Genomic DNA, 66,508 nt, shown 5'->3' with positions numbered 1-66,508 from the left:
TCTGTTATCCATCACATCAAATTCTATTCATATCCTAAAATAATTTGTATTCTTAATTATAATTTAAAACTTTAATTTTATTTACTTTAATTATTTTAATATAAAATATAATTTTGATATAAATAATACAGTAATATTTTAAAATGAAATTTATGTTTTTATGTATTTTTAATTTTTAATTATTTTATAGTTGATATTGATCTCGTTTTAAACGTCTCAATGAAAACTTTAAATCTTTATAATTTATTTTTAATAATATAAATTTTTAAAAGGAAACAATTAGCAAAAGAAATTTAAAAAGTTCTACACCGAAATGGTGTAAATGAATAGTATTACACCATATTTGGTGTAACACTATTCGATTATTTGCACCATTTTGATGTAGAATTTGGTGTCTTGTACTAAAATTTTACACCAAAATAGTTTTTGGTGCCTTCTTTAGAGATGATTTTAGTAGGTTATAACACAACTCACATTATATATATTAATCACCTAATGCTATGTAACTTTTGCAATACTCAAAATTTCATGGGTGTGAATGAACGACTTAGGGGTGTGTTTGATTGGTGATTTTGTTCATAGGAATGGATATGAAAGTAATTGTTGTTGTTTGGCTGATAGGCTTTTAAAATACTACTATGAGTTTCGAATACCCCATCAATTGAAAAATCTATACCCAAATAAAATAAGAGTATTTCCTTATTCATTCCCATTCCGATTCCTATGTGCGAACCAAACAGAGCCTTAGTATTTTTTTTTTTTTAATGTTACTGACCTTATTACATTGTAGTATGTGTTCATATACTTTCTCAACCTACTGAAACACAAAGAACCAATAACGCCTCCACTGAGACTCGAACTCACAACTTTCCAAATGAAAGTTCAACCCGGGTACCATTAGACCACATAGTCTTGGTAGCCTTAGTATTTAACTATAGTGATTTTTCTTGATTTAGTCCTAAATGACTTTTTGTACTTAATTAGGTCCTCGACTTTGATAATTTTATCCAATTAAGCTCTTGGCTGTTAGAAGCAAGGACTAATTAAATTGGAAACAATTAGCTTAGTATAGTCGAGAATTAAATTGGGTAAAATCACTATAGTCGAATACTAACTTGGGTAAAACCACTATAGTTGAAGACTAAATTGGGTATTGATTAATAGAGGTAAGATTTTGTACAAGAGCCTTGTGATTTAGTGACACCAAGTTGCTCTCTCATATGGAAAGTTGTGGGTTCGAGTCTCAATAGAGTTGGTATTGCCTCTTTGTGCTTCAGTAAATTGAGAAAGTAGTTATGAACATATACTGCATTGTAACAGAATCAGTAGTAAATGAGAAAACCATCAAAGTTAAGGATTAAGTCGTTTAAGACTAATTTGAGAAAAGTTACTAATAGTCCGGGATTAAATTGTGTATTACCTTGAAAAATAAAGCAAGTTGGGGAATGGAGAACGAGGGTTATATTCGGGAACTCAAAGTTTGATGGCCTAACACAACAAATTAAGGAGGATATATATTATCTGCCGTGTGCCGTCCCATAGTTATCGGTGGACACGTATTTAATTAATTAACGTTTAAAAATATGTTTTTCAATAAAAAAAATAAAATAAAATTCAGGATAAGAGGCAAATTGAGAAATTTTAATTTTTTTTTTAAAGGAGTCATTTTCATGATGATGCGAAATGGACCCAATACCACTCGCCTTTGTTACTTGCTACTGTCCACATGTTTAATATTGGAATCATTTCCTTGGTTATACTCCTACATATCCCCAACTATACCTCCATTTATATATGCACCTTTTTTTTTTTTTTTTACAATGTTTTGTTCTTGGTGATCTTCTTTTTAATTAATTAACAAGGTTCAATGTGTGTCAATGGTCATGTAGTCTAGTGTCATGGAGTGGCTCTTTTTAATGTGAAATTATGGGTTTGAGTTCCAGTGGGGAGATTGAGAAAATAACTATGAACATATACTGATATACTACATTGTAACATGATCAGTAGTATTTAAAAAAAAACAGTGACCAACGGGTTGGATCTGAATCGAACTAATTGAGGAAGAAAATGTATAATGAAAAAAGTTATGAGTTTGATTCTTATTTAAAATACTGAGTAAAATTGATCAATATTATTACATTATATATGAGTAGCCAATGTTGGGTGGAATTAAGGAGAATTAGAGGGATTATATTAACAAATAATCTTGTAGGATACTTTTATTACCGGGATTTTGAGAAGCAGAACAATAGTTAGAGGAAAGAAAATAGAGACTCCGTTTATTTATATAATTTTTAAATTTAAAAAATATAAAATGGAAAATGGAATGTTTGAGAAAAAATTTTAAAATTGAAGTAAATGTAGTCTTAACTTTAATCTCTTTCTTGTGAGGGACTCTCCTGTGAGAATGTCTCACGGATCCTTATCCGTGAGACGAGTCGAGTTAAGATGAAAATATAACATTTATATTAAGGCTGTGTTTGGAAACCCGGAAAATGACTTCTGGAAGTCATTTTCCGGGTTTTTGGTGTTTGGCTACACCTGGAAAATCCAGTCAACGGAATCCATTTTCCGTTGACTGGAGAAAATGAGGCCAATTTGGCGGAAAACGACTTCCGCCAAATTTGGGCGGAAGTCGTTTTCCGCCCCTTCTCTTTCATTTTTTTTTTTTTAAATTTTTGGCGGAACTGGGTTCCGCCAGAAACCAGCCTTGTTCCGCCGGAAGCCATAAATATAAATATAAATAAATAAATAAATAAATAAATAAATAAATAAATAAATATATATATATATATATATATATATATATTTTGTTTTAAAGATTTAAAATGAATTTTTAATTCAGAATAAAATAATTAAAATATTTAATTATATCATTCTACTCATTTTCCAGAAAATGAACCAAACACACCAAAATAGTTTTCCAAATGCAACCAAACAGTGGAAAAGAAAAATGTTTTCCGGAAAATGTCTCATTTTCCAGAAATCATTTTCCAGAAGTCATTTTCCTGCTTTCCAAACGGATCCTAAAAATGTAATACTAATCAAGTATAAAAGTTGTTACTTATAAGAAAAATTGTAATACTTTTAATCAAAATTTAAAAGTATTACAGTACTTTCCCCCTCACTTTAAAAAGTTGCTCCCACACTGTGGCTAGTGAGACTCAATCCTTGGTCATTCTTCAATCGTTATATCCCACACCACGGCGCACATAGCACTGTGCGCCGCGCGCCTCCCAAAACGACGTCGTTTTGGGGTCGCGTTGGGAGGCGTGGTAGGAAGTTGCTAAGATTATGTGTATTCGTTCACAACGTTATGTGTATTCGTTCACAACGTTATGTGTACTGGTTTATACAGTTATGTGTATTTTTTATACAATTATGTACATTGTTTTTATACAATTATGTGCATCCGAATCAGAAAATTTGTGTGTATTATGTTAAGAGTTGATGTGTATTATGTTAAAAGTTTATGTTTATTATGTATTATGTTAGATTATGTGTATTATCTTTTAAAAAGAGTATGTATATTTTGTTATAACATTATGTGTATTCATGTATAACATTATGTGTATTCAAGTATAACATTATGTACATTCTTGAACAGCGGGTTTTTTTTTTTTAAAGAAAAGCCTACTGCCATTCACTGGGGCGGGAAATTTAAAAAAAAAAATAATTAAAACGACGTCGTTTTGCATCTGGGCGCATAGTGCAATGTACGCCATGGTGTAGGACATAAATTGCCACTGCTGGACGCAAACTATGCTGTGCACAAGGTGCACACGATTGTAAAAACGACGTCATTTTGACTAAAAATGCACGTCTTACTTAAAAAAAAAAAAAAAATCAGGTTCGATTTCCGGCAATAGCATTTTTTGTGTGCATAATTTGAATTATATATCCACAAATTCATAACTATATATCCACAAGTTCATAACTATATATCCACAAATTCATAACTATATATCAACAGTGAATGAATAACACAAAATCCATAATGAATAACTAAATATCCACAATGAATGAACTAAATATCTACAAATTCATAACTATATATCCACAATAATGCTGTTGAGGGAAATCGAAACTGAATTTAAAAAAAAAAAAAAAAGGGACGCACGTTTTTAGTCAAAACGACGTCGTTTTGCAACCGTGTGCACCATGCATGGTGCACACGGTTGCACATCATAACTATTGATTGCTGGAAGCCTGAAATTTCACGTTACTAGCTTCCCGGGTTGCTCTGAACCAAATTGGTAATTCTACTATAGTTAATGAACCATTTCGTTAATTAACTCTTCGGTTTAATAAGAGAGAAAATTGTAATTTTGATGTGAAGTTCTAGCAATATCCTCAAATTAAACATATTTCTGACACTGATCGAACGAAGGACCAAATTAGTTAAGATTTTCAATGTTACAAACTTAATTAGGCAAAAATTTTAGAGCTGTCAAAACGGGCAACGGCCGTTACGGGTTGAGGAAGAAACAAGCTGGACTCAACCCCGCCAGCTGTTTCGAATCCAGGTTGGGATTTTAGCTCAAACGGGCCATCCCGCCAACCCAATTCCTATTAATAAATTAATTAAACCTCTAACCTAGTTAAGAACTGAAACCACTATCGACTCAACGGGCCATCCCGCCAACCCAATTCCTATTAATAAATAAATTGGCATCTGCTCGAAGATTGGTTTCAAACCAATTTGTTCAGTCTAAACCGCGTAGGTGATCAGTTGTTCGCCGATGTAAAGCATCCTCCCAGATTTGATAAATTAATTAAATATTTTTAATTATTTGTATAACCTAAAACTCAAACCTCTAACCTAGTTAAGAACTGAAACCACTATCGACTCAACACAATAAACTTTTCGAACAAACCTTATGTGTGCTTATATATAATGTATTTTTAGATAATTAAATTTTAATTTATGTTTCGATAATTTGATTTTAATTTGTAATATAATTATAATTTATTTAATTCAAATTTAACACTAATATAATTTTTATATAATTTTTTATATACTGAATTTATTTTATAATTATAATATTATTAAGTTATAAATTTTATAAAATATTTATAAAAACTTTATATAGTTGATGTAATAAATGAACTTTATATTAATTGTATAAATATATTAATATTTATATAAAGTTACGATTAATCATATTAATTAACATTTGTAATAAACATAAGAGTAAATACCTAAAATGGTCCCTCGAGTATAGCAAAATTCACAAATTAGTCTTCGACTTTCAATTTCAACCAATTAAGTCCTTAATTTTGTAATTTTGACACGATTTGGTCATCCATCTATTTGACTGTTTGTTGACTGTGATTTTTGAGGATATATATGTAATTTCATGGTCCACCGTCGGTTTTTTAAGGTTCCGGTTGCATTTCCAGACTGCACTGTTACATCTGAAATCCACTGCCGAAAGCAATCTACCAAATCCGGTCGCATTTCTTCATCCTCCCTTTGGATTCAATGTAGTTGAGTCCGTACCAGAGCAAAGAAGACGGCATGTTTCCGAACCAGTGCAACATCATACTAGAGGCCTCCACGTGCTCCGACGAGAGTTGAAGGTTCTTCTAGAGATCGTCGATCACGGACAACAAACAGTCAAATAGATGGAAGACCAGATGATGTCAAAATTGCAAAGTTAAGGACTTAATTGGTTGAAATTGAAAGTCGAAGACCAATTTGTGAATTTAGCTATAGTCGAGGGACCATTTTGAATATATATATATATATATATATATATATATATATATATATGTATGTATGTATGTATGTATGTATGTATGTATGTATGTATGTATGTATGTATTTATTTATTTATGAATTAATTATATAAATAAATAGTTAAACAAAAGAATTCACAAATAGTCATTAGCATATTTAGTTTTAATAGTCTTAATGCTTAAACTAATTGAAAGGGTAGAAGTTCAATTCGTATAGTATAATTAATTTTAAACACTAATTCAAACGCCAATTACACAAAATATATTTAAATAAATTTGAAGTGGGCGTGGGTAGTGGGTTATTGGGTTATAGTATAACCCAAAAACTTTGCTTAAGTACCTTAAACTGGTTAAATAAATAAATTGAGTCCAATTCTTCCAACCCTAGTTAGTAACCACAGACCTTTAACCGTGAATGATTTTCTCATTTTGAATTTGGACTTAAAAAACAAAAGTTCTTTCTATAAATTTGGAAAGAGCAAATATCAATTTTGGTTCCACGAGTATTAGTAAAATGACAGTTTTGGTCCACATGTTTAATTTCTATTAATTTTCATCCACGACTATTGTTTTACTACCAATTTTCATCCACGACTATTGTTTTAGTGCCAAAATTCATCATGCCAGTCACCACTTCGTTTAAGACATGTCGAAATATGAAATTATGAATGGTATTTTCGTCATTTTCAAATTAAGATCTCAATTTGAGCATGAATAAATGAATCTAAACCCTAAGATTGATCTCAATTCGTAGTTCTCATTCTCAAATTAAGGTAGGATGATGAGGAAAATTGCGAATTGGGATGAATCTTAGGACTTAAATCTTTTTATTAATGCTCAAATTTGGATCTTAAGTTGAAAAGGATGAAAATACTCTTAAAAGTTTTAGATTTCGGCATGTCTTAAATGGATGGGTGACCGGCAAGATGAATTTTGACACTAAAACAATAGTCGTGGATAAAATTGGTACTAAAATAATAGTCGTGGATAAAAATTGGTAGGAATTAAACATGTGAACCAAAATTAGTATTTGTCCAAATTGGAAACACAGAAAATTTAAAAAGATACCGATACAAAATAAACAATAACACAAAATGTGTAACTTACCGGCCTCTATGTTTATAGAAACTATGACAATAAAATAAAAATTCATAAACTTAATATTTTTGGCAAATAAATTGTAACATGCAATAGTATCTGTATTCTAAATAATATATTAAAATTTTAAAAGTACTAAAATAAAGTAAAACATGAAAATAATTTAAACTCCATTTGATCCAGCGCCACCATTATATTGGTTCCAAAGTGTGTTAGCATGATTTTAGATTGTGCCCCCATCATGAAAAGCTGATTTAATTTTTCAATTACTGATAATAGAGTATTTTCATGCGGTGTTTCATGGATTGTAGCTCAGGCAATTGAAGACTAGACATGGATGGTTTACCTCTTTCAGCTTCTCTCAAAGTTTGATTGTCTAACATTTCTTCATCAATTTGAGCTTCAAGGATATCGATTTGGGCAGTCATCATTCTCATGTTGGCCTCCCGATGAGCATGGACAAGCACTTCATGGATGTTGGCTTCTGGTACGTGTGAGGTTTTGAGCAAAGTATTTGGTACAAGGACGGTGTTCAAATCTGGGTTGCTAAAGATGAAAGCCTTGCCAGATGGAGAGAATACCACCATCTCAAACTCTGTGCCACATAAAGTTGACATCACACTAACTTTTTAAAATAAACAAGTGTGACGTTTTGAAAATGTTGCATTACGATGAACATCATTTTCTATTCTAGAAATATTATTACAACTAGACATCTTCAAGAAAATTGAATTACTCACTAATATTGTGAGACAATGTATATTTACATTGTAGAATGAAAGTCGTATTTATAGTCAAGACATTACAACAAGCATAATTTTTTGTTATGGCATAAAAATTATTATAAATTAACTTCTAAATTTACGACTTGGGCGTGTATAAAGATTTTTAAGAGTTGGTAAGTGATATTTAGAATTGCGTGTATTTTAAGAGAAATTTTTATTTTAATTGAATTTGTTTTGTGGTACAAAGATTAATATGAATTAATTTCTAAATTTACAACTCTTTCTTCAGTTGTTATACTTGGACTATGGTCTAAAAACGATCCCGTTTTTATGAGTAAACAAATGACAACCGTTACATTTTGTCAAATTCTAATTTTTTTTTCTGTATTCATAACAAAATGAAAATACAGTGTATCTAAAATGAAACTGTCTCGCATATTGTGTTTATATTCTCAAATGAAACTATAAGGATTCATTCCTTATTTGGGGTGAATTAAAGTAGATTTTGATTCTCTTAAGTGAAGGGTTAAATTTCATATATTAGTACGATTAAAATGTGTAATGGTAAATTACAATTTGATTTTTTAAGTATACTTATGAAATTATTGAAATAGAAATTTAAAAGGCTTTGAATAAGTATTTGTCTCACATTAAAAGTTTGAGTATATTTTATATTGTTGCACTTTATTATGTTGTTAAGTGTACTCCATAGTATTATTACTTGCACTTCAAAATTTAAGTTATTTTAAAAAATACCACTATATTTTTTGAAATTATTTTTTGAAATGTTATATCTTTCAAGATTAACGACTCTTATTGGCTCCTAGTCTTCTCATGTGTGCTTGTTCTTATTTCATCTTAATCCTATCAGACACATGATGTATGTATGTGTATGTATGTATGTATGTATGTATATATATATATATATATATATATATATATATATATAGGGAGGGAGGTGGCCTGGGGGCAGTGGGGACAGCTGCCCCCACTGTCCTAAATCATTTAGCCCCAAAACGACGTCGTTTTGGGGTTGAAATATATATATTATTTTTTATTAATTTTCTTATTTTACATTTTACGGAGAAGAAAGTAGTGTTTTGTTTCAACTTTCACGCAATCACGCAGAGCTCGTTTCATCGTTCGTGCTTCTTTCTCTATGTCGCCGCTTCTTCCTGTCGTGGCGTCGTCCTTGGTTACCGATCTGCCGTTAGCAGGAACGCCGCCGGCAACACTGTCTGTATGAGCGAAATGCTAGTATTTGACCATTTGTAATAAGAATAAGCAATTGGAAAAAGTGGGGTGTGAAATCTTAACTATTGATTTGCCAGATGAGATTATGGATCAACAGATTCAGTTACAATAAGATAGAAACTGTAATACAAAAGGGAGAGCTATTGTAAACTACTCCTGACTAATATGCTAGTCATATAAGACTAAGCCACGACCTGATCACCACTCCCTTTTCATCAATGGTGATTCTTTGCACGTATTCATTTATTTTTTTATTTTTTAGTTTCAGAAGAACCATTCAACTAAAAAAAAAGAAGGAAATCTTGCTTATCATTCTTTTCACTTCAACAGGAAATATTCTTTTCCTTAGTTGATAATATGCTATATTAAGGATATTCAATTTACAACAAATTATTATTCCTTGTTCAATTTGGACACTTTCATCCGTCTTCAACTATAAATTGTAACAACAAATATTATATAGTGCAATTGATGAAATGAGTTGTATCGATTATATTTTTTGATGTTATCCTTGCATGAATTCGAGCAAATAATTTTTCAATTATCCGTGCAGTGCGCGTGCAATGCACGTGCGATGCATGAATAAATGCGTCTCCATGCCGGAGACAAAGAAACCTTCTTCGTCTCTGGCCTGGAACTGCAACAACCCAAAATCCACAAGTGAACGGTGGAGATCTGATTGGGTTTGGAGAGCATACAAACCCACAAGTGATCTCTGTTGTGAGATCAAACAACACAACAGGACTGCAAATCTTAGTTGGAGATGGGACATGGCTTTCTGTCCCACCTGATCACCACTCCCTTTACATCAACGTTGGTGATTCTTTGCACGTATTCATTTTTATTTTATTTTATTTTTTAGTTTCAGAAGAACCATTCAACTAAAAAAAAGAAGGAAATCTTGCTTATCATTCTTTTCACTTCAACAGGAAATATTCTTTTCCTTAGTTGATAATATGCTATATTAAGGATATTCAATTTACAACAAATTATTATTCCTTGTTCAATTTGGACACTTTCATCCGTCTTCAACTATAAATTATAACAACGAATATTATATAGAGCAATTGATGAAATGAGTTGTATCGATTATGTTTTTTGATGTTATCCTTGCATGAATTCGAGAAAATAATTTTCCAATTATCCGTGCAGTGCGCGTGCAATGCACGAATAAATGCGTCTCCATGCCGGAGACAAAGAAACCTTCTTCGTCTCTGGCCTGGAACTGCAACAACCCAAAATCCACAAGTGAACGGTGGAGATCTGATTGGGTATGGAGAGCATACAAACCCACAAGTGATCTCTGTTGTGAGATCAAACAACACAACAGGACTGCAAATCTTAGTTGGAGATGGGACATGGCTTTCTGTCCCACCTGATCACCACTCCCTTTACATCAACGTTGGTGATTCTTTGCACGTATTCATTTTTATTTTATTTTATTTTTAGTTTCAGAAGAACCATTCAACTAAAAAAAAGAAGGAAATCTTGCTTATCATTCTTTTCACTTCAACAGGAAATATTCTTTTCCTTAGTTGATAATATGCTATATTAAGGATATTCAATTTACAACAAATTATTATTCCTTGTTTAATTTGGACACTTTCATCCGTCTTCAACTATAAATTATAACAACGAATATTATATAAAGCAATTGATGAAATGAGTTGTATCGATTATGTTTTTTGATGTTATCCTTGCATGAATTCGAGCAAATAATTTTCCAATTATCCGTGCAGTGCGCGTGCAATGCACGTGCGATGCACGAATAAATGCGTCTCCATGCCGGAGACAAAGAAACCTTCTTCGTCTCTGGCCTGGAACTGCAACAACCCAAAATCCACAAGTGAACGGTGGAGATCTGATTGGGTTTGGAGAGCATACAAACCCACAAGTGATCTCTGTTGTGAGATCAAACAACACAACAGGACTGCAAATCTTAGTTGGAGATGGGACATGGCTTTCTGTCCCACCTAATCACCACTCCCTTTACATCAACGTTGGTGATTCTTTGCACGTATTCATTTTTATTTTATTTTATTTTTAGTTTCAGAAGAACCATTCAACTAAAAAAAAGAAGGAAATCTTGCTTATCATTCTTTTCACTTCAACAGGAAATATTCTTTTCCTTAGTTGATAATATGCTATATTAAGGATATTCAATTTACAACAAATTATTATTCCTTGTTCAATTTGGACACTTTCATCCGTCTTCAACTATAAATTATAACAACGAATATTATATAGAGCAATTGATGAAATGAGTTGTATCGATTATGTTTTTTGATGTTATCCTTGCATGAATTCGAGCAAATAATTTTCCAATTATCCGTGCAGTGCGCGTGCAATGCACGTGCGATGCACGAATAAATGCGTCTCCATGCCGGAGACAAAGAAACCTTCTTCGTCTCTGGCCTGGAACTGCAACAACCCAAAATCCACAAGTGAACGGTGGAGATCTGATTGGGTTTGGAGAGCATACAAACCCACAAGTGATCACTGTTGTGAGATCAAACAACACAACAGGACTGCAAATCTTAGTTGGAGATGGGACATGGCTTTCTGTCCCACCTGATCACCACTCCCTTTACATCAACGTTGGTGATTCTTTGCACGTATTCATTTTTATTTTATTATTATTTTTTTTTTTAGTTTCAGAAGAACCATTCAACAAAAAAAAAAAAAAAAAAAAAATCTTGCTTATCATTTTTTTTCACTTCAATAGGAAATATTCTTTTCCTTAATTGATAATATGATATATTAAGGGTATTCAATTTACAACAAATTATTATTCTTTGTTCAATTTGGACACTTTCATCAGTCTTCAACACTCAAATTGACTCCGGTAAATCGGAGCTCTAACCGGATTGCTGACGGCCGGAGGGACTAAATTAACTAAAAATAATTGTTTTCAGAGACCAAATCGATGAATAAGTAATTAAGGGGACTACATTGACATTTCGCTAATAATTGAGGGACCAAATCATTGATTAACTCTTAAAACAAATAAGAATTCACTACTCCTTCAAAAAAAGGTGTAGTGAAATGTAATTTTAAAATTAAAAAATGGGAAAATTGCATCTTTGGTCCCTGAGTTATACCCAAGTTCCGATTCAGTCCCTGAGTTATGACTGTATTCATATTTAGTCCCTCAGTTATGAACAAAGTGGCGTATTTGGTCCTCGGCCGTTAAAAGTGACGGAAAAATTTTAAAAATTTTAAAATTTGACGGGTAAAGTAGGAAATTCACATTTTATTCTCCTTCTTATATCAAAACCACTTTCACAACATTATTTTTCACTTCTTAGCCTCTTATTTCATGATTGTTCAATTTTAAAAGCATTTCAATAACTTTAGTATGACTTGTTAGGAACCTAGCTCTCGTATAACAAACTTAAGACTTAGCACAAAAATAAAGAAACATTTGATCATTGTCTTCAGACGTGTGAAACACACTATCCTATCAATTTTCAATTTTCCTTACAAAATGATGTCAAATTTCTCAGGTTGCTTTTATGTGAAATTCACCAACTGAATAACTTGAGATTTTTAGTATGTAACATTTTTTCGTATAGTGTGTTTCTTTATTTTTGTGCTAAGTCTTAAGTTTGTTATACAAGAGCTAGGTTCCTAACAAGTCATACTAAAGTTATTGAAATGCTTTTAAAATTGAACAATCATGAAATAAGAGGCTAAGAAGTGAAAAATAATGTTGTGAAAGTGATTTTGATATAAGAAGGAGAATAAAATGTGAATTTCCTACTTTACCCGTCAAATTTTAAAATTTTTTAAAATTTTCCGTCACTTTTAACGGCCGAGGACCAAATACGCCACTTTGTTCATAACTGAGGGACTAAATATGCATACAGTCATAACTCAGGGACTGAATCAGAACTTGGATATAACTCAGGGACCAAAGATGCAATTTCCTCTTAAAAAATTAAAAAAAAAAAAAACTTTTTCGCGACCCCCCCTTTCTCAGAGGGTGCACGACTGCACCGAAACTTAAATAATAAAATATTTATGAAATTTACCTGCAAAAAATTTATTATTATTTTATTAGATAGACTTTTCGTGGCACCATATACTTGAAGGTGTCTATGAAAATCCTCCATTTTTAAAAAATTAGATATTCGTCCATAAGGTTGAACCCCACACTCTAGCTCCGACACTTTGCTTATAATTTATACATGAAGCTTTTATCATCTCAGCTGTACGGATTATTAAAATTAGATATAGATATATAGATAGAATGATAGATAGATATAGATTAAATAGACTTTGTCGCTCTATCTCGCGAGTCGTGAACCACCGCTTCCTCTGCGTCTCGCCACTTCGCTCGGCTTCGTCTTCAACTGTCGCCGGCTGGGCTCCGTCTTCAGTCTTCACCCTCAGGTTCGTTTGCACCCCCTTTCTATACACCATTCTAACCCTAATTCCCAATTTAGAAAACAATTAATTTCTTTATGCTTCCGCCTTCCTGGAGACTTGGAGTTCCTACGGCTGCGACGAGGATAGTGAGCGAGGCAGCGGCGACCAACAGGCGAGGTCCTCGATTGGTGGTGGCGAGGTGGCGATTGACCAGCGAGGAGGCCGCGGTGGTGTAGATAGGTATGTCTTACTTCTTACTCTTCTAGTCTATTTGTTGCGGCCTGTGGAGGTTTGTTATTTTTGTTCTGATTGTGCACTTACGTGTTAGAAACATCTGTGAACATTACGTGTTAGGGTTCAGCTAAGGGGAGAGTTATGGGGCGCATCTGTGGAATAGGGAAAGTGGGAGAATGAGAATTGAGGCGGGTAGTATTATAGGTAGCATTTTTTTTTGGGCATTGTATCATCTGCAAAAGGGATTTATGATTCTTGAACATTAAATTTCTACTGCAACTTATGAATTCAAACACACACTCAATCTTTTTTTTCTAGTACAATAGTTTGATGTTGAACATTAAATTTCTACTTCACCCATTCATGCCATTTGTCACAGAGGAACTGTGGCAGCGTCTTCCAGCTAAGAGAGATTGTTCCAAAAAAGAATCTATAGTTATAAGTGAATATCCTTCAACTGTTGAGGTGAGATCTGTGTGCATGTCTAAGGAATTGGTGGATTTCCTTTGTAGTATTTTATAGCATAACAGATAATTGTTACTTGTATCCTAAATGCTGCTGCCATTCTGTCATGCACATTGTTTTTCCCAGTTCATATAATGGACAGTGACATCATGATAGCAATTGCCTACAATTAACAATTTTTGTATGCTTGTTTACATGTGTCTTAAAGATGGCATTTTAAACTCAATCTTATTTTTGCAGAGCTGGAATAATGATAAAGTTGAAGATGAGATGGAAAAGGTAACATCTATAGTAAAAGGGCTGCGGTCAAAGAGGGCATTGCTGCCTCCAAAAGAAAGATTTGAAAGGTAAACGTTAATGATCATATACTCTATTTTGGCAAAATAGTCATTTCTTGCTAATATAGCTAATATTATTTGGAAGTCTCTTCTTCCTGAATAGGAGAATATTTGTTGGAAGGTCCTATGCAGTGTGTTGAAAGTACAATGTGTTAGGACTTTAAGATTTTAAATTTGTGCCGATTGAAAATATAAAGTGTAATTTCCTATCTCCAGGTGAGCTGCGTATTGCGTTATGGGCGTCTGCGTTTGTTTGGCCAAAGGTGCTGCAGAAACACTGAAGCTCAACATGGCCATAATCCTGTTACCAGTCCGCAGGAACACCATCACCTGGCTCAGGAACAAGACCAACTGACCAAGTTAGGCGTCGCGGTCCCTTTTGATGACAACCTTAATTTTCACAAAGTATGTCACAAATTTTATTCCTCTATATGTATGCAACTATATATGCCTGTTTATGTGATGAGTGTGACAACTAACATGTTTAATTGGTCAGGTGATCGCGGTGGCTGTGGCGATTGGTGTGGGAATACAGGCAATAGCTCACTTGACGTGTGATTTCCCAAAGCTGATACACGCGAGCCCTGAGATGATGAAGTTGTGATGACAGACATGGATGTACTTGGCTGTTCCCATGGTAATTTATGCTTGTGAAAAACTGCTCAGATCATTCAGATTTAGCATTAAGCCTGTCAAGATTCTTAAGGTGATTTGATTATTTCAGAAATTATTATTCATATATAATTGGTTTCAACTTTCAAGAATAGAATGTTATTGACAATTTCCTATGTTTTATTGGAGGTGGCAGTCTATTCTGGAAATGTTTTGTCCCTTCATATGTCCAAGCCACAGGGGTTCAGATACCGAAGTGGTCAATACATGTTTGTCAACTGTTCTGCAGTTTCTCCCTTTGAATGGTAATTGGAAAAGAAATTGGTCACTAATTTCTGTTTTTCCCTACAGCCAGCCTGTCTCCACTATTTCTTCCTTGTTTGAATTTTCCTTAATGTTTTTGAATTTTGACCCATGTTCACATCACCCTTTCTCAATTACTTCTAGTAGAAAGCATGCATTAATTACAGTCGGCCTGTTCTTTTCTTGTTGACAGCTGGTGAGATTGAAAAGCTGAAAATTGATCAGTGCAAGGTCTATTTAAGGAAGCATGGATTGAGATTGACGGGCAACAAGGCTACGTTTATTGAGCGTATCAAGGAGCATATTGAGTAACTTCCCTTTCATTTCCTCCCATTTTCTGTGTTTGCTAATGTGACTTGGAAATTAGTACATAAAACATTTTCTTTTTGCTTCAGTGTTGTCAATGGTGGTGGAGAGAAGAAGTATCCTGTATCTAGTTTTGTATGGAACTGCAAAGGTATTCTCATTTCATAAATTTCTGAAACATCCATTATATAGCATCATGTGTTTTTAAGTTAAGAGACTTTTGATTCTATCATCACTTGATAAAACCTAATTCAATGTTGGTTTGAGAGCTAATTCTAGTTTTTGCTATTCTGAGCTTAACTTCCTGAATTTATGCAGGTGATGCATGCACTGAAGATGTTGTTTTGTTTGAACAAATGTATATGAAATGTAAGCATTTTACTGCATGATAAACTTCTTTCAAGTGTTACCTATTTGCCTAAAGGTTTAAATTAAATACCTTGTTGACATATTGGGTATCATATAGTTTGTTGCATATGTTTTGTGCTGTACTAGAAATCCTTAATGCAGTGGTATTTATGGTCTACCAGGTTCAATATTGCTTCCAGGAGCGCTAGTGCTCCTCCTCCATGCGGTACAAGGGTTGTTGCAGGAAGAATTGTAAAAGAGAGCTATGGCATGCTGAACCAAGAAATGAATTCACATTCATATGAAGTTTAAAACCTTCTAGCCACTGTTTATGTATTTTGCACCTTCTTAAAAAAAAAATAAAAAAATAGAAGAGATCATAAAACTGGTTACCAATAGGGACTTATGTATTTGTGCTGTAAAAGTGGGAGTTCATTTATTATTTTAAAAAAATTAGTTGCCTCTCTCTCTTTATATGTATACTAGTTTTTTACGCGCTTTGTGTGAATGTGATAATACTCAATGATTATTCTTAAATAAGGATTTCAAAGTATATCAATGCAATATTTATATAGGAGATGTTTATGTATAGGCAAATAAATGTTGAATTTGTTTATTTAAATTGGTAATTTAAAGTATATAAATTCAAGATAATATATAGTGATTGATTATAATTGTCACTGAAATAAATATTTGTAACTTTGTAATAACGTTAGTCTAAATACTTTGTTTTAAAGCGATAGTCGTCTCTGGGGAGTTCCAATTGAATTTTGTGTCTACCAAGGATCAGATAGCAAACGTCTTCACCAAATCACTGCGATTTGCTGCTCTTCGTGACAAGCCGGGATCGCGGTTTGCTGCTCTTCGTGACAAGCTTGTTGTCGTGTGTGGTTGTGGCTTAGTCTTATATGACTAGCCTATTAGTCAGGAGTAGTTTATGATAGCTCTCCCTTTTGTATTACTGTTTCTATCCTATTGTAACTGAATCTTGTTGTCGTGTGTGGTTGTGGCTTAGTCTTATATGACTAGCCTATTAGTCAGGAGTAGTTTATCCTATTGTAACTGAATCTTGTTGTCGTGTGTGGTTGTGGCTTAGTCTTATATGACTAGCCTATTAGTCAGGAGTAGTTTATGATAGCTCTCCCTTTTGTATTACTGTTTCTATCCTATTGTAACTGAATCTGTTGATCCATAATCTTATCTGGCAAATGAATAGTTAAGATTCCATACCCCACTTTTTTCAATTGCTTATTCTTATTACAAATGGTCAAATACTAGCATTTCACTCATACATGCGGTGTTGCCGACGGTATTCCTGCTAACGGCAGACCGGTAACCAAGGACGGCGCCACGGCGGGAAGAAGCAGCGACGTAGAGAGAGAAGCACGAACGATGAAACGAGCTCTGCGTGATTGCGTGAAAGTTGAAACAAAACACTGTTCTCTCCTCCGTAAAATGTAAAATAAGAAAATTAATAATAAAATTATATATATATATATATATATATATATATATATATATATATATATATATATATATATATCATGTGTGTGTTAGGATTAAGATGAAATAAGAACAAGCACATATGAGAAGACTAGGAACCAATAAGAACCGTTAATCTTGAAAGATATAACATATCAAAAAATAATTTTAAAAAATATTGTGGTATTTTTAAAAATAACTTAAATTTTGAAATGCAAGTAATAATACTATGGAGTACACTTAACAATATAATAAATTGCAACAATATAAAGTACACTCAAACTTTTAATGTGAGACAAATACTTATTCAAAGCCTTTTAAATCTCTCTTTCAATAATTTCATAAGTATACTTAAAAAATCAAATTGTAATTTACCATTACACATTTTAATCGTACTAATATATGAAATTTAGCCCTTCACTTAAGAGAATCAGAATCTACTTTAATTCATCCCAAATAAGGAATGAATCCTTGTCAAATTAATTCCTCAAAGTAGTCACTCAAATATCATTTTTATTAATTTTTTTTACACATCGTAAAATCGTAACATGACATAATTTATAGTAGAGTCAATTAATCCAATTCACAATACAAAATTAATAAAGTAAACACATTAAATTAATTTAAAATAGTCATATATATATATATATATATATATATATAGGCTTCGAATCCGGTGCACCCCCTATTATAGATGAAATCATGAGATCTCCTAATAGTCATTGATTCATTCTTCATGAATGGTGGAGATTAGATGAGAATATTCAATTAAATAAGGATATATTGAAACCAAAAGGGTTAAATAGTAATTGTAGTTATTTGTTTGTTTTTTTTTTTTTTTTTTTTGAAAATGTAGTTATTTGTTTAATTATGGATAGATTTGAATTAGAATCTTTTGGATTATTTTTAGAAGAATATGAATGGAAATGGATATTAATAATTATTTTATGACCTGTGTTGACCCTTAACGCACCATTGGGAGTGTATACCTGAACTGGGAGGCAGCAACGCAGATCAAGAATAGGGAATGACTTCTAGCAACTCCGGTATGTGCATTACTATTTTTCGGTCTGTGCATTTTTTGTCGTGTTTGTTTAGAATACATCGTAATACAAACAACGTTGAATGGGACGTGTGTTAGTGAGTAACCTATTTGTTAGAGTGAGGTAGGACACATAATGTTTAAAGAGGTATTGATAGCGTAAATTATAGATTGTGATCGATGTTGGATGATAAGATAAACATAGGTAGATGCATATTTGTCAACAAGCGTGTGCATTACTTTTTTCCGCTCTGTGCATTTTTAGGTTTAATTTTTTGTCGTGTTTGTTTAGAATGCATCATAATACAAACAACGTAGAATGGGACGTGTGTGCGTGAGTAACCTATTTGTTAGAGTGCGGTAGGACACAGAATGTTTAAAGAGGTAGTGGTAGCGTAAATTATAGATTGTGACGTTGGATGATAAGACGAACATAGGTAGGTGCATATTTGTCAACAGCGTGTGTGCATGAGGCTGTTTTTTTAGTGGCGTATTTGTTTTTTGTGTGAGGGAAGTAAATGACATTGGTGTTTTGGGGTGTTTGGTTATGGAACGTGCGTAAATATGATTCGACCGAAATGAATGGTATGGGGTAGACTGTGCAGGAGTAAGGGGTGTTTGGTTTTTTAGACTATGATGCGTATTATGAAAGTAGTTTGTGTGTAGTAATTGATCGGCGTGTGCGTATGGGTGGTTGTGTGTGCATTTTAGTAATGGAAGCGTGTACGTTTGGCTGGACGGAATGGTGGGTGTGAGTAGTGTGAAATGCAATGCTGTGCATTGGAAGGGCGGCGTGTGATTAGTTAGAGGTTAAAATGTCTATTCCACGTTTATTTTGAAAATAAATCAGAAATTAAATTACAATTAAATTCAAATACACACTGTTAACCAACACAGCAATCTGCACAGACTGGTTGCCCCGTACGCACATACATTTGTTTTTTATATTATCACAACCTATCAAGATGAAGATTATTGAGATTAGGCAATTCATGATCAACTGAATAGCAGTACCAGTGTCCACACTAGTTACCACTAAACATTAGTACAAACCATGTGATTAGGTACATGATAAAAAATGCATTTCTCCAGAAACATTAATATGCACAAGCTGGTTGCCTTATATGCACATAACAAAACACAAAAACCACACCACACACATCATGCAAGCGTTAAATCACTTAATTGGATTAACGAGATGCTTAAGGGACGAACGAATCTTAAGGGGGGGGGGGGGGGGGGGAACAATGCATCATCAACTACGTCAACGCCAACTCCAACTCAACAACCGCCTTCCTTTGGCAACCATTAAACCGCTTCATCGGTTTCAGCAGATGCTCCGGAGCAGCGCGAATCTTTAGAGGGGGGAATATTGCCTCATCAACTTCATCGGGCTCAACCCTGAGCCATCCGAATCAGTGGCTGGTTGTGCGGGCTGAGGCGGCATTTGGGCACCATCGGGCTGTGGTAAAGCTGCCACTACATCGCCAGCACCGACCAGCTCACCCACAACAACAACTACCGGCTCAACCACGAAATCACCTGGGGATGGCAAATTTTAATCACAGAAACCAAAAAAAAAAAAAAAAAAAAGAAATACAACTGCATGACAACATAGAACTGATAGAATAAGGACACACGCACAAACCCACAACCAATAACACACACACACACCTGATTTCACAAACCATGCAAACACCGCCAAACATTAAAACATACTAAATTCATATCTAACTCTCTGGTCTCTTTATCTTTTCATCATTTACTCAGAAATAAAACATTTTGATATAACAAAGGAAAAACATCAAGACTGCCAAAGATCATAAACACTAAATTTTGAGATTCAGAATGCTACTAATCAGTTAAAGAAATAAGAGCAATGCAACACTATACCATTGAAGCGGTATGAAGAGCACGAGCAAGGTTTTTAATCATTATCATTATCTTTTTCTTTATGATCTGGTGAACCATCACATAAGCCTTTAACTTATGATCTAATTAAGCACTCAAGCACCATATTTAGAAGAAAGAATTAATTGACAATTTAATCAAGAGTCATCTACTCGTTCAGGTCAAGAATAGCAAAACCCACCAAAATATACACTGCCATTTCCGCAAAAAGGGAATTTCGAAACCGAGCACATCTCGATCAAAACGAAAACACGCAGTGGCATTTCTCAACAAACACTTTACCCCTAACTTGCACACGGTAACAAACTAATACACACAAATCACTACCCGTAGCCGCGGTACCCCCGAACTCCCAACAAATAATAAATAAATTAATAAACACGCACCGACCCAATACCAGTAGCGCACCAACCTAAATGTAAAAAAAAAAAAAACAAAAAAAAAAACTAGTGCCAATTAGCAACTAAATTTCACCATAACTTGCACAAGGTAACATACTATTACGCACAAACCACCACACCTAACTACACAGCCCCAAAAAATAAAAAAAATAAAAAAAAATAAACACGCACCGACCCAATACCAGTGGTGCACCAACATAAATGCTTAACCGACAACAAAACCAGCAATAGCAAATACCAACAACATTTAACTTAACCATATGGATGAAACAGACAACCACCCTCAAGAAAACAAGATATAATTATAACAACCATAAATAGGAAGCACAGACCATATATAGCAGAGGGTGAAAATCCCACTCAAATCCATCCGAAACACAGACCATATATAGCAAAATAACAGAGATCATATATCTTATCCACGCCCGAGCTTACGGTTGGATATATATTTCACAATGCCACACACCCTACACAGTTTTAAGAACAATTACATCTGGTTATGATAAAGACAAATAAACAATTGACATAAAAATTTTAAAAATAAAATAAAAACTTTATAAACTTATAATTATCATCAAATAAAACAAGCATATTTCCTTCATAAATTCATCATGAAAACAATATAAATATTTAAAAGAGCCCACTCCTAGCAAAAGTTGAAGCATGAATGAATTTTCTACAGCAACAGACCTGAGGGAAAACACCATTTGTCTGGCGGCCACTTCCATACATTGAGACACACAATTTTATTTCCATTTTTTACCGTTGCCATGCTTCTCATATCCTGTAGTTGTTGTGGTTCCAGTTTCACTGTGGCAAGATTTCGCAATTGCTGTGGCGTTTGATCATTGATGACCTGCGGCTACAGTTTAACAGGTGCAACACTTCCTAATCCACGCCGCCCCCTCCACCCCCCGGAATCATCAAGAACCCTAAAACTACCGAACACCACCTGCGCAGCCACTCCCGAACATATACCCAATCTCCACCCACAAAACCAAGCCCAGCAATGCCACACCAAACCCTCGTTTCGCCAAGCCAATACCCACCCCTTCGAACAACAATAAAACAGAGAAAAATAAGAAGCAAACAATGGAAAACGACATACCTCGACCACAACCAGGAAGAACTACTTTTCCAACGTTTTGTCCGCCTGATGTAGGAGAAAGCCATGGAGAACTCCGGTACAACAACCAACGACTCGAAAGGTTTGACGGTGCTGGGATAGCCGATGAAGCCACTAGAATGCGAGAATATTGTCGTTGGAAGAAACAAAGAATCTCAAACGCATAAGGAAATAAACACAATATCACGATTTCATAAGGAAAGAAATTAATGGGTGTGCAAAATTACTCCAATACTCCTAAATATATTACAGATCAGCTAAAAGAATATAAAATAGCCAATAAATCTGAACCATTAAAATAAAGAAAAGGATGCTCAGGATCGATTCTCACGAACTCACCTGACTAGGGGGTGTGCACCGGATTCAAAATATATATGTATATATATATATATATATATATATATATATATATATATATATATATATATATATTTTTTTTTTTTTTGAAAACCAGTCATAATTTATTTTTTTTTAAAAGTAGAATGAAATAATGAATTTATATAATTATTGGAGTGAAATGAGGATTGAAATACCACTGGGCGAGAACTCTGGACTAGGGGTGTAAATGAGCCGAGCAGCTCGCGAGCCGCTTGCGAGCGGCTCGGTCAAAGCTCGGCTCGAGCTCGGTCAATATCGAGCTCGAGTCGAGCTCGAGCGGCTCATTTAGTAATCGAGCTCGAGCCGAGCCTAGATATTCTAGGCTCGTGGCTCGTCGAGCCGCTCGCGAGCCATATAATATATAATATATAATATATATAATATAATATAATAATAATATATATAAATAACAATTAGAAATTAGAATTTTAAACTCAAAATCTCTAAAAGATTTCTATTATTTATGTATGGATAAAAAAAATAGTTTGAATTTTAAACCAAAAGTATTAAATATGTCAAATTCAATGTCAAAATCGAGCTCGAACTCGAGCTCAAGATCGAGCTCGAGCAGCCCGAAAATTACCGAGCTCGAGCTCGAGCATCAGTTCTCGAGCTCGAACTCGAACTCGAGCCGAGCCTCCATTAACGAGCACGAGCTCAAGCCTACCCAGGCTCAAGCTCGGCTCGGCTCGTTTACACCCCTACTCTGGACACAAAATATAAAAGGGTGGGTATTTCTCAACCACAAAGGCCAGGTAGGAGGAATGTCTCGAACGCTTGGCGAGGAGTTAGTGCGGCAGCATCGATTCTGGATATGGGAATTAACGCGTAATGCTTTTTGTTTCTGTTGTGCAGATAAAGTGGAGGATGTTGATCATATATATCTTCAGGTGGTGCCCGGCGGCGAGAGACATCTGGGCAGCGGCCATTCACCAGCAAACAGCGGCTCGCCTGGAGTGCATGGATTGGAGGGACTGATTCTCGGCCAATCTCAAGGGTGACGTCAAACTCGGCTTTGAGGAGGACTGGCCGGAGCGGTGTGGCTTTGGAAATGGCGGAACGACGGGGTTTTCAACTCTATTGGCTACAGGATTGATCACAAGCTGGCTTGGCTCATGCGTTACGATTCTGAGGTGAAGGCTGAGTTCGCGTCAAGACGAGGTCCTGCGCCGGCCATGTTGTCACCGGTGTACACCAATGTTCGATGGCTGAAGCTCAACGTTGATGGGTGCGTCAAGGGCAGCGGGGTGGCTGGCTGCGGCGGCGCTCTGCGAGATCAGAATGGGGGATGGTGCTGCGGCTTCACCCACAACATTGGGCGGTGCTCTATCGACGAGGCAGAAGAATGGGCTGTCCTACAAGGGGTTCGACTGGCGAAGTCTTATGGTGCAACTAGGCTCTTAATTGAGTGTGACTCTAGAGCCACTGTCCAGAGCATGAATAGCGAAGTTGCTAGCGGGGAACAGGATATTAATGTCATCTGGTGGTGCAAGCGAGAAGTTGCAAACATGGAGGAGGCCGAGGTTAGACATGTATTCGGGAGCAAAACATGGTAGCTGACAGGTTGGCCTCGATGGCGCTGTCCCACCAGATCGGGTTGAGAATCCGGCCTGGAGGAAGCATCACTGGAAATAAGTGACCTGATCGGGCAAGATAAAATTGGAGTAACCTTCCAAAGACGTACCCGAGTAGGACCTCGGGGTGTTTAGCCTTTTTTTTTTTTTTTTTGTGTTCTTTGGGTACGTTATCCCCTCTTTGTAACAAAAAAATAAAAAATAAAAAAATAAAAAAAAAAAATCAACAATTTTAAAGTTAATAACTAACTTTGATACCAGGACTATGTGGTCTAATGGTATCCGGGTTAGACTTTCACTTGGAAGGTTGTGAGTTCGAGCCTCAGTGGAGGCATTATTGGTTCTTTGTGTTTTAGTAGGTTGTAATAGAGCCAGTGGAGAAAATATCATTTTTAATTCCTCGAGTATAATACATGTATTAATTTTAGTCCTTTACTACTCCAATTTTCAAATTAGATGCATGACTATTCAATTTGTATCATATTTGGTCCTTGACTATTAACATTTTCAAATTAGACGCATGACTATTTAATTTGTATCGCATTTAGTCTTGCTATTAAATTTTCTGGTCAAAATTTCGATCAAGTCACCAGTGACCTACTAATTTATTTAATTTGTATTTAAAAATTATTTCAATAATTTTTAAATTAAAAAATTTTGAAAAAAAAAAAAAAACGTCGGTCACCCCCCACCCTCCTCCTTTGTCTCCGCCGGAGACGAAGGAGAAGGGGGGTATTTGGCGTTCTCTATCTCCCCCTCTTCCTTCATCTCCGCTGAAGACGAAGTGCGACAGAGACGATGGAGGAAGGAGCCCTCTTTTCTTCCTTCGCATTAATACGATATAAAATTTTGCATTTGACATTGATAAAACGGTCCACTTAATTTACAATATATATTCAACACAAATGAGAAACTATGCCTATTATCATTGTCTTTTTGGAGAAGGAGGATTTGGTTATGTTTTTTAAGATGCACTGAGCCAAGACACTAAAATTGCAATGAAGCACACCAGGAGACTAGATCAAATCAAGAATTTGTTTCTTGCGAAGTAGCAACAAGAGGAAGCACGGATCATGCCAATTAACAGGGTTTTGTGTTGCAAAAACTATACTTAGGGTACTATCTAGTGATGGTGTTTCCTTCTAAAAGTGTCATTGCACAAATTAATCTAATATTTATGCCACAGGTTATAGTTATGTATTCTTGAAATATTTATTTTTATGAAACATTTGATAATCTTGCTTTGATATACGTCAAGATACCGAATGATACTTTGAAAAATTCTGAAACATTAATTTAAAAATACACATCAGGCATTAGACAATTTTTTAATTTTTTTTATTATTATTTTTTATATAAGAAAACATGTCTCCATGCCGTAGATAAAGAAACCTTCTTCGTTTTGACCCGAGACGAAGAAGGTTTCTTCGTCTCCGGCCATGGAGACGAATCCATGCCCGAAGACGTGTTTTTTGTTTTAATTTTAAATAATTAGTTTTAAATAATTATTTTTTAAAAATATTTTAAATTGGAGGTGACCTGTTAAAAATTTGAAAAAACTTACAAATTAGACTAATTGTATGAAATTTGTTAGTTTAGGAACCCAATTGTATGTTTTTTGAATTCAATAACCTAATTATGTTTTGGTGTGTAGTTCGATGAACTATTTGACACTTATTTCATAAATAAATAAAATTAAAAGTTGCAACAAGTCTACCAGGACTATGTGGTCTAATGGTACCCGAGTTGGACTTCCATTTGGAAGATTATGAGTTTAAGCCTCAGTGGAGGCGTTATTGGTTCTTTGTGTTTCAGTAGGTTGAGAAAGTAAAAAAAAAAAAGTTGCGACAAGTCTCTTGTTTTTTATTTTTTATTTTTTATTTTTATGTCTTAATTTGTTTGGTTCTTGTTTGCACTTTACACCTAAGAACAAAGAGTATTAAATTAGTTAGCTGTCATAATCCTTGACCCTTGATGGCGTAATTAAGGGCAAATAAAGAAAAGATGCTTCACACTTTATATCTTCTCCATGTCTCCATCAATCCTCTGCATGGTGCACACGGAAGCAAACACGACGTTGTTTTGACTAAAAACGCGCATCCCACTTAAAAAAAAAAATCAGTTTCGATTTCCCTCAACAACATTATGTTGTTTATTCATTCTGGATTTTTAGTTCATTGATTCTGAATTTTTAGTTCATTGATTTTGGATTTTTAGTTCATTGATTCTGGATATTTTGACGGAAATCGAAACTGTTTTTTTTTTTTTTTTTTTTTCATTCATGCTGGGTATTTAATTCATTCATTACGGATTTTTAGTTCATTGATTCTGGATATATAGTTCAAATTATGCACAACATAATGCTGTTGTCGGGAATCGAAATTGTTTGTTTGTTTTTTTTTTTTTTTTAAATGGACGCGCGTTTTTAGTCGAAACGACGTCGTTTTTGCATCCGTGTGCACCTTGCATGATGCACACGGATGCACAACATAATTTGCCTGTCTCCATCATGCACATACATATACGGCAAATTATGCTGTGCAACTGTGTGCACCATGCATGGTGCACACTGTTCTATGTTCATAATTACTGAACTATATGTTTATAATTATAAAGTTATATATTCATAATTTTTGAACTTCATATTCATAATTATTGAACTCTATATTCACAATTACAGAACTCTATGTTCATATTCATAATTATAGAGCTATAGAGTTATGTTGTGCAACCGTGTGCACCATGCAAGGTGCACATGGTTCTAATTCATAATTTCTATACTGTAAATTTATAAAATCTATATTGTAAATTCATAATTTCGATACAGTAGATTCATTAAACTTTTAGCCTCGTAGTTATTATGACACTTGGTGGCAGTGGTGGACCCAGGAATTTTTTTCAGCGGGGGCAAAATATTAAAGCAAAATTGATAATTAGAAAAAAAAATGAAACGTACACTTAAAAAGTATAACCATAAATAATGTTGGATATAGAAAAATTATAAAACACATCAAAACATTATAAAAATATTCATAACAAAATATGAACATAATCAATTTGATAAAATAATTTGAATAAAAGATCCATTACACATCTCATCATGTGAAATAATGAGAAAAGGTAGTATGAATAGTGAAAGCAGATAGAAGGGATTTGAACCCTAGAAAAGGTAGTATGAATAGTGAAAGCAGATAGAAGGGATTTGAACCCTAGCATGCCTTCAAGACAATCACACGCTCAGCCAATTAGACTAAGGCACATTTTATAAACATTTCTCTATTTTTTAATACTTATACTAAAACTTGTATTATATGTACACATATACATACAAAAGTTATATAAGGGGTAGGGGTGGGATGAGTGGGGGCAGCTGACCCCACTGCCCCAACAGTAGGTCCGCCACTGCTTGGTGGAATGTCAAACCATTAAATATCAAATTAAAATACCTACTATTTAAAAATGAAACAGAGTGATTAGTAAGGGATCGCACCCACAAATTATGATTCGTTTAATCGTTTTAAAATAAAACATAAGAGAGTTTAATACTTAATTGGACAAAAATACTAGAGTTGGCAAAACGGGTCACGCCCTATCATGGGTGAGAAAGAAACGAGCTAGGGTCAACCTTGCCTCAATCGTTATGCTATGGATCCGTGTCCAACATGCAATGTGGACACGGTAACAATATCGTTAGTGGCACCGTTATCTTTAACTTTTTTTAAAAAAAAAATCAAACCGCTTCGTTATAGGTGTATATGTTCATAATTTTATCACTATATGTTCAAAATTGTAAGTTCATAATGTCAGAGCTCTGTGTTCATAATTCCATGACTGTACATTCATACTTTCATAACTGTACATTCATAATTCCGTAACTGTACATTCATAATTCCGTAACTATACATTCATAATTTTCGAAGCTCTATGTTCATAATTTTATCACTATATGTTCATAATGTCAGAGCTCTGTGTTCATAATTCCATAACTTACATTCATAATTCCATAACTTACATTCATAATTCCATAACTGTACATTCATAATGTCACAAACGAATACCGTTGTTAACGCCGTTAACGGCGAGACAAAATCAATTTTTTTTTAACTGAATAGCCGTGCTTTTCCTGAAAACGACATCGTTTTGGACTCGTGTCCACAATGCATTGTGGACACGAGTCCACAGCATAATTTGCGACCTTGCCTGTTTCAAATGCAGGTTCGGATTTTTAGCCCAAACGGGCCATCTTGGAAGCCCAATTCCTATTGATTTTTTTTTTTTTTATATCCGAATGGAGGGGGATACCCAAACAAAACAACAAGCCACCCTAACGAGTCGCCTGAACAATTCTCCTTGGAGTTGAAGCTCCAATCCGATCCATGTCCACCAACTCCAGTACCTCCGGCGGGGGTTCTGCAAACATACGGATGCCTCTCTCACTTGGACCTCCCAGGGACGCAAGCTTGTCTGCCACCTTGTTCTGTTCTCTGTAGATTTGCTCGTACCGGATCTCCTCCAAGCAAGCCGCCTCTCGTGCGCACAGCTTTCCAATGTTTTGGCAATGGGTCTTCCAATCAACCTTCTTTCGCAGGCTCTCTACCACACCCTTAGAATCGCACTCAAGGATAATCCTCATGGCGCCAAAATTCCTGGCCATTTGCAGCCCCTTTAACACTCCCCATGCCTCCGCAGCTTCAATGGAGCATCTCCCAATCTTGTATGAGAAGCCTCGCGGCACCACCTGCCGTCCTTATCTCGCAGCACTCCCCCACAGCTCGCCACACCGCTTTGTCTGCAGCAGCCATCAACATTCAGCTTCCACCAGCCTGCCGTCGGCCTCTTCCAAGCCAGCTGTGCAACTGCAACGCAAGGCGCCCTGTTTAGCGGACGCCAGTTTCTCCCAAAAGCCCCCGCTACCTCATTGTCGTATCTGCGCAGCCAAGAGATCTTTTGTTCGACGGGCAAAATGGTCCCATTGAACAATTCGTCATTTTTCCATCGGCACAGCCACCAAATCCGACATGCAAACTGCTCCGGCCATCCTTCTGGAAAACCACGGCTGGCATCTGCTCGAAGATTGGTTTCAAACCAATTTGTTCAGTCTAAACCGCGTAGGTGATCAGTTGTTCGCCGATGTAAAGCATCCTCCCAGATTTGATAAATTAATTAAATATTTTTAATTATTTGTATAACCTAAAACTCAAACCTCTAACCTAGTTAAGAACTGAAACCACTACCGACTCAATACAATAAATTTTTCGAACAAACCATTTGTGCGTGTGCTTATATATAATGTATTTTTAGATCATTAAATTTCAATTTATGTTTAGATAATTAGATTTTAATTTGTAATATAATTATAATTTATTTAATTTAAATTTAACACTAATATAATTTATATATAATGATTTTATTTTATAATTATAATATTATTAAGTTATAAATTTTATAAAATATTTATAACTTTAGATAGTTTATGTACTAAATGAACTTTATATTCACTATATTAATATATTAATATTTATATAAAGTTACAATTAATAATATTAATTAACACTTTTAATAAACATAATATGACTAAGTTATATATCTCAGTGTTGCAAAAATCGCGCATAGGCGCTAGACGATTGGCCCCTCCTTGGCGTCTTAGGCAGTCCCCATACGCCTAGCGATTTTTTCAACATTGATATATATATATATATATATATATATATATATATATATATAATTTATTTAAGAAGGAATGAATTATATAAATAAATAGTTATACAAAATAATTCACAAATTGTCATTAGCATATTTAGTTTTAATAGTCTTAAACTAATTGAAAGGTTAGAAGTTCAATTCATATAGTATACATTAATTTTAAAAACTAATTCAAACGTCAATTAAATAAAATATATTTAAATAAATTTGAGGTGGGTGTCGGTAGTGGATTATTGGGTTATAGTATAATCCAAAAACTTATAAGCTTAAGTACCCTAAACTGGTTAAATAAATCAATTGAGTCCAATTCTTTCAACTCTAGTCGGTAACCACTAACCTTTCACAGTGGACGATTTTCTATTTTGAATTTGGACTTAAAAATTTAAAGTTCTTTCTATAAGATTAGAAGCATAGAAATTTTAAAAAGATACCGATACATAGAAAATTGGTTCCAAACTGTGTTGGCATGACTTGAGATTGTGCCCCCATCATGAAAAACTGATTTAATTTTTCAATTACTGATAATAGAGTGTTTCCATGCGGTGTTTCATGGATTGTAACTCAGGCAATTGAAGACTAGATATGGATAGTCTACCTCTTGCAGCTTCTCTCAAAGCTTGATTGACTAATAGACCGAGTCTATCTTCGGCCAGGCACAAGTCAAACACCGTATGAGTTATGAAAAGGTAAGAAACTGAATATTAAATACTTTCTCATTTTTGGCTCACGATGTTTTATTTTGAAGGATAGAAATCCTGTTGCAAAATTTGAACCAAAAAGCGACGAGGGGATCTTTCCCGGTTATTCAACGAACAGCAGGGCATATCGTGTATACAACAAAGTGATCAAGACCATCATGGAGTCTACAAATGTTGTAATTGATGATCAACCGAATGATATTGTTGAAGTTTCACAACCTGAGTCAGTGACAGAACCTAATGCAAACAGTTATGAAACTCCTGAACCAGATCCAGAGTTGCCTACGCCATCATCCACGCCAACTTAACCTGACCCAGAACCAGAATCAGAATCTGATATTGATCAAGACGACATTGACATTCCAACACGCATCCACAATAGATCATCCATCTTCAAAAGTAATTTTGTCATCATCTTTAGTGATAAGGTCCACAAGTTCATTACTCTCTAATTCCTTTTGTGATTTCAAGAATATTTTAGGGTGTCAATGTGTCATTGTCTAATGTGTCCTATGAAATACCTGTAAATTTTCCTTTGTCTAAAGCTGAGTTTTTATGTGTTCCTTTACCTAATTTGGTGCCCTCTACTTCAATATCCTTGCACTCATCAAATCTTGACAATTCTTCATCTTTGCCAGTGTAATATTCTGCATCTGTGATAGGATATGTTTTAGGATCAGGGAAATTCTCTTTTGAATTAATGGTTTTGTTCCTACATGCTCTCACACTGCATATATGTTTTATTTGGAGTGTGTCTATGATTGATTTTTTCTCTATTTTATCTTTTTTAATTTTCTCGCAATTAGTCTTTTTTGTTGCCTACTACTCTATGTGTTTACTAAACTGCGGGTTAATTCTTTGTGTTTTGTTTTTGATTGTTTTCTATGTGTTTAGTAAATGTTCTACTTGCGTTGTTTTGAGTGTTTTTGAACTGATAAACCTATTTTTGCTTAGGTTATTTTATTGGTGTTTCTTGTGTTGAATCTTTGAATTCTCTATGGTTACTTGAATGAAAATTTGATGCAATTTGTTTAATATTTGTATTCTCATGTATTACTATGTGAATGTGTTTTTGTTGGTCCGGTCATGACCGTATCTGTGTTTGCTTGTGTACTTATTGTGCTAAACTGTTATGAATTCGTGCCTGAAGTTAATTTATATAAATCTGTGCCTAATTTTGATCTATTTGAATCTCTGACTGAATATGCTTTACATGACGGTGCTTGTTTTGTTTGTGTGTTTTACCGTGCTATCTGGTATGAATTTGTGCTTGACTTTGCTTTATATGAATCTGTGCATAAATGTGCTTAATCTGAATGTGCTTACTGTCTTTGTTATACAAATAATTAATTACGCGGAATAGGTGCCGTTTCTTTTTATTAAAAGAAATGACACCGTTTTGGACCATGGTCCTCAATAAAATTTTCTTCTTTCCGCCGAAGTATGCCAAAGAATCAGTGCCCCTATTGGGGTTCAAACTTGTGACCTCCCAAGTTACAAAGATGCCATTAATAAATTAATTAAGGATAACTATAATTGATAAATTTTGGTGACGCTAACTTAATGAAAATTTGTAAAGGAAACATTTATGAATGATGGGAAAAAAATTGCAAAGTTAATATATTTTGGTTATGTATAACGATATAATTGGTAGTAGACTTGAATTAAGTGATTACTAATATTGTTGTTTGGTTATATATATGACCATATAATTGGAATAAAGGTTTTTTAAAAAAAAAAATTAAAATTGAGGCAATTAATTCTAATATGATGGCATCTAAAGCACAATATATATGAACAAAAAATCAAAACAAAAATATAAATGCACTAATCTTATGTAGTGAGAAAGCGACGAAATGAGGAGGTGATGAAATGAGGAGCGATAATACTGAATTAATGATATGATATCATATTTAAATTAAGTAATGAGTTTTTTTAATTATAGGGATAATCAAAATATATACTTGTATTTTAAAAATGTTAATCAAATAATGTGTATGACTTTTGTTCTCAGTTCTTGTATCTAATCCCATGAACCAAACATACTCATAGAGTCATAGTGTACAACATCTAAACACTAATAGAAACCATTAATATTATTAATATGTTTATAACAAATCCGTTCTAATTCCTAATGACACTATTTGTACATTTTATTTCTACACTTCTATAGCTTACACTTTGCTACCGAGTGGTGCCTCATCACCACTTGCTGGGGCATTGGATTTTTCAACAACTGGATTGAAGCCAATCATCTCCAAGGACTTGTTAAAGTACTGGTTCTTGATATTGGTCTGATACATGAACAAATCACTACCCTTGATCAATCTAAGAGGTTGCGAAATTTTGACATCCATATTTGGGTCGAAGAGATAGGCGACCGAGATGCGGTGATGGGACTTGCTCACAGAGACTCGATATAACAGAGTTAGTAGTACTAAAAAAAATAAAATATTAACACTAATAAAAACCATTAATATTAATATATTTATAACAAATCCATTCTAATTCATAATGACACAATTTTTTTTTTAAAGACCAAAATGAGGCTAAAACTAAGCCTCAATTAACATAATGACACTATTGTCATTTTATTTCTTATACTTTTATTTCTACACTTTTATTGCTTCCACTTCGCTACCGAGTGGTGCCTCATCACCACTTGCTAGGGCATTGGATTTTTCAACGTCTGAATTGAAGCCAATCATCTCCAAGGACTTGTTAAAGTACTTGTTCTTAATATCAAGATACTCATTCCATGATATGGGCTTATACATGGGAAACTCACTGCCTTTGATCAATTTAAGTGACGGCGAAATTTCGACATTCTTACTCGAGCCGAAAAAGTAACCGACCGAGATGCGATTATGGGCCTCGCTCACAATGGCCCGATGTAACACGCTTTTGAACCGTCCATTAGAGATGATTTGCATGAGGTCACCGAGGTTGACGACGATTGCGTCAGAAATGGGCTTAACGTCAACCCAATTGAGATTAGGCCCGTACACTTGGAGCCCTCTAATGTTGCTGGTTTGGTATAGCAAAGTTACAAGGGATGTGTCTGTGTGTTGGGCCAAGCCCATTGCGCGGGTTGGGTCCGGGCATTTTGGGTACCAATTCATCTGTAGGTATGCTTGTGTGCTGTTGGAAAGCCCATTGGGCTCAAACCATTCCACATCTTCACCAGGAGATAGGCCTAATGATTTAAACATTAAAGCAGCTATCTTTTCAGCCAGGCCCCTCATTTTTTCTTGGTAATCGTCAATCACAGAGCTAAAACAAACAAAGCAACAATGTAAATATCATCATTTCAACATATATATATATATATATATATATATATATATATATATATTCGAACTTCGGTGGTTGGGACTTAGATTGTTTGAGTTAAAAATGCATATTTAAAAAAGTATAGAGCAGAAATTGCCTCTTAATTTTATTTTTTTTAAAAAGGAAAGAATTATGCCTAGCTATTTGTATTAAAATATTTAAATGTGTATGCATGTTTTCTTTTATAAAATCTGGTTTTCGTGTATTTCAGTAATGAAATGACAGGTGCATGCAGCGGGGCGTATAGTAGTATACATACCAGAAATCGGAATAATCTTGAGGCCAAACCTGGCGTGCATGCTCCAACGGCGATCCCGCCACGGTGAATCCTTCCGACCACATTTGGCTGTCAAAGAACTTCGAAATCCGGACGGTGCCGTATCCGGCGAGGCTGCCCGGCGAGCGCACAGCCCGGAGCTTCTGCTCCGGAGCCAACTCAAAGAACCGGCGAGCCTGATGCTCAATTTGGGCAAGAAGCTCCACGGGAACGCCGTGGTTGGTCACCTGAAAAATACCCCAAGTTTCACAGGCCATTTTGATTTTGTCGACGGCTTGCGGGTCGTAAAGATCGATGAGGGGAACAGATTCGTGGGTTGAAGAAGAGTTAACCGGGGAGTGATCGTCGAGCCAGGTGTGGGAATCGGGAAGTTGGTCGGCCTTGTTGAAATCCATGGGGATGATATTATCGATTTCTTGGTTCATGGTTGAAAGCAGAGAAGAGAAAGAGATAATAGAAGAGAGAAAAATTAAAGTTGGCGGAGGAGTTGAGGAAAGAAGGCAATATGTCACAGGACTCACAGCGAGTATTTATGGAGAGGCGATGAGCGAAAGAAATGAGTATTATATATATATATATATATATATATATATATTCATCTCCTGTCACATTTTTCTCACTTTCTTTCCGTTATGTCCTTAAATTAGGCATGTTTTTCAAATAAAGATACTTCTTTCAGTGTACGTTTTTAATTTTTATTGTATATATTTCTTTCAATTACGTTCTTAAATTATATTTTTCAAATAAAGATATTTCTTTCCATTACTTTCCGTTACTTTCTTAAAATTTCGTTTTTCAAGTTCAACTTTCACGTTATATTTGTGTATATAGTAATTTTTTTTCCCTTCTATAGTATATACATTTTAGAAGTGAAGTTGGAATTTGATATATAGTACTGATGTATTATTACTCTGATACTTGTTCTTATTTTATAAATTGATTTTTTACATTAAATTTTAATATTAAAATCATAGTTGTGTTAAAATTATTAAAGAAAAATAAAAAATATTTATTGACAATATTATTTTTTTGTGTGTAAACCATGAGGTGGTCTGGATCTTTTTCCGACTAGCTTGTGGGAATTGAACTCGGGTTATCTCAAAATTCTCCTCCATAAAAAAAATCTCATTTACCACTTAAGCTACCTTATTAGTTTTGACAATACTATTTTAAAATGTTATTTTAACACATTGAAGTTATACTTATGAAAATTTTATGTAGAACAAAAGCAAATTATATATTGTTCTTCCCATTATATTTTTCTCATTAGATAAAAGCATATAAGTCCTTTAGGTGTTTTCTTCGAGGTATTTTTGGTTCAACCATTATTGTTGAATGAGTTTTTGTGGATAGAAAAATTTTTATTTTATTTAAGGAATAAAATTAGATAAGGTAGTAAAAATTAATAAATTTTAAATTATCTTAATAAAAAAATATGATTTACCTTTAAAGTGAATAATTGTGATGTAATCCAGAGATATTACGAGATAGTTTTATGTTTCAATTTCTTGGATTATTTTGAAGGTAATGAATGATTTTTTTTTAATAAATGCATTATAAATATCTAATTCTAAATTAAAAAAAAATACATATGTATTTGATTGTAGCTATTAAGACTATATTGTTTTAATATTACTTGATGAATATTTTTTTGAGTGATTGTTTTATATGTATATATGTATAAATGCGGAAACACAGTAGATTAGTTGGTCCACTTCAAATGTTGAATTTGAGAATGGGAAAACGTGGGGTACGGTTTACAACATTGAATTGTATCTGGTCACCATAGTGCTGATTACGTGAAGACCTACTGGACGGCGTCGGCGGCGAAATCAGAAACAACCATTAATCTCTTTCTGTGTGCGTGGAGAAAATTTCAGAAACTAAGACGATGAGAGAAAATCTTTTCTTCAATTTTTCTTGTTCGAAGACCACGTTTTTTTCCTCAATTTTTCTTTCTTCAATTGTTCTCTTTCCGTTGACAACAATTTTTCTCCTTCTTCATATTAGGGAAGGGACAATATACTTCACGTTTTGAAAATTGAGGGACAACATTTACACCACCACTAATAATTCAGGGGTGACATTGATAATTGACATATTTGTGAGGGGTATAAATTGATGGAGAAATAGGCTGATAAAGTGAAAACTCAATAACTGCTGTGCCGTGGTATAACCACTGCCATAGAAGCGAATTCGCCGCTACCGGTGCAGGCTCACAACAACGGCGTTGCCCCCGAAGGTTAACACAGCAATCCCCATCTCCGTGCACCCGGAGCAGGGATTAGGGATTGGAACATACACAACATTCTCAGAGTGGAAAGGGGACAATAAAGACAACAAGACAATGTTTGTTTGTGTGTCTGAACTCAAGAATACCCCATTTAAATAGTAAAAGGCCAAATAATTAGGACCATATACTGCCTAACAAATCTTGGCCATTCACCACCTTGTGGTGAATAGTGGACCAAGACTAAGTTATCAGTAAAATACTGGCCACACACTTGCATTTTCCCAACAATCCCCCACAAATGCAAGGGAATGTCAAGGATGCTAAGACTCTGAGAAGTATAAAGGTTTGACACTTAAGTGCTAGTGAACGAATCTTGAACTGGCACGTAGTGACACATGGTATACTCTGATCTAGTGAGTGAACGAATCTTGAACTCTTAGATTAGAAGTTTAAACCAAGTGACACGCATCACACCTTAGATCTTGTGTAAGTTCCGCGAAAAAACTACATATATATTTATCCCAACTGAACTTTGGGTTGCTCATGAGTGCTCTAGAAAGATAGCCCATTATCTTTCATAAAAGGCGGCTAACCCTTTTCACTCAAGTAGGTGATCTCATTAAGTCTATCTCAATATAGACTACCCAATTTAGAGTATGAAATCATTAAGAGCATTTTATGCTCACCCTCTCAATTATCAAGCGGTGAATTCATTAGGTCCTCTCAATAGGACTACCCATCTCATAGGTTATAAATTCATTAAGAGCTGTAGCTCAACCTCACTAGTACACACATCATAAGAATGACCAATTAGTGTACTACTTTGTGATTCTTTCCATGGCTTCGTTTGACCACAAAAGTGGGATCCACCACGAATTCATCACCTCTTGGGCTTTGAGTCATTTCATCAATAACTTAACAACTAACCTCATAATTAGTCCTCTTTATTAAAGTAAGTTGATCCTCTCGATCAAACTTACGTACACTTTAACGTGTACTTTATTTACTCACAAATAACTCCCTTGAAATTTTCATGTTCAACATGAAATATATTCTCTTTTTACCATTATTTTCGGTACCACAAAGAGACTTATAGGAAAGAAATATATAAGGATTTAATTACCCCCACAATGCAACACTTACAAATACTTTTCTCAAAAGTATTTTATTTCTTACCCAGATTTATTTTAGGCGCCCAACATTGGCTCCTTAGAAGACTGAGCTACCCAGACTTTTATAACAACTCTGCACTTGGTTAATACACATTCAGTAGTGGATTATATTTCAACTAAAATAGTTACCTCAAACCACTAAGATTTCCCTTTATATAGGAATCCTAGGTCTTGAAACCGACTCAATTAATACTTTAAATCATATGTATAATTGCTCATTGCCAGTAAGCCACATAGATAATATTGTTTGCATGTTGCTTCATAAATTTCACATAATTTTTTTTTTTTGAGAAAATTAAATCTCATATTCAAAAATTATATTTAAACTGACATTTATTAGAGAATGATTTATATCTACATAAATTTCAACAAGGTGAAATTCAACATATATAACTTTATCATTCAAAGTTATTTCACCTTCACAATTTTCCCACTTGAGAAAATTAATAACTCATATATAGCATTGATGTAATGCAAATCAATACAAATTTCATATTTATTCTCAAAAGGACAAATAACCCGTAGTTATTTATAACATGATAATTTAAATCAATGCTGTTATTAAATCACTTAAGCAATATATATTTGCAAGGCTTAGATATTTTAACATCATGTGAAAGTCAATCTCATTTTAAGTGAGAATCAAGTAGCGCTCTACATGATCAACACCCTCTCAAGTCTAATGGTGAAACCGAAGTTTACCTAAAAACCATCTTTCAAAAATGATCTAAGCTTTATTGAGAATATGACTCTTCCATGTACAAATAAATTTCAACAATTTAAACTAGCCTTTGATATGTGCTTGTAACCATTATACAATTAAATTGAGTACATGCTTCATATTTCTAAGGTAATGAAACAATAACATATATGCATCTCATATTCTCAATTCATTGCATGTTAATTTAAATAACATGTGATTTTTCATTTGAAAACAAAAATCACAAAATCACTATAATGCTTTATTTTCACGCACCTTACATATATCACCATAATTATATTCCAAGTGCGTAAAACCACATAAATTAAAGAGGTATATGTGATATATAAAGCATTACCTTAAAAATGTAATAGGCCGGAACTGAGTCGTGAAACATTCTGAAAAAATAGCAATAGCAACCTTACATGCATGTATCACTTCTTAGTTATACAAATCTCCTCGTATGTTTTGGCGTCGGGACCCTGGGGAGTCATGCAGCTATGGAGGCTTGCACCAACTGGAAAAAAGTCATCAAGTTTTGCCTAATATCCTCCATAGATCAGGCCCATAGATTCACAACTTTGTGTATTGATCAAACAAATTGGTGTTATAAGGGCAGAACTTGCTTAGATCATACTGCATGTAAACATAGCACTTTTACTCCATAAGGATTAAGGAACTAGTATTGATAATTTTATCAAGGTGTAAAGATCCTTATACCTTGAAAGAGTAATAATATTTAAATTAAAAAGCTTGCATAATACTTAGCTTAATTAAGGAGGATGCATTAGACCCATATATACTTAGCTTCAATCGTGCTGCCAGGATATGATACTGCATACTGCAAAGTACCGAAACCATGCATCATCAAGTTGACCCTAAAATTTAAGTTTCAAATGGTCAGAATCTCTCCAGTAGCAGCAGGATCATTCAACTCATCCGCAGCAAGCGCCCTGGTTCACTTTGCCACCTCCTCCTATCCGTTTCACAAGAAATATTGACTGCATTTATTCAACAGTTTCCACAGCCGTTACCGCCGCCCACAACGTCACCACCATTCTCGAAGGTCACCCGGAATACAACCAGTTCATCGATGACTACCTCTCCCGAACTAGCTGGCCGACGAGATCAACAGCAATGCGCTTGGGAACTTGGGCTTCGTCAACATTACGGATCAGAAAGTTGGGAAATTAAATTCAGATTCGGATCTGCTCTTCCCGGCTCGCCATTGGCGTCTCTGTACACCAAGTCTGTTAAGCAACGTGATCATCACCCACAACATAACCTGACATCAACGTTCACCGGTTATGGCTTCACTGTAGCGTTGGTCTTCAAACTCTCATTTAATTACGGCTAAAACTGTATTGGAAATCTGGAAAGTACAGCGTAGCATATGCAGGCATTCATAGATATATATAACATATCCATGCAGACACCATTTAAGAAGTACAAACAAATGCATGAGTTCATAAGTATACTTAGCTTTGTTAGCAATGGAATAAACGTTGCCTTCGATTATCCACACCAACGAATGAGCCAGCATCACCTTTTAGTTCGTCAATAACGTGAATATCCATGCCCTTCACATCCACAACATCGTACGCGATAGATGCCCTGGTTAGAAAAGTCGAGACCACCTTGGCATTCGCATGATGAGCAACAGGGATGATGTTCTCAATTTTGGTTTGGTTCCTCATTCACTATTATCAGCACTAATTGAATTCGCTTCTATATTGATGGAGAAATATGCTGATAAAGTGAAAACTCAATAACTGCTGTGCCGTGGTATAACCACTGCCATAGAAGCGAATTCGCCGCTACCGGTGCAGGCTCACAACAACGGCGTTGCCCCCGAAGGTTAACACAGCAATCCCCATCTCCGTGCACTCGGAGCAGGGATTGGAACATACACAACATTCTCAGAGTGGAAAGGGGACAATAAAGACAACAAGACAATGTTTGTTTGTGTGTCTGAACTCAAGAATACCCCATTTAAATAGTAAAAGGCCAAATAATTAGGACCATATACTGCCTAACAAATCTTGGCCATTCACCACCTTGTGGTGAATAGTGGACCAAGACTAAGTTATCAGTAAAATACTGGCCACACACTTGCATTTTCCCAACATAAATTACAATTTTCCTTTTTTGAAATCATGCAACAAGGCAGTGGTAGCTGGAGTCATGGCAGTCCACACCAAAGTCGACGACAAACTATTGTGTGGACCATGGTCCACATAATTGTGTAGACCATAAATATTCTATACATTTTTAATATATTAATAGTACATTATTTTTGTACTAAATGTGCATTATTTTTGTACTACTGGTACATTATATAAAATAATGTACCCTTAATATATTAAAAATGTACTTTTTATTTATGCTCCATACAATTGTGTGGACCATGGTCCATGTAATAATGATTGAAAGTCAGCAGTGGCGGACGTAGCTTTAAAGTTCAGTCTCAAATTTGTGATGGTTTCGATAGATCCGGTTCTATCATTTTATTGGCCCGAAAAACAATAATTGGTTATTTTCATCATGTGTGTCCACATAAAAGTGTCTAAATGAGAGTAAAAGTTGAGAGTATAAAATGGGAATCCACCAAGTATTTTCCGTCAAAAAAATAGGTCCTATATAAACTTAACATATACTCCGTGTTTTTATTTTAAGAAAGTGGACATTATTTTGGAACGGACAAAAAAGGAAAGTAAGACAAGTAAAATGGGATGGATGGAGTATATTTATATACCAAAAAATTTAAATTATTTAAAAGAAACAAAATACGATTGCACGCCATATAACTTAGAAATAAAATTTACAAGTTTTTAACAATTTTACATATACAATAATAATACTAATTTAAATTTTATGAAGATGTCCTTTTTAGCTTATCAAAAAGCTAATTTTACCAAACACTTTCAATCATAACAGCTAGCTTAACAGCTCTTCAGTTTTCAGCTCCGAGCTTATAGCTTTTCAGCTTTCAGATATCAGCTCCTAGCTTATAGCTTTTCAGTTAGGTTTGCCAAACAGAGCCAATATGTAAAGCTTTGATGAGAACCAAATATTGGGCTATGATGTAGTATATTGTATTGAGAAACATAATAGAGTTAATGCCAGTTGAGTTACCCAAATATATTAGCACCATCATGTTTAATCTTAATCTTATTTCAAAAGTTAAGCAGAATCAAACCAAACCCGACAACACATGACAAACAAAACCACAATAAACTTTATATATTCCTTAAGTCATTACACAACACATGACGAACAAAGAAAGAACTAGAATTAAACCAAACCCAACAACCTGACAACAAACTAACATCCCTAGTTAATAAGTGAGCCACACCATTAGCAGAACGCTTAACAAAACAAATTTCTACACTTCTAAAGCTTCCACTTTGCCACCAAGTGATGCCTCATTACCAGTCGATTGGGCATTGTCTTTTTCAACGACGACTGAATTGAAACGAACCGCCTCCAAGGCCTTGTCAAAGTGCACACCCTTAATCTCACGGTACTCCTTCCATGATATGGGCCGATACATGGGAAAATCACCGGCCTTGATCAATTTAAGTGGCGATGAAATGTTAACATCAATCTTTGGGCCGAAGAAAAAGGGGATGGAGATGCGATGATGGGTCTCGCTCACAATGGCCCGATGTGTCACGCTTTTGAACCGTCCATTAGAGGTTATCTGCAACAAGTCGCTGACGTTGACGACAATTGCATCGGCAATGGGCTCGACGTCGACCCATTTGTGATTGGGCCCAATCACTTGGAGGCCTTTATTGGTGTTGCTTTGGTATAGTAAAGTTATAAGAGATGAGTCTGTGTGCGCGACCATGCCCAATGCGCGGGTTGGGTCTGGGCATTTCGGGTACGAGTTCAAATGTAGGAATGCTTCGGTGCTTTTGCGGTTAAACCATTCCACATCTTCATCAGATAGGCCCAATGATTTGAATATTAAAGAAGTTATCTTTACAGCCAGGCCCATCATTTGTTCTTGGTAATCATCAATCGCAGTGCTGAAACAAACAAAGCAGCAATGTAAATATCATCGTTTCAACATATGAAAACAAAAGAAAAAAATTTATTACGCTTTATATTCATCTTGTTGAGTATATATACTCGTAATATATATAAACATAAACATATAGTTGAAGTATGATTTTTAATTGAGACAGAGGCCAGAACACATTTACCATATAAACAATCGATCATAGTTGCTATCTAAGAATAATGAATAAGAGTCAAATAGACTATCGAACTACACAAGATGATGCAATTAAGCCACTAAACATAAACCACCTACAACTAAATCCCTAAAGTAACAAATTTCATGCAATTCATCCCCTTCGCAGGAGGTCACCCTAAATTTAAAATAATTTTTTTTAACTAATTTTTTTTTTTTAAAGAACTTCATCTCTTGCCGGAGAAGAAGAAACCTTTTTCGTCCCTGACCTGCAGAGACGAAGAAACATTCTTCGTCTCCGGCCAGAGATGAAGAAACATTCTTCGTATGGAGACGAAGGTTTCGGAGACGTGGTCATGCTTATTTTATTTTTTATTTTAAATACTTATTTTTAAAAAAAATATTTTAAATTTGGGTTAACCTGTTATAAACATACAAATTGAAAGAAATTGCATGAAATTGGTTAGTTTAGAAATTCAATTGTAAGATTTTTATGTTTACTGGCCAAATTGCATTATTAGTTCGATGACCTATTTGATCTTTATTCTCAAAAAATAATTAGCCCCACACACGTGACGACGCATGATGACATTTTGTTTCAATAATTCAATAGTGCAGAAGACACAATTCAGATATGTAACACTTAACGTACGAATTATGAGTATTTAAAAAAAAAAAAATGAGGTGCATTAATACCAGAAAGGAGAGTAATCTTGAGGCCAAACCCGGCGTGCATGCTCCACTGGCGTTCCCGACATGGTGAATCCTTCCATCCACATGAGACTGTTAAAAATGCGTGAAATGGGGATGATGCCGTAGCCGGTGGGGCTGTCCGGCGAGCGCAGAGTGAGGAGCTTCTGCTCCCTCGGCAATGCAAAGAATCGGCGAGCCTGATGCTCAATTTCACCAAGAAGCTCCACTGGAACGCCGTGGTTGCTCACCTGAAAAACACCCCAATTTTCACAAGCCATTTTTATTTTCTCCACCGCTTGCGGGTCCTCAAGATCAATCAACGGAACAAATTCGTCGCTTGAAGAAGAGTCGTTGATGCAGGGGGAGTCGACCCAGGTGTGGGTATCGGGAACTTGAACGGCGTTTTTGAAATCCATGGGGACGAGATGATCCAGCTCTGCGTTCATGGTTACTTTGAAAGCGGGAGAAAAAGTTGGCGGAGGGGTTGAGGAAAGAGGGCAATATGTCACAGCTTGCATGCGGCGAGCCGGCGAGTATTTATGAAGAGGTGATGATGAGCGTAAGAAATGAGTTTCTTGGGTAGTTTAGTTGCAATTGCTCACTACTTGTCACTACTGCCATTTGCAATTTGGATTACTATAATGAAGGGCAAATTATATATATATATTCTTCCCCATCACATTTTTCTCTTTCTTTCCGTTATGTCCTTAAATTATGGACGTTTTTCAAATAAAGATATTTCTTACATTAACTTTTGTTTTTTTTTTTTTTAATTCTATTTTATATATTTCTTTCAGTTACGTTCTTAAATTATATCTACTATATTAATAAGAGCCCAAGAGACTTAGGTCGTCTAACAATAATAAGTAGAAAAAATGACGGTCAAATTTTTTAATCAAATGAATGGCTCAGATTGATCATATTTTAATTTTTCCTTGCGATTTTCTAATTTATCCTTAATTATATGATTATCTGTTAACTTTTCCGCTAAATATTATCTTCTCCGTTAATTTCTGTTAGTTCACCGTTAACTTACTCATTGATTTCAATAAGAAAGGTCTTGAGTCCAAACCCCACCCAATCAAAGTTGGCATAAATAACACTTTATTTTACTCTTATTAAATTAAGAGTTAATTACCGAAATGGTCCGTTGACTATAGCGAAATTACCAATTTAGTCCTTGACTATTTTTTTTGACCAATTAAGTCCCTCAACTTTAAAAATCTTAACCAATTTGGTCCTCCGTTTGTTTGACCGTTAGTCAACCGTTAACTTGGGACCAAATTGGTAATTCGCTATAGTCAAGGGGCCATTTTGGTAATTAACTTTAAGGATGGGCAATTCGGTTAAGTTTTCTCGAACCGAACCGTTCGGTATATAAAAGTCTAATACTGTTCGGTTGTTCGGTATATTACCGAACCAAACTAGTTCGGTTTGGTTCGACACGGTTCAATTCGAGAAAACTAAACCGAGTTGCTCACCCCTAAAGTTAATTATCAAAATGGTCCCTTGACTATAGTGAAATTACCAATTTGGTCTCAAGTTAACGGTTGACTAACGGTCAAACAAACGGAGGACCAAGTTGGTTAAATTTTTTAAAGTTGAGGGACTTAATTGGTTAAAAAAAATAATCAAGGACCAAATTGGTTATTTCGCTATAGTCAAGGGACCATTTTGATAATTAACTCTTAAATTAAATAATAATTCCTCCATGCACCCTCTCATATGGGGAAAGCAACTTGGTGCCACTAGACCACAAGATCCTTAGCATAATGCAACCAATTAAACAGTGCCATATTCTAGGAGTGAATAACATTACTCTTTACAAATTTCCCTTTACAATTTATTCTAATTATAATTAAAATTATAATATATAGATAGAATAAATTTTATTATGTAAATATTATAAATTGTCAAATTAATATATATATATATATATATATATATATATATATATTATAATCTTCTATATTTTATTATGTAAATATCATAAACACTCAAATTATATATGTATACAATATATTATATAATATTCTTGAAGGGTGGATGACTCGTTTCTTGAGTCTAGCAGGGAGGCAAGTTTTGGCCCAATCTGTTCTTAACGCCATCCCATCATATTTCATGCAAACTATGTTAGTCTCGAAAGGGGTTTGCGATGAAATTGACAAAATCACGAGGCAATTGCTTTGGGGTGGAGATTTCACAAAAAGAAAAACGAGCCTCATTAATTGGGAGACGGTCACGCATGCAAAAAAGGATGGAGGTCTTGGGCTTATAAATATGAGGAACATGAACCTAGCCCTCGTGGCTAAACTTGGCTGGCGGGTCACGACGGAGAAGGCATTGCATGTAAGTACATGAAGACTGGCAACAACTAACATTGCTAACATGAAACGCAAAAGATGCGACTCCAACACTTGGAAAGGAATCTGTGCCGCCGCGCCTATCCTTGAGAAAGGAGTCAGGACGGTGGTGAGGAATGGACGGAGCACTCGCTTCTGGATCGGAGATGAGCCTCTAAGGAACCATCACAGCTGATGAAAGGTGCAGCATATGCGGGGCAGAGAGAGAAGATGTGGAGCATGTCATCCGAAACTGCCCGGCAGCTAAGGAAGTCTGGACGAGGACATACCCGGCGGAACAACCAGGTACGTTCTTCTCAATGAGTTTTAATCGTTGGCTGACAAAGAACTTGGCAGGGACTGGGGGAGGTCATCAACGAAAGCGGAAATGTGCCAGATTCGCCATTATAGCCTGGTGGATTTGGAAGTGGAGAAACCACCATGTTTTCAATGGTACACGATCGGAAAGATACTGCTGAGAAGATTGAATGGCTGCACCACCAGTTCAGAGAAATCGAAGCTATGTTGGAAAGAAGCTCAGGTAGCGAAGGAAAACAGAGAAGCGAAGGCAAGAGAAGACAACCTAGGAAACCTTCGGACGTAGGCTGGATTAAAATAAATACCGATGGGTGCATCCAAGCAGACGGTCATGCAGCGTGTGGAGGAGTCCTAAGGAACAAAGATGCTGAATTCCAGAGACATATTCGAGAGGATGAGCTTGGTCTCCTTGGAGAGAAGAATATAGTGAGGATCACCCAATGATTTTGGGTGTACCTCTCATTTGCTTAAAAAAAAATAATAGATAAAATTATTGAATATTATAACTTAATATTATAAGATGTTAATTACGGTATTTTTTTTAGAGAGCATCTAAATTAATATATATAATTATATATAGATATTTTTATTATGGTAACTGAAATTTTTTGTCCCAAATTTGATAATTATATATACAGCGTTCAACTTAATATTATAAGATGTGAGTTACTATATTTTTTAGAACATCTATAAATTACCATAACATAATTATGTTAATTTTTTTTTTTTTTACTTTTCAGTTTTTTTTTTTTTTTTTTTTTTTTGCAAACAAAAACAAAATAATACGAATAAAATTATAATAAAGAGAATAATTACAGTTGAAATTATAGAAGCACTGAATGTCTGAATACAAGTTAATTATAGAAGCACCAAAAAGAAACATGTGATGTATTGACTAATTATTCTCTTATTCAAATTATCTAGATTCTTACTTTAATTTTTGTGTGAGATTTTTTTTTTTTTTTGGTACAAGTTAATTATTGAACAAATTAAATGTGATATCTTATCATTGCGTATGTCAGTTACAGTAACGAAAAATATACATTCTATCAAAATAGAATAAAAATTTCTTGCCCCAAAGGCTTAGAATAGACTGCAGTATGACCTTTCGAATCTCACTCGAAACGGGAAAAATGAAGCTTTATTATACAATAAAAACAAAATAAATCACATAATATCACATTTCTATTTTGGTATATTATTTTTCATCACTATATATATATATATATATATATATATATATATATATATATATATATATATAGGTATCCTTTTTAGAGAGAGAAAATAGTTACATATTAATTTAATTGTAATCAAATTCATACAAAATGAAAATATATATTCTATTAAAATATAATAAAAAATTCAAGTCAATAACCTTGTGGTCTAGTGGTACAAAGTGGCTCTTTCATCAATCGTTATGCTGTGGAACCATGTCCACCTTGCAAGGTGGACACGATTCTTTATTCATAATTACTGAATTATATGTTCATAATTATAAAGATATATATTCATAAGGGAAAATTGTAAAAAATTCTCATCTATAATATGACAATTATCAATGTCACCCCTAAATTATGAGTGGTGCAAATGTTGCCTCTCAATTATCAAAATGGTGCACATATAGCCCCTCCCGTAACGGACCTATGGTTCCCCACCGCTGTCCATCGATGGTACTTCGAATCGAAGGAGGGAAAAAATAACTAAATTACATATTTACTCCGACTTAACGGTGTCGTACACTAACAGGGAACCACATGTCCGTTACGAGAGGGGCTATATGTGCACCGTTTTGATAATTGAGTGGCAACATTTACACTACTCATAATTCAGGGGTGACATTGATAATTGGCATATTATAGAGAGACATTTTTTACAATTTTTCCTATTCATAATTTTTGAACTTCATTATTATCATAATTATTAAACTTTATATTCACAATTTCAAAACTCTATGTTCATAATTATAAAACTATATATTCATAATTTTTGAACTTCAGATTCACAATTATTGAATCCCTATATTCATAATTACATAACTATATGTTCACAACTCTATATTCATAATTATAGATCGAGCTAAATATTCATAATTTTTTGAACTAAATATTCATAATTTTTTCCAGTTTTAAATGAACACGGTTCCACAACATAATTTGTCTGCCTTCGTCTCCGGGCCGGAGACGAATAGACCTTCATGGCGCGCGGGAGACGAAGAGACAGGAGACAAGAAATTGGAAACATCTGTACCTATCTTCACCCTCACATATGGCTCTAGTCATGGCGGGAGACGAAGAGATTGGAGACAATAAATTGAAAACAACTGTGATCTAGTCATGGCTGGAAACGAAGAAATGGAGACAATTAATTAGTTGTTTTGACCTTGAAGTCTTGAACCTTAACCGACCTCTCCAAAAGATATACACTTTGAAACCCAAAACAACTAATTAATTAACTACAAAGGGTTTTTGAATTTTGGAAATAGAACCTGAGAAAATGTGGGATTTTGGAGCGGCAGAGAATGAGAGGGGAATGGCGACGAAGACGAGGAACACGGAGAGGAAAAGGGCGCGCTTAGAATTCTTTCTCTAGGGTCGGAGACGAACGCAGGGATAGCCGGATAGGGTGGTTTTTTTTTTTTTTTTTTTTTTTTTTTTTTTTTTTAATTATTAATTATTTTATTTTATATTTTAAAATATATTTTTAAATTCAGTAACCGCCACATCAACATATTATCATGTCAACATGTCATTTTAGGTTAAAATACATGAATTTGTGTTGTTCAATGAGGTGTCATGCCGCATCATGAACAATTCCTGATTATTCATTTTGCACCATGATCTTTAATACGTGATATTTAGAATCATAAACCATAATTTTTTTTTCGTCTAGAACTTTTTACAGGTTTTCTATAGGTTACCGGTAATAATATTGCTGGCATCAAATTTTTTATTAGTTTTTTTGTTATTTTTTTTCTTTCGCATTCATATTTTTTTCTTCATATTTTTCTTTTTTTCCTAAACTATTAGGCATGCTCTGCGTTTTTTCGCTTCTCGTTTCTCTGATCAGGCCTGCTCTGTATAGGCCTGTTTTGCGGAGTTTGGTATTGGAGAAACGAGAAGCGAAAAACGCAGAGCATGCCTATACGTTTAGGGGAAAAAAATACGAAAAAAATTATAATACGAAGACGAAAGAAGAAAAATACAAAATATACAAAAGAAATCAGGTTCGATTCCCGGCAATAGCATTTTTATATATCCATAAATTTATAACTATATATCCATAAATTCATAACTATATATCCACAAATTCATAACTATATATCCACAGTGAATGAATGAAGTAAAAATCTATAATGAATGAACTAAATATCCCCAATGAATGAACTAAATATCCACAATGATTGAACTAAATATCCACAATAATGAATGAACTAAATATCCATAAATTCATAACTATATATCCATAGTGAATGAATGAAGTAAATATCTACAATGAATGAACTAAATATCCACAATGAATGAACTAAATATCCATAAATTATAACTATATATCTAGAAATTCATAACTATATATCCACAATAATGCTATTGCCGAGAATCAAACCTGATTTATTTTTTAAGTGGGACGCGCGTTTTTAGTCAAAACGACGTCGTTTTTGCATCGTATGCACCATGCGCATGGTGCATTCGGTTGCACAGCATAACTATTGGCATTGGTACAGTAAAGTTAAAAGGGACGAGTCTGTGTGTTGGGCCAAGCCCATTACGGGCGTTGGGTCTGGGCAATTTGGGTTACATTAATATGGCAAATTGTATTGTGCACCACGGTGCATAATTGATTATGCACTGAGCTTCAAAACAACGTTGTTTTGTTTAATGAAAGAAACAGTGTCTGTTTCCCGCTGTTCCGCAAAAAGTAACTCTGTTATTCAATTTCATTTTGTATACACTGCAGTTTCAGTTCAACACAACTAGAGTTTCATTCGATATTTATACACTCAAATATGTGAAAATGTTCTTTAATTTTATTTTATATACACTATTGTTTCATTAAAACACAACTACATGATTATTTCGATATAACTACAGATTCATTGCACAATATATACTCAAATATGTGAAATGTTATTCAGTTTCATTTTATATACATTATAGTTTCATTTCAACACAACTGCAGTATCATTTTGATATAACTACAGTTTCGCTGGGTAACATACACTCAAATATGTGAAATTGTTATTCAGTTTCATTTTGTATACACTGCAGTTTCATTTCAATACAACTACAGTTTCATTTCATTTCAATTGCAGTTTCACTTGATAATATAAAAATAACACGTGAGGCAGTGTCCGTTTAGATACACTGTAGTTTCAGTTGGTAATTAATACACACTCTGTTAATGGTAACGACGTGCCGTTTCTTTAATTAAAAAAACGGCACCGTTTTTTACCGCGGTCCACGATATAACGACTGCATTAATATTTGACCAATTTGGATTACATTAATATTATGACCGGCAAATTATTGTGTGGACCGTGAATATCAGGTACATTTTTAATATATTAAAAGTATATTATTTTTGTACTGAATGTACATTATTATATAAAATAATGTACTCTTAGTATATTAAAAATGTACTTTAAAAAAATATACCTTACATACATATATAATGTACCATTAGTATATTAAAAATATATTTTTTTATTTATGGTCCACACAATTGTGTGGACCATGGTCCATGAAATAATGATTAATTATGTCCAATTTGGGTTACATTAATATTAATACCGTCAATGTCATTGTAGTCTAGTGGCATAAAATAGCTCTCCCAATTGAAAAGTCATGAGTTTGAACCTTAGTAGGTCAGTATTGACTCTTTGTACTTTAATAATTTGAAAACGTAACTATGAGCATATACTATATTGTAATCTCTATCTCTATTATAAAATAGCAATAAAAAGCAGTTAATGCATTTTTTGGCCAAAGTTCCCGCCCACAACGAAACGGCGTCGTATAGCTTGGGTAGTCGAATTGGAAAATAAAAATGGAAAAAACTTCCCGCCCAACAACTTGTGCCAAAATGCAGTCATTTAGATAAGGCAAAAATATTAAATGTCAGAAATTGTTGATATGCCCGAAGTACTTTATTTGAGGTAATTAGATATGATAATGCTTAGCCGTTTGGCATTTCCAATACAACGGTTGGTATTCAATCGTTTCGTAAATATACAAAGAATTATTAAACTTACTTATAAGTACATCACTTTGTGTCAAATACAAACACTTCCACTATAGTAATGCTTCAGATCATATCAGATTCATTCCAAAAAAATCGTAGAACGAACTTCTAAAGACACGTTATTTGGTCTGGCATAACTATGTAGCGTGAGGCTGCAGGGGAAGATTTTAGAAAGCGCAGGGGAGTTTTTGAGCTTTCAAAGTACATTTGGAAAAGCGCTGCTGGAGAAGATTGGCCCGATGTTTCTAGAGCTTTCAAAGAAGATTTGAAAAGCATCCAAGAAGAGGAAGAAGACGTTTGAAAGCAGATTAAGGTGTGTTGAGGTTTAGAATTGGGAACAATTCCAAAGATGGCCTTTTTACAGAGAGCTGAGTTGATGACATATGGCAGCCGCGGCAAAGTGGGGCTGTAGATTTAGTAAAGCTCACTCTCTTTTGTGAAAATGAATCGAATTCTGGAAAAATGAAAATCAAACAAGGTATCCAAATCTAAATAAATATATGTATGTATGTTTTGTTGAAAGATGTAGTGTATTCCTCATTTTATAGTTAGATTCCAGCGAAGTTCACATTTACAATAGTCTGTCCACATGAGAAATTAGTATAAATAGAACTGGAAGTGTTATCTTTATTTAAACTGTATCGAGTATAAATAAAGAATTTACTCTCCTGATCTATCTATCTTTTTTTGTTTCTAAAAATGACATAGTACATACTTTGTCAAGCTTCGGTGATTATCTTTTTTTTTTTTCTAAAAATGACATAGTACATACTTTGTCAAGCTTCGGTGATTATAAAACTTCACAATATAAAGAATTAAATTGGTTATAAATGCAGCATACAGACATGCATGTTAAAATCTTACTGAAAAAAATCCAAATTTTAAGAATTAAATTGGTTATCATGTTCAAACAACCGATTAATGTCAAAGATGGTTGTAGACTCAACTGGATTTGATAAAATGACTGAGAGGTCTTCTAAGTACATACGCTGGCGACATCTGCAAAATCACGGTTAGAACAAAAAACAATAGTAACAATCTAACATAGGAAACACAGATGTAGCCCAGACGAACACTAGTTGTGCTTTGAAACTACTGATTCTTGGAAGAAAATCCTTGTATTTATCGTCTATTAAAAAAATTTAAAGATATTAAATATTACATTGTATTTAATAAAATTTATTTTGCTTAATATCATAGCATTATAAAAATACTTATAAACTTTTATTCGTACATCGCACAACTACAGTCTATTGTTAATTTGTTTGATTATTTTGTAATTAGTTCAAGAGAAAGTAGTTTCTGCATATGTTGTCGTATACAATGACTATTAAGAAAAATTAAGGCCATACGCTATCTCATGTTGCATTGCTCAAAAAATCAGTGTTTGTACATGATCAATTATACGTTGCTTGCTTCAAGAGTTAGCAGCCCGAGTGTTTTAAAGATTTTGATTTGCAATGAAGGTGGAACGAATTGTATCTCAATTTCAAATGTTGTTTATTATGAAGTGTTCAATAATTTATAATTTTAATTAAATTTTAAATGATGTTATACATGCCTTACCTTTTTTTTTTTTTTTTTTTTTTTTTTACAAGCTAATTGTGTAAATACAAAACCAATGCAACAAGGTACATCAGGTATCAATCACCTCAAAAAAAAGAACTACAGTTCTGAGGGAGCGGGGACTGCAATATAATCTCTGTGAGCACTGCAATTTGCATGCAAAATAGTCAGACTAGGAGGGGAAAAAGTTCTTGAGAGATGGAGACTTAAGACAAAAGCATGGCCCAACTTAATTCCTCTTTGAGATTTTCACCACTCGTCCGGGAATTTTGATTATGCAGCCCACCTAGCTTGGTTCAAACTCCGCATCCATTCACAGAAGCTAGGATCATCAAAGTGAAGGAAGCTGCTTTTCAGTTTTGTCCTCTGTTCTGTTGTCAGTGTTCGAAGCTGTACGTGGAAATCTTGCCTCCTGTTCATAGGGAGGATCTTTGTGTGCTGCTATCAGCCGAGAATGCCAGGACGCGTGGGGCTGGAAACCTCATTTCAGTCAGCTCTTCAGCTAATGTTCTACAAGCTGCCAACGCTGCAGCACCCTTTCCATCCTGAGCATCCAGTTCAGCACCCAACCAAATGAAGACATCGGTGCCATGATCGAGAACAACAGCTCTCATCTTCATGACCAAGAAGTGGGCCTCTTCTAAGATGGAATAAGAGCTCTGGCAAGAAGGAGAGCTCCTTGGGGAACTGATAAAGCTTAGATTTGGGCATTTGAGAACCAAACTTGATGGCAATATCTTTAATTCTTTCGTCTACTGTTCCTTGCATATCAAGTGCATCCTTGGCAATAAGAACAGCAGCCACTTCATCTTGAACACTTGCAAGATAGGCCGAAATGCTATCCACTGTAGGCAATCTTGCGCTGATCACTCTGGAGATATCGGATTGGTAAACATCTGAAAAGTGAAATGCAAACTGAAAATACACAAAATCACTCTTGATATCTCTCTTGGTTTCCATGCATAATGCCAAGCTCTGTGTCTCTTCAACACTAAGCATCTGAATGGAAAGTGCGCTGTCACTCTTAAAACTTTCATGGTTGTCTACATGTGACTCCTCACCAGGACCTATTACTTGACTTATAAAAATATCATCAGAACAACGGATCTCCAGCAAACCATGAGAACCTGCAGCCCTGCCAGATGCTCTCTGTAAGTTCACACCAAATGCCTCTCCAAAGTCATCATGGAGAATCAGAACACCACCAGAAGCTTTTGCAAGAGGTTGCAGAACAGGTACCCGAACTGGACATGTACCAGCACATAATATGTCAATGACTGTACTATGCCTGTGCGCCTCACGACCTAGATTTTCCATCCACTTGAATGCTGTTTTCTCCATATGGGGATAGTTTGGATGAGAAAAAGAATAAGGAACTGAACCAGGCCCACATGTATTTGGTCCCCCAGCACAGACAATTATCCTACTGTTTCCTCCAGGTCTTTTAACAACCCCGGCCCCCTTGACATTTCTGCTGAAGGCCCTTGAATTATTGCTAGAGCAACTTCCACTGCAGTACCCAGACAGCGATCTCTAGAACCCTCTGGAATATTAAGTTTATATGGCCTCAGAGATGAGAATATTGAGTGTGCAACAGGAAGCGAAGCATGCATAGGTGAAAGGTATATCCCTGTTCCATAGATCAATGCTTTTAGAGATTCCTGAGATGGTGATCTGTTACCAGGAAGTACATCAGCAGATGCCATTGATTCTTCTGAGAAATCATAGACTGACACGTACTGTGCGACCATACACAATAATTCCAAGTCTTGTTGTTGGGGGTAGTGAATCTACAAAAGCATGCAAGGAGCTTTGTAGATGCTGCAGGTGTGGTTCATCTATAACAAGAATAATTGGTGCGGACACTCTAGTATCTGAGACTGGGAAAAAACCAGGTCTTTTATTCCCAGTTTGGACATAATCAACTAACGGTGATGACAGTTCTGGCAGATTGCGAAGCTCCTCCTTGCTAGAAGCCAAATACCGACCTTCACTTGCATTCAGATTACGACAAATTACACACTGCCACTGACCAGAACCAGGTAAAATATTGCAATAAAGGTTGGCATAGGCCCCACAATTATGACAGCGAATGGGATCACGCTGGATTATTTGAGGACCTAAAGATACCTCCCTGCCTGGGGAAACTAATGCACCAAACCCTAAACTCAGAACATTTGCTAGTTTCTTCTGTTTCAATACCTTATAAGATGAAAACACAACATTTGGAGATTCTGTAGAATTTGTCCATTCTTCTCTATCACCAGAAGTCTTGTTGAGGACAACGATTTTTGATGAAAGTAGAGATCCACAACACGTTTTGGATGGTCCTACAACGCGGGCTAGAGCTAGGAGGTTGCAAGATTCTGTGAGTGCGCTCATACAAGCCAATTTTGAGGTTGGATATTCGGATGGGCATGATGGCCGTGTGATCAATTTAATTGGTGTCAATTTTAATTAAATTGTTTCATATTTGTAACCAATTGTCACCCCAAGTGTCTACAATGGGACTAGGTTGCAATTAGACATTCAATGTCAATTTACAAAGTTGCTGAAAATCTGGCGCAACAATAATTAAAGGCCCCGTGCGCGTCAACTCACTCATTTGCGCGTCACAAGCCTTATATGGGCTGAAAGGAGACTCTCTGAACAATAATACAATGGTTGAGCCGAGCTTGGTTACGGAAGGTGGTTCGAGCTGCATTCACGGGAAGTTAGATAAAGAGTCCTGGCAGTTTAGGGCTCCTCCTTTTTAGGCTAGACTTGATCATCTTTTCTGTTTCCTATTCAACTTTGTATTCCCTAGTCTTTTGCTGATTGTTTGGCCTAATTTCTTGGCACAACATGTGATAGCTTAATCAACTAACGGCACAGGTAGGGATGAACCTGAAGAGAACACAACAGGCTGAGGAGTGGCTGGAGATGTTCGAAAAGGCACAGCAGCAGGTTGAAGTGGTGGGGAGAACATGGGAGGTCCAGGTGGAGTGCTCAGGTGAGGAACAGGGCTTCCAGTTCTAATCCCATTGGCTGGTGAAGGTAGATTAGGGGTCTTAATAGATGGAGAAGGAACCTGGTTAGGTTGTACTATTGGTGGAGGAAATCTTGGACCAGATGTTGAAGGGAAAGGAGGAGAGCTGAGTATTGAATCCGGAAGAGGTGAGTGGGTACCTTGGTGATGCCAGAGTACCCCAAGGAAGAGTGAGGTTGATTGGCCATTGACAATTTAAAATTTAGCTCAAGAACATCAAATAAAGAAAAAAGATTTTTGAAGATAATCAAAAGCTCGATTTAAGTGACCAAGCTCCAGTCCCATAAGACGAATATGACAAAAAGGTGAATACTTTTACACTCACGATTACAGGAATGTCAAATGTATGCTAAAAGTATATGAAAAGACAGGGAGCAGGAATTAGGAGTGGCAGAAATTAGAGAATAGAAACATAACAGCGAAAAACCCCCCGGAAGATCATAAAACCTGGGAAATGAGAAGAGTTCCTTACGAAATTGCGAGATGTCACCTTAACCGGAGAAGCGGCCCGTCAATCTATCTGAAGGCGAAGCGGGTGAAAACATGAAATCAGGGGAGATTTTGCATAAAAGAAATATCGATGATATCGACCGGACCGCAATTGGATCCTCTGAGCGTCGGAATACTCGGGTTTCGGAAACTGGGATCAATGCTTTGCTTCTTCTGTCTGATGGATAGTGCAGGTCGACGACATGTACGGAGCAATAACCTCATACATATACAAAGAATAACTTTTACTTAAATTATTACTAAAAATTTTCACAATTAATGACTTTTACAAAAAATAACTTTAATGTTAAAATTACTTAAATTACTACTATATAAGTAAGTAAAATACTAGTATAGTTAGTAGTACTAAAAAAAAAATTAACACCAATAAAAACAATTAATATTAATATGTCACCATTTGTTTTAAGAACAAAATGAGGCTAAAACTAAGCCTCGATTAACATAATGACACTATTTGTCATTTTATTTCTTACACTTTTATTCCTACACATACTTCGCTACCCACTGGTGCCTCACTTCCACTTGCTAGGGCATTGGATTTTTCAACATCTGAATTGAAGCCAATCATCTCCAAGGCCTTACCAAAGTATTTGTACTTAATATCAAGATAAGCATTCCATGATATAGGCCTATACATCGGAAACTCAGTGGGCTTGATCAATTTAAGTGATGGTGCAATTTCCACATTCTTACTTGGACCGAAGAAATAGGCGACCGAGATGCGATGATGAGCCTTGCTCACGATTGCCCGATGTAACACGCTTTTGAACATCCCATTGGAGATAATTTGCATCAGGTCACCGAGGTTGACCACGATTGCGTTGGAATTGGGCTCAACGTCAATCCAGTTGAGATTTGGCCCGTACACTTGAAGCCCTGTAATGTTGCTAGTTTGGTATAGCAAAGTCACAAGGGATGTGTCTGTGTGTTGGGCAAAGCCCATTGCACGGGTTGGATCCGGGCAAATTGGCTACCAATTCATCTGTAGGTATGCTTGTGTCCATTGGAGTCCAACCATTCCGCATCTTCACCAACAGATAGGCCTAATGATTTATTTAAACATTAAAGCAGCTAAATTTTGAGCCAGATCCCTCATTTGTGCTTGGTAATCCTCAACCACAGAGCTGAAACAAACAAAGCAACAATGTATATATCATCATTTCAACAAATAATATATATATATATATATATATAGACAAATATACCCTCAAACTATACAGGAGAGTGTAATTCGGTTCCTGGACTTTTGAAACATTCAATTAAGCACACTAACTAATCATTTTAGTGCATTGAGTCCCAAAATCAAGTTAGTAATAACAAGTGATTAAGATTCCGGCAATGTTAATCTCTAGAATAAAAATTGAAAGAAGGTAACCGTTGACCGGTTGCCAATTGTTTTCTATGAGGAAGGTGACAATAAATGGGTGGTCATTATATGTTCGAACCTGAGCTGAAAATGTTTGTCAAAGTATAGAACATATAGTAACTTGTAAAGAAGAATTATTTATGCCTATTTGTATTAAAATGTTTAATATTCTTTTATAAAAATCTGGTTTTCGTGTATTTGAGTAATGAAATGACAGGTGCATGCAGCGGGGCGTATAGTAAGTAGTATACATACCAGAAATCGGAATAATCTTGGCGTGCATGCTCCAGCGGCGATCCCGCCACCGTGAATCCCTCCGTCCACATTTGGCTGTCAAAGAACCTCGAAATCCTGGGGATGCCGTATCCGGTGACGCTTCCCGGCGACCGCTTAGCCCGGAGCTTCTGCTCCGGAGCCAACTCAAAGAATCGGCGAGTCTGCTCCTCCATTCGGGTAAGAAGTGCCACGGGAATGCCGTGGTTGGTCACCTGAAAAATACCCCAAGTTTCACAAGCGATTTTGATTTTATTGACGGCTTGTGGGTCGTAAAGGTCGATGACGGGAACAGATTCTTGGGTTGAAGAAGAGTTAACGGGGGAGTGATCGTCGAGCCAAATGTGGGAATGGGGAAGTTGGTCGGCCTTGTTGAAATCCATGGGGATGATACTATCGATTTCTTGGTTCATGGTTGAAAGCAGAGAAGAGAAAGACGAGAATACAAGAGAGAAAAATTAAAGTTGGCGGAGGATCAGTTGAGGAAAGTTGGCGGATGAAATGCGGCGAGTATCAATATATAGAGAGGTGATGAGCGAAATGAGTTGCTTGGGCAATATGTCACAGCTTGCAATTGCTTACTATCATGAAGGGCAAATTACTTCCCCCATCACATTTTTCTCTCCTTAAATTAGGCATGTGTTCTTCAAATAAAGGTACTTATTTCAGTTACACGTACCTTTCTAAATTCTATTTTATTTCTTTCTTTGAATTACGTTTTTAAATTATATTTTTTAAATAAAGATATTTCTTTCCCTTACTCTCTTAAACTCCATTTTTAAAGTTTCAACTTTCATATTCTATTTGTTTATACAATAAGGTTTTTTTTTTTTTTTTTTTTTTTTTTTTTTTTTTTTTTAAGTGAAGTTGGAATTTGATATATGGTACTTATGTATTATTACTCTGATACTTGTTCTTATTTTATAAATTGATTTTTTATATTAAATTTTAATATTAAAATCATAGCTGTGTTAAAATTATTAAAGAAAAATAAAAAATATTTATTGACAATACTATTTTTTTTGTGTAAACCAAATTTAACGGACTAATCCACGTTTGCTCCAGGAGCTGACCTAAAGCAATAGTTATGTTGTGCAACTGTGTGCTCCAGGAGTTGACCGGTTGCAAAACGACGTCGTTTTTACTACAAACGCGCGTCCCATTTTAAAAAAAAAAAATTAGTTTTTATTCCTCTCAACAGCATTATTGTGGATATATATTGTTATGAATTATTGTGGATATATAGTTATGAATTTGTGGATATATAGTTATAAATTTATGGATATTTAGTTCATTCATTTTGGATTTTGTGTTATTCATTGGATATATAGTTATGAATAAAAAATTCTATTGCCAGGAATTGAACCCCGTTTTTGCAACCGTGTGGCACACGGTTGCACAGCATAATTTGCAGACCTAAAGGGAATCGTACTCGGGTTATCCCAAAATTCCCCCATAAAAGAGGCTTATTCACCACTTGAGCTACCTTATTATTAGGCTTAATAATAATACTAGTTTTTTACGCGCATTGCGCGATTGGGATAATGCCCAATGTTTTATTTTAATAAGTACTTTAAAGTATATCAATGCAGGATTATATTAGAATTGTTCATGCATAAATAATTGAATGTTGAATTTGCGTATTTAAATAGGTAATTCTAAGTTTACAAATGCAAGATAATATAGTCAAGATTGTTTATAATTGTCAATAAAATAATTGTATAGGTATGGTTGAAACCAAATACGGGACATAAGGGAGAGCAAATAAAAATTAGGGCATAAAATTTTAAATATATACTAATATTGAAGAGCTAATTGTTGATTGTCAAACAAGGACATTGCGAGGTAGTTTTTCACTTCAATTTGTTGTGTAATTTTAATACTCTTTTTGTAAATAAATCACCAAGTAGTTAATATGATTGGCTTAATTATATTTTTTTATTTTTTTATTTTTTTAAAACAATTATTATTATTATTATTATTAAATATATGTATACCCTTATGTCATTTTACATGTTAATCTAAAAAGCTAATTTTTTCAAATATCTTTTTACCAACCGTTGATATAATTCGCTGGTCAAATCAGCTAATATAATCCGCTAACGCTAACCGCTAACTACTGATTGTCAAACAAGGACATTACGAGATAGTTCTCACTTCAATTTGTTGTGTGATTTGAATACTCTCTTTGTCAACAAATTCCTCAAGTAGTTAATATGATTGACTTTATTAATTATATTTTTCTTAATATTTTCATGGTATTAATAAAATACTTGGTAAATAAATATATAACATTATTTTGTATTATAACTTTGATATTTAATTAAAAAAATAGTGCACAAAAAAAGATATTAGACAATGTAGTGAATATAATCAATTGATGAATTTGAATGTAAAGAATTTTTACATTGGAGAAATATAAAGACAATATAATATAATAAAATTATTTCTCTTAATTAATTTATTGATAATGAATAATTTTTTTAATAAAGACATTGTAGAGACAATGTAGCGAATATAATCAATTGATGAATTTGAATGTAAAGAATTTTTATATTGGAGAAAAATAAAGACAATATAACTAATGAAATTATTTGTCTTATTTAATTTATTGATAATGAATAATTTTTTTGAATAAAAACATTGTAGATACATAATTCTAAATTAAAGATCGAATTGAAATGCATATGTATTATTTTTTGTTGTAACTACTAAATTATTATTTAATTTAATAAAAGTAAAATACAGTACTAAATATGCCAATTTTGATTGGGATGGGGTTCGAACTTTGAACTTAAGACCTTTCTTATTGAAATTAATGAATAAGTTAACGGTGAACTAACAGAAATTAACGGAAAAGATAATATTTAACGGAAAAGTTAACGGATAATCATATTCATTAAGGATAAATTAGTAAATCTTAAGAAAAAATTAAAATTTGATCAATCTGAGCCATTCATTTGATTAAAAACCTTGACCGCCATTTTTTCTACCCATTATAGGCCTAACTCTCTTGGGCTCTTATTAGTATATATATAAGTAGATAGATTTTAAAATTTTATTTTTACACATTGAAATTATACTTATGAAATTTTATGTAGAACAAAAGCAAATTATATATTATTCCTCCCATTATATTTTTCTCATTCTTTCCGTTATGTGCTTAAATTACATATTATTATCAGCATAAAAGCATACCAATTCTTTACGTGTTCTATTCAATGTACTTTTGGTTCAACCATTATTATTGAATAAGTTTTTGTAATGAAGAAATTTCTAGTTCATTTAAGGAATAAAATTAGATAAAGACAGTAAAAATTAATACATTTTACTCATTAACACAGGCTCTGTTTGGCAAACCTAGCTGAAGAGCTATAAGTTAGGAGTTGAAAACTGAAAAGGAGCTGAAAGCTGAAAAGCTATAAGCTCGGAGCTGAAAACTAAAGAGCTGTTAAGCTAGCTGTTATGATTGAAAGTGTGTGGTAAAATTAGCTTTTTGATAAGCTGATAAATGTAAAAAGACTAAAAAGGACATCTTTATAAAATTTAAATTAGTTTGTTTACATATTAAAATTTAACATTTTGTCTTTAAAAAAAAAAATTAACATTTTGAAATAAAACTATTAGCATAATCATGATCTAGCATCTCATAATGAAGTATCAATATTGTTGCAATTTTCATAATAATAATAACAATAATAATAATAATAATAATAATAATAATAATAATAATAATAATAATAATAATAATAATAATAATAATAATAATAATAATAATAATAATAATTGATGGGGTGTGGACCCCGGCTCAAGAAGAATAAAGTACAAAAGGAGAAGCCCAAGAAGAAGGGAGAAGTCCAAGAAGAATAAAGAAGCCCAAGAAGAATAAAATGCGGCCCTAGGAGTAGGAACCCGAATAAGTAACGAGGCCCGGAAGAGGCTAGGGTCGAGTCCAGGAGTCGGCCCGAGCTGAAGAATGGTACGAGGACTCGGACGGATCAGTAAAGAGCCGTTGCGCGGCATTTAAGACGGCATTGAAAAGCTCGGTCAAGGAGCCGTTGGGAGGCCCAGTAACGGCAGCCCAACGGCCCTGTAGCGTAAATAGCACTTAAAGACCCCTTAATGTACTTAAAGTCGAAATAAAGGAGGGATCCCTATATAAAGGCCCTGATGTAGCAAAAATGAGTGATGGTGAGTGTACGGGTGTGAAATGTCGTTCTCTGGGGATTGGGGGTTATGGCACGCAATATGCAATCACAATAAACTAGACACTAGCATGAGGAAATCAACAAGAAGCTAAGCAAACCACAAGTTTAAGGAAATAATAAGACTAACACATATACACAAAGATAAACACAAAATAAAGGAATATGACTCAAGCTAGGGAGCATTATCATCTAGATGCTTTAACAACCTAAGGGATTAGGGAGAAGAAGTAACCAAGGAATCAAGCGGGAATGCACGTAGGTATCCTAGTCTAGGAACCATTCTCGTGATTAATAAACAAGGATTAAGACAAGGAATTGCCCCACTTTCGTGGTGAATCAATTCCAAGTCCATCAAGCACACAAAGCATCTAAAACCCCCAATTTCCCCTATTTTCGTAGGAAGAAATCGGGTCTATGCAAGGGGTGGCTTGGATTCATCACCCAACTCTCGTTGAGGCAAGGAATCCTCCAAAAACAAGCTAATCAATGTGTACATCAAACATTAACAAGATATAAATACAAAACCGGCCTTCACAAACACATGAACCCTAGGTTGGAGTTCTTCCCATTTTTTGCAATAATCACAAATCAAGCATCAAGATAGATAATACAACCCTAACTCAAGTCCATAAACTAACTACTCATGATTAAATAGCATAAAGAACACAAAAACACAAGTAATAAACATAAATATGGCAAAATAAAGAGATAAAAGGAAGAAGAAAACTTCACTAAGAAATGAATGGTAAATCTTGGAATCCAAGTGTTGAATCCTTGATTACAAGCTTGAAAAATTGTTAAGAAACCTAAATCTAAACCTAATCTAACACTACAATATGAAGGGAAGTGAAAGAGAGAAGTTAGGGCTCAACCATGGGTCAAAACCGAGCTAAAATGAGTGAAAAACGCAGTTTATAAAGTTGCAGAGGGCTGGCCACGGGTGTGGCCACGCCCTTGGCCACACCTGTGGCTAGAAAGGCGATATGTACTGCCCAGTGGCCATGGGTGTGGCCACAGGCGTGGCCAGACCCGTGGCCACAAGGCAGTGTGCACTGCCTGTGCACTGAGTCTGTCTTCTAGATCATTTTTCATCCTCGAAACGTTTGAATTAACATTTGGTGCTTGAATCAAAGTTGTATCAAAATATTATTTTAAAAAAAAATTAATTAAAATAAACTAAAATTATAAAAAAAATAAAAAACAAAAAAAATTCATTTGCGCCAGAGGCGAAGGTATCTTCTTCTTCTTCGGCCAGAGACGAAGAAGGTTTCCTCGTCTCCGGCCGGAGACGACCTTCATCTCCATAGCCGGAGACGAGGTTTTCTTTAAACAAAAATAAAATAATTTCAGTTTATTTTAATTAAATTTTTAAAAAATTATTTTAAAATATATTTTAAATTGGGTGACCTGTTAGGGGAAAAATCTGTCAATTGCACAAATTGTTTGAAATAGGTTAGTTTATAGACTCAATTGTAAATTTTTTGAGTTCAATGGTCTAATTGCATTATTGTGTGCGGTTCAATGACCTATTTGACCCTTATTCCAAAATTAATTATAGAAACACAAAAAGAAACACGCGATGCATTTGCAGATTATTCTCTTATTTGAATTAATTTTAGTATATTAGGTAGATTCCTACTTTTTATGTGAGATTTTTTTTTTTTACACGTTATTGCCTTATCAAAGCCTATGTTAGTTACACTAACAAACAATATCCATTCTATTAATTTTGGTATATTATCTAGATTCCTACTTTTTATGTGGGATTTTTTTTTTAACACGTTAATTGCCTTATCAAAGCCTATGTTAGTTACACTAACAAACAATATCCATTCTATTAAAATAGAATAAAAACACCGAAAAGAAACAAAATGTGTATCGACGGATTATTCTATTATTTGAATTAACTACTATTTTCATCCGTACGATACACGGAATGGATTTATTGTAATATATTAAGAATATTTAGATCGATATATAATTATTTAAATTAAAACATCAAATATTATATAGTGTAATTGAAGATGTGGTTTGGATCATTTTATAAATTAATTTTTTACATTAAATTTTAATATTAAAATCATAGTAGTGTTAAAATTATTAAAGAAAAATAAAAAATATTTATTGACAATACTATTTTTATTTTTTTGTGTAAATCAAATTTAACCGTCTAGGTTCACTCTATTAATCCACGTTCGCTCCCGGAGCTGACCTAAAGGAAATCGGCACACTTGTGAGAATTAAACCTGGATTATCCCAAAATTCTCCCCCATAAAAAGAGCTCATTTGCCACTTGAATTACCCTATTAGGTTTGACAATACTATTTTAAAATGTTATTTTAACACATTGAAGTTATACTTATGAAAATTTTATGTAGAACAAAAGCAAATTATATATTGTTCCTCCCATTATATTTTTCTCATTCTTTCCATTATATATGTGCTTAAATTACATATTATTATCAACATAAAAGCATACCAGTTCTTTACGTTGGCAAATAAAGAAAAGCTGCATCAGATGGATACATACAAGTACCCTCTTCAGGCTTGTAGTGATCAAAGTAGGATGCTTTCACTCTTTTTAATTTTCTTCGGCATGTCTCCATCATGCACAAACACATACCTTAAAGGCTTAAAATATGAATGGCTAATCATATCTACCAATCCATTATACATAATCAACTCTAATAATAGAAATCTGTAGGGTATGATTAAATGGAAGAAACTCATTCATTTTTTTTAACTAAGAAGTCAATGGTTCAATCATTGAATTTAATTATGAAACAATCTTAAATCTTCAAATCAACTGTCTCATCTATTAAATTTACCTACAATTCAGTGAAAGATTAGTAAAAACTCTTAATGCACCTAAAAAAAACTATAATAATAAGGAATTACAAGAAACAACTCATCGCTTACATATTAATTTTTACTTTTTTTTTTCCTGTAACTTAAAAAAAGAACAAATGTCCAAATGTTATTTGTGGGAAAAAAATTTAAACGTTTGGCCTCATGACACTTGGTGGAATGTCAAACCATTAAATATCAAAATAAAATACTTACTATTTAAAAATTAAACAGAGTGATTAGTAAGGGATCGCACCCACAAATTATGGTTCGTTTAATCATTTTAAATAAACCATAAGAGAGTTTAATTTGGATTTAATAAAAAATAAATATTTGATAAACATTCATCAAGTATACAAAATAGCAATAATCAAATTATTATGCGATGCAAGTAGTAAATGACCATTAAACACATCAAACATTGACTACTACTCAATGAAACTTAAATAATCATATAATTAAAGCACAATAAAACATTTTCAAAAAAAAAAAAAAAAAAAAAGAGTTAATTACCGATTTGGTCCCTCGACTATGCGGATTTCACCACTTTGGTCCTCGACTTTCAAAATCGACCAATTTAGTCCCCAACTATGAAAACGTTAACCAAAATGGTCCTCAGTCTATTGAGTTAATTACCAATTTGGTCCCCTGACTATGAGGATTTCACCACTTTGGTCATCAACTTTCAAAATTGACCAATTTAGTCCCCAACTATACAATTTTTTATCCGACAGCAGGTGGCGGCGACAGTTCCTTTCGGCGGTACAGCCTCTCTCACTCATTCGTTAACTTGAAGATAAAGAATATAGGCGGAAATTTCCTATTTTGCCCTTGCATTTTGATGGTAAAATAGACTGAGGACCATTTTGGTTAACGTTTTCATAGTTGAGGACTAAATTGGTTAATTTTAAAAGTCGAGGACCAAAGTGGTGAAATCCTCATAGTCAAGGGACCAAATCGGTAATTAACTCTTTAATTAAATTCTAGCATGAAAATGGGGGATAGAAAATTTATTTATGGACTCTTATAAAGTAAATTTTTTGTCAAGTTGATCAAACTGTTAGTTTCGTAATTACAATGTTTCAAATTTAACTTTTAGTTAAAGTGGTCTATTGACAATATTCTTCAATCATTATACCATGCACCATGGTGCACATAGCAATGTGCGCCCCGTGCCTCCCAAAACAACGTCGTTTTGTATTCTGTTATAAAATTATGTGTTTTCAGGTATAAAATTATGTGCATTCGAAAGAGGAGATTTTTATCCTTTTAAAAAAGATTATGTATTTTCAGGTATAAAATTTCGTGTTTTCAAGTATAAAATTCTGTGTTTTCTATTATATAATTATGTACATTCGAAACATGGGAATTTCAGTTATAAAATTATATGTTTTCAGGTATAAAATTATGCGTTTTCTATTATATAATTATGTACATTCGAAACATTATGGGGATTTTCAGTTATAAAAATTCTGTGTTTTCAGGTATAAAACTTTGTGTTTTCTATTATACAATTATGTACATTGGAAACACGAATTTTTTTTAAGGGGTTAACAACAAACACGCGAACAAAGTACAAAATGACGATGCACGGTATTATGGGTAGTTTATGTCATTTTTGTCAATTGTAACTATATATTTTGAAGCTTGTAATTTTTTCAAGACTTTAAGTATGTTCTTTTAATGTATCTGTATTCTTCGAAGTTAAAGACATATTTTCACTTTCATCTATTAATCCAAGACTTGGTAATTAGTTTATCACGATTTGGACTCACAAAATTACAAGTGAGTTAATTTTGCTGAATAACTTGATAAATGTTTTACTGACGAAATATTAGAGTAAAGAAATACTAAAGTTTATATTTTTTGGTTAAAAAAATGTATATATATAAACATATGTACGTACATGTGATTAGTCTTTGATTAATCAAATATTTAGTTCGTGATTAGTCTAATTTGGACATGAAATTAGACATTAAGGTGTATTTGGTTCATGGGGCGACACAAGAAATGATAATGAAACTCATAAACATTGTTTGGTGGACAATTTTTTTAAAACACATGTATATGATTTGATTACATTTATTTA

General features: G+C 34.4%; 4 protein-coding genes, 2 long non-coding RNA genes and 2 pseudogenes across 8 annotated transcripts; 1 reads left to right on the top strand and 7 right to left on the bottom strand.

Annotated features, from left to right (window-relative positions):
• Positions 1-7,106: 7,106 nt before the first annotated feature.
• Positions 7,107-7,457, bottom strand: LOC109186214 (agamous-like MADS-box protein AGL29). The gene has a single exon (XM_019336145.1). It carries the CDS (start codon positions 7,455-7,457, stop codon positions 7,107-7,109), a length of 351 nt encoding a protein of 116 aa, XP_019191690.1.
• Positions 7,458-13,089: 5,632 nt separating this feature from the next.
• On the top strand, positions 13,090-16,263 carry LOC109186187. 3 transcript variants are annotated; one of them, XM_019336113.1, is made up of 11 exons: positions 13,090-13,214; positions 13,306-13,430; positions 13,804-13,889; positions 14,130-14,236; positions 14,444-14,632; positions 14,724-14,933; positions 15,036-15,144; positions 15,336-15,450; positions 15,538-15,599; positions 15,767-15,817; positions 15,979-16,263. In XM_019336113.1, the coding sequence occupies exons 6-11, from the start codon at positions 14,844-14,846 to the stop codon at positions 16,050-16,052; spliced, it is 501 nt and encodes a 166-aa protein (XP_019191658.1). In that variant the 5' UTR covers positions 13,090-13,214; positions 13,306-13,430; positions 13,804-13,889; positions 14,130-14,236; positions 14,444-14,632; positions 14,724-14,843; the 3' UTR covers positions 16,053-16,263. The 3 variants fall into 3 exon arrangements, with proteins under 3 accessions (XP_019191658.1, XP_019191657.1, XP_019191659.1); XM_019336112.1 differs by having other exon boundaries at positions 13,103-13,430; XM_019336114.1 differs by lacking the exons at positions 13,090-13,214; positions 13,306-13,430 and having other exon boundaries at positions 13,634-13,889; positions 15,029-15,144.
• Positions 16,264-32,512: 16,249 nt separating this feature from the next.
• On the bottom strand, positions 32,513-52,480 carry LOC109186857. The gene is made up of 3 exons (XR_002055177.1): positions 52,291-52,480; positions 34,858-34,866; positions 32,513-32,524 (listed from the first exon to the last, which is right to left on the bottom strand). It is a non-coding gene; the product is annotated as an uncharacterized LOC109186857 (long non-coding RNA).
• LOC109186850 (gibberellin 3-beta-dioxygenase 1-like) lies at positions 32,566-34,205 on the bottom strand. Its single transcript, XM_019337020.1, has 2 exons — positions 33,704-34,205; positions 32,566-33,384 (listed from the first exon to the last, which is right to left on the bottom strand). The coding sequence occupies exons 1-2, from the start codon at positions 34,144-34,146 to the stop codon at positions 32,724-32,726; spliced, it is 1,104 nt and encodes a 367-aa protein (XP_019192565.1). The 5' UTR covers positions 34,147-34,205; the 3' UTR covers positions 32,566-32,723.
• On the bottom strand, positions 41,112-43,196 carry LOC109186852 (gibberellin 3-beta-dioxygenase 1-like). The gene is made up of 2 exons (XM_019337021.1): positions 42,724-43,196; positions 41,112-41,860 (listed from the first exon to the last, which is right to left on the bottom strand). The coding sequence occupies exons 1-2, from the start codon at positions 43,164-43,166 to the stop codon at positions 41,212-41,214; spliced, it is 1,092 nt and encodes a 363-aa protein (XP_019192566.1). The 5' UTR covers positions 43,167-43,196; the 3' UTR covers positions 41,112-41,211.
• Positions 50,547-51,724, bottom strand: LOC109186856. The gene is made up of 2 exons (XR_002055176.1): positions 51,569-51,724; positions 50,547-51,075 (listed from the first exon to the last, which is right to left on the bottom strand). It is a non-coding gene; the product is annotated as an uncharacterized LOC109186856 (long non-coding RNA).
• Position 52,481: 1 nt separating the features above from the next.
• Positions 52,482-55,866, bottom strand: LOC109186212 (annotated as a pseudogene).
• A 228-nt stretch (positions 55,867-56,094) lies between these two features.
• LOC109186854 lies at positions 56,095-57,908 on the bottom strand (annotated as a pseudogene).
• Between the last annotated feature and the right edge of the window lie 8,600 nt (positions 57,909-66,508).

Source organism: Ipomoea nil, unplaced genomic scaffold, assembly GCF_001879475.1.
Source record: "Ipomoea nil cultivar Tokyo-kokei standard unplaced genomic scaffold, Asagao_1.1 scaffold1407, whole genome shotgun sequence".
NCBI classification, from domain to species: domain Eukaryota; kingdom Viridiplantae; phylum Streptophyta; class Magnoliopsida; order Solanales; family Convolvulaceae; genus Ipomoea; species Ipomoea nil.
The sequence above is the reverse complement of the archived record's forward strand: the minus strand, read 5'-3'. Positions and strand labels throughout refer to the sequence as shown.

Coding starts and splice junctions, on each gene's coding strand:
- LOC109186214 (XM_019336145.1), bottom strand. CDS start 7,457: ATGTCAACTTTATGTGGCACAGAGTTTGAGATGGTGGTATTCTCTCCA.
- LOC109186187 (XM_019336113.1), top strand. CDS start 14,844: ATGTACTTGGCTGTTCCCATGGTAATTTATGCTTGTGAAAAACTGCTC. Junction 15,600..15,766: donor TTTTGTATGGAACTGCAAAG/GTATTCTCATTT, acceptor GAATTTATGCAG/GTGATGCATGCACTGAAGAT. Junction 15,818..15,978: donor TGAACAAATGTATATGAAAT/GTAAGCATTTTA, acceptor ATGGTCTACCAG/GTTCAATATTGCTTCCAGGA.
- LOC109186850 (XM_019337020.1), bottom strand. CDS start 34,146: ATGAACCAAGAAATCGATAATATCATCCCCATGGATTTCAACAAGGCC. Junction 33,385..33,703: donor CAAGATTATTCCGATTTCTG/GTATGTATACTA, acceptor TGTTTGTTTTAG/CTCTGTGATTGACGATTACC.
- LOC109186852 (XM_019337021.1), bottom strand. CDS start 43,166: ATGAACGCAGAGCTGGATCATCTCGTCCCCATGGATTTCAAAAACGCC. Junction 41,861..42,723: donor CAAGATTACTCTCCTTTCTG/GTATTAATGCAC, acceptor TGTTTGTTTCAG/CACTGCGATTGATGATTACC.